We start from the raw sequence: 70958 nt of genomic DNA, 5'->3' as shown, positions 1-70958 counted from the left end.
CCTTTATAGCAGTTGCTTTAGCCAGGAATGTCATATATGACCTTTAAAGTTGTTGGCTTTGAATGTTGAGTTTGGAAAATATGTGTAATTCTATAATCTACTGTGTTGATGTTATCAATGTATGATTTCTTTGTTTTCCTTGTAATCTCTTCTTAATTAGTTTTATCTTATTTTATATAGACTGATGACATTCTTCCGAGCTTGGAAGATCAGGGAGTGCATCAACTGTATCCAAAAGGCCCAAACATTGGTATGCCTCCCTCTGTTCTAGTTTTAATTATTTGTATTGTCATGTGAAATTACTGCTCTTGAAATTTCTGATTGATTGCCATAGTTTTCTAGGTTATGGCGTATATCCAATCCATACTAGAAAATGTTGTCATGCATGATAAATCCGACATTACGACTAAAATATGATCCCTTAATGAGCCTTCTTTAGTGCAATACAGATGTCCTCTCTAGAAAGGAGAAGAGTGTTAGGGGGTATGTATCATCTGGTTTGCAGAGCATGATTTTATTGATAATAACTAACAAGAAACAAATAAGAACTGCCTGTGCACATGCGTGTATGTTTGTTTATTCTAGTGTCTATATATATATATATATATATATTGTGCATATGCATGTGTTTGTTTTTCGCCTTTAAAATGTTTTATGCTTCCCTGACAAAAATTGTGATCCTTCTTAGATTTTAAGAAGGAACTGAGGTCACTTAACAGAGAATTGCAGCTGCACATTTTGGAGCTGGCTGATATTCTTGTAGAGAGACCATCACAATACGCGAGGAGAGTGGAAGATATCTTATCTTCAAGAACTTGCATCATCTTCTCAACTCATTGCGTCCCCATCAAGTAAGATAGTTTTGGGTCTTAGAATGCACTGTATTGGTTTGTGTTTTGAGGTACTTTATTTTGTAATGTATTTTATCAAACAGGCTAGGGTAACGTTAATTCACATTCTAGAACTTCAGATACAACGTCGTAAACAAGCTGTGGAGGATATAAAAAGGTATGCTTTCAACAATTACTGGAAATATTTGTGGTCTGAGGCTGAAATGTTTTGCTTTGTTTTCCAAAACAGTTGAAAGAAAATTTCTTTGTCCTTCGATCATTGAAATGAATCGCTTATATAGCATTTTATTTAGAGTAAAAGTACTTGAATCTACTAGGCTATTCTTTTGGTGCATTGTAGAAGTTGTTGTAGAAAACTCCCCTGTTCTTGTATGTGAGGCATCGAAATGTTGATTTTTAGTTTCTTTCAACCTTGAATTATGAGGTTAAAAGTAAACTGCGGTGTGTGCATGGTCAGTGTAAGAGTTCGAAGATGCATATAAATTCCTTAAATCTACTGGTATTGTGACTGTGTAATCAATCTGCCATGTGGATTGGATGTTACATAATTGCTTGTGACTATTTGCTTCACTTTCTTGTTTAGGAGGAGAGAAGAAGCACGAAGACTTCTCAAGGAGTCTATTGGAACGTTGGAGGACACCGACGCATCTTTTGTGCTAAAGTAAGGGCGTGTGCTCATGTTCGTTCTGCCACCGATTGAAGCCTCTTGGAGAGTTGCATCTCAATACCTTCATCATGCTTCATGTATTAGAAAAATTATAGGTTCAATTGTCATTGTCATCAGAGTAAAAGCAATTTGATAGCGTGCATGATAGTGTTCTCTCTTGCTCTGCTGCTATGAAATTCTTATTTACCGATTGGCAAAGAAGAAAACATAGTTTCGACAAAGTCAATAGATCATTACAAGAACCCTAGAATACACTAGCGGAACTAGGACAAAGGCTACAGTTGGCTGTAGCCTAGGGAGGTTTTGGGGTTAAACAAAAATCAAACCTATATATTTGCCTCATTTGAAATGCAAAGCAATAGGCTCTTTAAATTGTAGTCTGTAATGGATGTCGGATGTACTTAAAGATGTCGGATGTCCCCACTGATACTTAAAGATGTCGGATGTACCCCTCCAAACGAGCATGTCAGTTACCCTATTGCATGTGTATTGTACTAATATTGCCTTTGTATTGCATAGATATTGTATGCATATTGCCACCCTATTGCAAGTTTATTGTGCTACTATTGTTGTTGTATTGCTGCTATATAACTCTAATATTGCCTCTCTAGTGCATGTATATTGGCCACATATTGCCATTATATTGTATGTATATTGAGTACGGCTTATCAATGGGTTTACAATTTGATTCAAAAAGAAGACGAGGACGAGAACGAAACAACGTGCCTTTCAAAAACAGGCAATCAGATGCATAATAATTGCACCGTAAGACATTGTAAGAAATTATTTTTAAAAATAACGTACACAAAAAGGAAGGTATGAATAAATATGCAAATGCTTCGTGATGGGTTGAAGAAAAGGATGATTACATTTGGTGGTTTGATTATGTTTGGTGATACGATATGTTCTTCATCTTAATCTTCTTCATATATGTACTTGTTGTATTATTAATTCACACAAATTCATCTCGTAATCATCCAACTATTAAAGCTAAGTAAATGAAATGAAACAAAAGAAGAAGCCCAAAATAAACAGAAACAGCAATTTCTAGCACCCTTTTATCGCCTCTCTATCACTAGTGTATCACCAACCTATCACCAGTTTATTGCGTTTTAGGCAGAAACAAATTATGCACTTCCTCTGTTTTTTTTTTTTGACATATGTCCATTGTTTGACCTCCATTTTCCTGTAAGGAAAACAAAGAACACATGAATTTAATTTGGAATGGATAGATAGCTTTCCATTAAACCTTTTGACAAAAAAAAAAGTAAACAGCAGAGCTTCTCCTAGCAAGCAAAGGCAGGATTGAGGTGATGACCATTAGTTCAAACATTATGTGATCTAATAGGGATAACTAATTTTGGGAACAAGTAATGAATCTTCAAAACGATAAAGAACAACTAGTAAACTAATTTATGCATTTTAACTTTGCACGGGTCATAGCGCTGAACATGATATTTGGTAACCATCTCTATACTTAGGGGTCACAGTGCTCAACATGATATTTGGTAACCATCTCTATACTTTACAGTTATGAAATTGACATGTACATTTCTTTTCCCCAAACCAAAGGTTTTTAAAAATTCCACAAAGTTTATGTATAATACTTGACTGTATGCAAACTCAAAGAATTCGATTAATGTATGAATAACAAATAATTCTTCATATATGCAAAAATCAACCACATGACTCGAAATTAGAAATTCTCACTGCACACAAATCCACCATTACTACATACAAATAAACATCCACAATTCCATAAGGCAAAAGGCAAGTTCTAAGGGATACACAAGGAAAGAAAGAAAAAAATATTTCCAAGAACAGCCAATGAGAAATAATGTTACAGACCAAAAGCAAACAAGGCAAAGTTAAACCACCATTCTTAAGACAAAAAGCACCAGACAATTTCTATTTATTGAATCAGCTCACAGAAAATGGTCGATGTGTATCACTTCAGGTCTCTCTTTGTCTAGATCAATTCATTAATTTGCCATTGCACTTCTGATATCTAGGAAAATCCATTGGCTCAAAAGACACCATCAGCTTCAACTCTGAAATTATGCATGGTTGACTACACAAGTTGTTTTGACCTCCAAACATGGGAAAAATTCTCAAGCCTGCAAGTACGCATAAAACATCTCAAGAATGGAATGATAAACAAACTCTGCGAAAAATAAAATAAAATACTACATGTAAAAAAAAAAAACAAAAAGATAATTAAACTGAACACAATAACTTACAGCAACATTTAGTAATCTAATTCATGGATACAAAGAAAAAATTGACTTGATTTGCTTTCTCTTATGAGCTTTAGTATTATTAAACTGCAGCATCCTATTAAGTGCCTACAAGAATCGTAAGATATTTTCTGAAACCCCATATTTTTAGAATAAATAAAGAGAAAACAACATCAGCAAAATTGTTAAAACATTAGTCAAATTGTTGAGAATATAAAATCTCACATCCACTATTCTAAGCCTTGCATTTCAATATATAAAATTATGAACCTCTTCAGCCATTATCACCATAGTACTAGACTTCGCTGACAAATAATGCATAACAAGTGGATGTCGCAACAAGTGGATGTCTCATCAAATAGAACTTTGTAGCTAAAGGAATAATTAATTACATGATACATATGCAATAAACAAAGGAGCTGGAAATTAAATGAAACCAGGATGGGCAAATCTATTTCTTCAATCACAGAAGCATTTAATGGGTAAATTGAACAAACAACATATAGGTTCATGGGCTGAGGTAGAATTTCTTCATTCATCGTTAGCCACCTTAGTCCTTAAGAAGAAGAAATACATTAATCCCTAACCCTCCTCTTCCTCAAATTTCTTTCCTTCCATGCCTTGAATTCTATCCCTATTCATGCACCCATGACATGATCAGTCAAAGAGCAGTATCAACAAGCTACAAAAACAAGTCTCCTCATGACCCATTCGAACCATGCTCAAATGACACCCAAAAACAGAGTGATGTTAAAACACTTCCTTCTGAGCCACAAAACATGACGAAGAAGTAACCAGGCTAGATCACAGGCAAAAAGTACTTCATAATGAGAGCAGCAGAGTCACTGCTCTGTCGAAGAACTCTGTACTAGAAAACCATCATATGATGACAGTCAAAGTGAGGATTTGCAAGGTTTGTCATGTCATGCAATAATACCAGTCCATCGAACACATCTACCTAGTGAATAAAAAAAATATACATTCCAACCTTAAATATGAATGGAATTGATTTCGTTTAGATTTGAAACTCTGCACCATCTTACAAAGTAAACAACCTATATTTTCACATAAGAGGACTAGTAAACATCTAACAAAATTTAAGACCCTGTTGCACCACATATGCACTTGTTTATTTGAATTGAACCTAGAAAGAAACCTCACCCATAATTTTTTAGCAACACCTATAAATGACACATACAATTTTCCTTCTTTAGATGGAAAAAAAAACAACAGGAAACACAGACTTCAATTGCAAAAATCACAAAAACCATTAAAACCATAATGAAACGAGAATAAAATCATAATAAAGTAGCAATACAACAGCACTAAAATGCCAATACACAACCACTAAATTGGCAATACGATAGCAAAAAACAGAACTAAAACATCAATAAAACATCAATAACAACAACAAAACGACAGCAAAATAACAGAATTCCAAATCAAACGCAAGAATCAATCCACAAAGAATAAACCCATTCAATGTTTCAAATACGGAATCATCAGAATCAGACAATTTCAAAGGAACCCCTCAACCCTAAACCAATTTCAGACAAACCCCTAAACCCTAAACCAATTTCAGAGAAACCCCTAATCCAATTTCAGAGATACTCCTAAACCCTAAACCAATTTGAAGAAACCCCTAAACCAATTTCATAGAAACCCATAAACCCTAAACCAACTTCAGAGAAACCCATAAACCAATTCAAATTGACGATGAACAGTACCTTTTGCAGGTGAACGATGGAAGAGGAAGACCACTGCTTCATAGAGAGAGAGAGAGAGAGAGAGAGAGAGAGAGAGAGAGAGAGAGAGAGAGAGTTGTGCAAGAGAGCCCCTAGAGCTTCCCACGACAGTAAAAGAGAGAAGAAAGTGTGAGAGCTGATCGAACAGAGAGTGAGACCTGAGCAATAAAGACAGAGAGAGCTGAGTGACAAAGAGAGAACAAAATTTTAGCAAAAGTGATGTGTGCAATAAGTGGACAATAAATATATATTTATAGGTGATAGTTGCAAAATTTTTGGGAAGATGTGGTATTTTCAGTTAAAATTATAAAAATGATGGCATTTAGAGCTATTTCCCTTAATGTTTTGGGTCATTCTTAATATGGGCTCTAGGGTATCAATTTCATCAATTTACACCCCCCAATGTTTTCAAATCTGACCAATTTGAGCCTTCCATTAAGTTGACCATTGATCAGACGTTAAATGATGACATTTCTATTGTGGGACCCAGTAACCAATTCCTAAAAAAGATTTATATAAAATGATAAAATAACATTTTTTTTAAAGCTTTAATGACCTCTTCTAGCTCCATTCTACGCAGAGACAAAAGCTACTCTGCTCCTCCATCAGGTTTCAATTTCAAAGCTTTTATGCCCATAAAAGCAACCCAACAAACCAAATCTCAATATTATGAGCTCACGATAACAATTATGAGTCATATGTAGGTGGAAATTCATGGAACTCAAAACCTTCCATAGAACCCAAATGGTTCCTCAACAAAGATACAAAATCTACCATTTTGGTAATTCTCTTAAAAGTTGTTATTTGATGAACAAAGAAACTAAATCAAAGACTCAACTGGGTCTTGCCTAAGTGCTCTTACACCCCTTGAATAGCTAGCGAGCTCAACAAACCTCGAATCCGAGGCCGAGAGAAACCTCCTAATGCCAGCTAGAGAAATAACCACATTGAGATCTTCGACCTTGACATCAGGCACAAATGGACATGAGGCTGGTGCCGGTAAGTTCCTTCTTGTTGATGACCTTGACGGCGACACTCTGGCCGTTACACACACTGGTGTGACCGATGAGCTTTCCCAATTCGTATATCCCGAACAGGGCATTGTCGGGGACCCACGGAGCAGGCGACTGCTGCTGCTGTTCGATCTCTATCATCCTGGTTTTGATTGGTTGAGAGAGAGAGAGAGAGAGAGAGAGAGTGATTTTTGTCGTCGGAGGAAGATGGGAGTTGAGGTCTAGGGCTAGGTTGTTGGCCATGGAAGTGGCTAAGGTCTAGGTTTTATTTAAGCTTTTTCATTTAAAAATGTTATTTTATTATTTTATATAATATTTTTTAAGGAATTGGTTAGTGGATGAGTCCCATAGTGGACATATCATCAGTTAACATATGACCATATTGAAGTGTAAATTGATGAAATTGAAACTCGAGGGCCCATATTGAAGTTATCCCTAAAAAATTTCTAATTTAATATTTTGCAACGCTTGCAACTTATCGGATGTTTGTGCACAACTATGTCGCAAGAAAGATTAAACAAACTAGCTTTGATTACAATTGAAAGTAAACTTCTAGAAAAAAAAACTTGATTATGAACATTTGATTGATGATTTCTCTTCTAAAAATTCAAGAAGATCAATTTTCAAACATTAGTATTGTACTGGCTATGTTTTTTTTCTTTTGGGGTAAAAGCTCTTGTAATAGTTCTAATTCTTCAAATAAGACAGCAAATACAATGTGAATGATTTTTGGATAATTAGGTATGTTTTTGTTGTTGCTTTTGTGTTTAATGCAATATAATCTAATTTGTTAATGACATTTGTGTGCAACTACTCTTTAATTTGTGATTGCCAATTTTTTTTTTCCTATTAAACATAGATTGCTTATTGGAGGCAACAAGGGACCTTATAGGGGCACAAGGAGCACATTTTTGTACCAACAAAACTAATATTTAACTTTATCAAATGGAAACATTTAAATTTTTATGAATTTGATTTCTGAACTGTAACTACCCCTCTTGGATGGCCCCTGACTGGGACCACCCATATCAAACTATCGCCTACAGGAATCACCCCGTGCTTGGACCATCGTCTGGCTGCACTCGACCAATGAGGCAAACATCACCAAATCTGCAAAGGTAGTCAGCCGTTGACTAATCACAATGTCTCAGATAGAAGTCTTCAACCCTCTTGTTAACAGTTGACACTTCTTCCTTTCATCATCTACCAGTGAAACACAATATTTAAACAACTTATTGAACTTCTTTTCGCACTCCAACACGGTCATCATCCCATGTTCCAATTGCAAGAATTTCATTCTTCATATTCTGGTATACTTGTGGATAGTATTGGCTATCAAACGCTGCTCTGAACACTGGCCATATGATGACTGATGGTCCTGATATCTCCTCTTGATTGCTTCCTACCAGTGTCTAGCATTTCTGACCAAAAAGAAAGCAGCCAGGGTCACTCTGCAATCGTGTGGAACAGCCATCACTTCCATGATCCGCTCTATCCTCTTTATCCACTCCTCGGCTACTACAAGGTCACAATCACCATTAAAATCGGTGGCCACAATCCTCTTAGCCTGGTCGGCATAACTCAGGGAGGGATCTCTAGGTTGCCCAGTCCTGGATAGAGCCTGGGTCAACATCTCTATAGTATGCTGGAAGTTGGGATCTCCTGGGAATGTGGTCATCGCTGATGTGGCCCATGATGGGCCTCCATCAATTAGCTTCTCCATCGGTCCAGGTACCGGTGCAAGAATATGGAATTCCTCTTGTTCAGTCTGGGATCCTGTCCCCGAAGTCGGGACGACTGTCTTGTCCCTCTTCAAGTACCACCACACTTAGGGCCTATGATTCTGTCACAAGAAACAAAAACTCATTAAAACTGAAATGCACACAAAGTGCGGAGTCTACAGGAAATTAAACCTAATGCTCTAATACCAAGTTGACAGGACCCGACCCAAATTCCACTTTGGAACCCGAGACGAACCATGTACGTGTCCCACATTTGGCTGGTGTCGAGCACATATGACCTAATTGCCCTTCTATTCAAAGTTCGATAAAATATCAAGCTTGACTCCTACCGAATATTTGGTAGAGTCTCCCCTGTAATTTGATCATTTCCCAAATTTTACACCTGTGAAACAAGCATATATATACAATCCAACTGCTAGCATGCGTATATATATACATTCTAACAGTTAACTCTAAGTCCAAGTTATCAGAGCAACCACTAAGAAATTCCAAAAGAAGTCAACTCATTCACAGAAGAGCCCTACATCATAATGGGGAAGTGCGGGAAGTGGGAACGGTCTTGTGGTGGATCATTGTGCACGCCTACTGCCTGGGGGCACAAAACATTGAAAATTTTGAGTGGACCAAAAACAAAGTTTTAGAAAATTGTACAAGAACATACTAACCCCACTATAAAAATAGTTATAAAAACTTAATCAAGTTTTTCAGCTATACTCATACGAAAATCATGTATTCATATTTATACATATATTACCATTCTCGAACTTATACAAAACTTAATCCTGCTGAAAAACATTGAAGGTATAGTTCATCCTACCACCTAGGTAGACCTATTTATTTCCATCAATTTCCTTTATTACTATCAATTCCTCTTGTCACCGTGGTGACACACCCTCGCAGGACTCAGGAGACACTCGGTTAGCCTAATCTACCCTCCTCGCAAGACTCAAGGGACACTAAGCCCATCTGATTTCTAAAACCCTTATTTCCACTATTCCTTAAGTACTCTCGACTCGATAGCAAATAAATAAAATACTTAATCTTAGCTACACATGCTAGAAAGCCCTCGATCTATTGCATACTTATTCAAGATCAAATAATGAATTTAAATTGCATAAAATTATTTATGACAGCAAAGGTCCACTCACTCCTGGCCCAAGCTAGCTGGACCTCTTAAAGGTCCTTCCTGCGGGTCAGTCTGGGCCCGTGTGCCTGATTAAACCATCATAAATATTTAATTAATAAAGTTGCTCAGTATAAGTATTGAATTAAAACCCTGACCCCCGGCTCTTAGAAGTGCGTGCACTAACTTTAAAGTCATTCCTATGCCCACATAAGCTTCTCTCAAGTATAGAATGGTCTAGAGAAGATCCGAGACTCCGATTTATGATCCGTCGACTCCTATATGATAATGTAATTATCTAGATCAACCTATTTGAAAATGACTATAATCCAACGGCTCAAACGTATCGAACCCGGAAATCGCACAATAGGTGAGATCCATTCGGGGTTCAAACGTTATCCAATTTGAAATTTGCGAGTACCTACGCGCTCGTGAGGACCAAGAGATCATTCTAGGACTGATTGTGGTCCCCACCATGATGCCCAAGCGCCACCACAAGCGCTGGCAGCGTGTGGGTGGCTCGATAAATTTCTGGTGGACGGAAAAACTCCAAACCGCCAGCCCAAACTCCTTCTCTATGTGTAAAACCCTATTTGAAACCACTTTTGTTCTTAGACCTACCCAAAAACTGATCAGAAGTGGCAAGAATTGCGATCCCAAAACGAGCTGAACCCTAACTCGAAAATCGAACTATCTATGCTTCGAATAGATGAAAACCTACCCAACCATAAGCTAGAGTATGAAAAATAGCTAGAAATCCATACCTCAATCAATCGATTTGGCTGCCGAAAGAGAGAGATCGAGAGATTTGAAATTCTGAGAAAAATCCGATCAAAACCTTCGGTTTTCGGTGGCTATGGCGTCCACGGGATGGGGGAAGGCGTCAGCTGTGATGATGGGAGTTGGGCGGTGCGGTTGGGTTCAGTTCGGTGGGGTGTGACGGTGGCTGGGTGATTATGGAGGTTTGGAGCGGTCGAACGAAAAGCAGGGAAGGAGGGAAGACACGGGGAGAGCGAGAGAGAATGAAAGAGAGAGAGAAGGTTTTTCTAAAAATCTGACTCGGCAATTTACCAATTTGCCCCTCAACTTAATTTGATCGTACTTTCTTCGTTATAACCCCGACTCGAGCCCACTACGTGTCTATGGACTCATTTCGTCGCGCCCTACGCAACGATGCAAACTAAATTTTCAAATTTCTTCCCAGTCAAAAAGTCAACTTTTTCTTTACTAATTTATTCTAGGGGCAAAATTGTTTGTCTCTCTAATAAATTAATAATTAAATATTATTTAAGGACCGGGTTATTACAGGTGAGGTGTCATTTGGCAATTGAGTTGTTGCCTAGCGATTGAAGAGGTGTCATTCGGCAATTGATGGGTGCTGTTAGTGAGATGTATCGCCCAAGCAGTGTCGTTCGGTAGTGTCATAGGTACTATTTGGAGGCGTTGCCAAAGAGCTACCATTCGGTGGGTGCTATTAGTGTCGTACTAAAGAGGTGTCTACATAAGGTGTCGTTCCACAGGTGTCCTAAGCGTTGTATGTCCATGGATGCCATTCAGTAGTGGAATTAGGGCCGAATCGGAGGCACAGTCCACAAGGTGCCATTCGGAAACGCATGGGTATCATTAGTTATGTTTATACCGTATATTAACGACCAATGACCACCTGACACGTGGACGGAGTCAACACTTAACACTGCAGGCCCTTCGGCAAGAATCCTACCGAATCCTATACATCTTGATGCTTCTTACTCTGGGACACGTGTCATGCTCACGACCAGCTCCTACAGTCCCACATCGGAAATATGAGCATAATGCACGCCTCCCAAGGCCTATATAAGGAGACCCCTATTCCCAAAAGAGAGGGACAGAACCATCAACGGTACGCTATCGCTTGATCTGTAATCTGACATTTACTAAATCCGTACTTAGTTAAGCATCGGAGAGCCTTCGGCCGGTACTGCACCGGTACCCCAAGGTCTTACCGAACGTTCCCTTTTGCAGGAACTTGATCTTCCGAAGGCTAACTCCCTTCCGAAGACACAATATCACTAAGTTGGGCGAACCACGTGTCAAACCACTTTTTCGCATCAACAGTTTGGCACCGTCTGTGGGAAACGAAAAACAATTAACCCACTATCCCCTAAACACATGGGGACCACTTCAATACCCACTTTTCTATCGGAGGACGGGGCACCGTTCGGAAGGCAAGCTGGGGCTAGCCCAGCGCTACCCCCATGCACTCCCTACGGAAACGCCCCATCAACCCAAACAGCCGCCGAGGCCGAGCTAGTAGCCCAAATCGCATCTCTGCGAAAGGACATGGCTAGGCTTCAGGAGCACAACCACCACCTTTCGTCCAAAGTGGACGAAACCCAACGGCAGCTGCACCAGCAGCACCGCAGAACATCCAGACGACTCACTCTTCCGAAAGCTTGGGAACCCCTCATAGGAGGAGGCACCGAAGGGCAGCAAGGGCAACGCCCGCGCCCTCCAAACAACTGGTGGTGCCGACACCTAGGGACCAACCGCACATACCGAAGAAGGTCTACTCTGATTGCCGACACCGGCTTAACGATCGGGAGGCAGAGAGACAGAGATCCCTGATCAGGATTAGCGCTCGACTACGGGAATCCCGGATGAACGCCGGGGAAGTAAGTCACCTATTCGGAAGGTCCAAGGATTGAACTCCACGGAGTCTGCATCCGAGTATATCCCTTCCGATGCGCAAACGTCCACCTACCGTTCGGTATCAACTCAATACTTGGGGGATAACTCCGTGAGCCCGCGAAGGCGCTTGGAAGACTATGATGCCGAAGGAATCCCAAGCCGAGACCCTGTTGTCCGACTCCTTTTTCAGAAGGTCCAAAAAATGGAAAACGACAAGGCTCGCTCCCAGGAACCCGAGTGGGGAAAGCTTCGGCCCGGGCCGTTCACGAGACGCATCCGTCGCTCTCGGCAGGATCGGGAAGTGCAGCCCTTGCGCATACCATTCTACACTGGTACCGAAGATCCTTTAACCCACCTTCATTCATTTCAGTCTGCCATCGGATGCAAGGGTCTGAGCGACGAGGGGCAGTGCCTGCTATTCCCGTCTTCACTTACCGAGGCAGCCCTGAATTGGTTCTACCGTCTGGAGCCGGAAACGGTGGATTCTTTTGACGAGCTGAAGCAAATTTTCCTCAATCACTTCATGATCCAAACGGACCGTCTTTACTCTGCCGATGATCTGTACACGATTCGGCAGAGAGAGGACGAGCCACTGAGAGAGTATGCGGCGCGTTTCAGTCACGAGTACTCAAGGTGTCCGGAAACAGATGATAGGGCAGCCTACGGCGCCTTCAAGAGTGGCCTTCGGTCCTCGCATTTTCGATACCTAGTACACAGCAGCAACTGGCGCACGTATGATGAGCTGATGAAGCAGGCGGCGGTGCACGCCAAGGCCGAGTACTTCAACTCAAAACCAAGCGCTTCGGCACGCCGAGAGGATGCCAAGCCAAGCGCTTATCCTGCGAAGGCGCCATCCTACGATAGGACCGACTCATATTCGGCGGGCCATAAGCGGAAAGACAACCGTGACGATCGGAGAGATCAGCCAAAGAAAGGGAAAGGTCGGTATGGTCGCAACGACAACCGAGGACCCCTGCCCAACCGTGACCACGGCAACGAGGTCTTCACCCTGCTGAATACCACGTATGAAACCGTTCTGATGAACGAACAGGAGGCCATACCGAAGCCGAATGTTAGAAGACCCAATCGGCAAGACAACCGGGAGACCGGTAAATTCTGCCGATACCATCAGCACAACAGCCACAACACGGAAGATTGTATAAGTTTGAGAAAGATTGTGGAGCGGCTGATCCGAGAGGGGAAACTGGACCAGTATATCGCCCGGCAGCCATCGGCGCCGGTGCCGAACCCCACTCGGCAGATAAACATGATCAGCACTATCAGCGGAGGACCTACCGTTGCGGGGATGAGCCACCGTTCGATGAAACAGTATGTGCGTGCCGCACAGTTTCCTCAGGTGCTCGGAATAGAGGTGAATCGGTTCCAGGAAACACCAAAAGTTCATTGGGAGCCGATCACATTTTGCCAAGAGGAAGAAGAGGGAATCCTCTATCCCCACGACGACCCAATGATCATCCGAGCTGAAATTGCCGATTACGATGTAGGGCGAGTGCTGATCGATACCGGGAGCTCCGTAAGCGTAATCTTTGCTGAAGCTTTCAGAGAGATGGGAATCAATGACAACCAAGTCGACCGGCAGTTGACACCTCTGTTAAGCTTCTCTGGAGACTTGGTGCAACCAATCGGTAGTGTCAGACTGCCAATTACATTTGGCACGGCACCGAGAAAAAGCAACAACGTACGATCAGTTCCTCATCGTCGACTGCCCGACGGCATACAACGTTATCGTTGGCCGGACGGCACTGACGAGGATCAAGGCGCATCTTTCGCCCCACATGCTGTTGATGAAGTTCCCAACCCCGAACGGCACGGGGGCAATCCGGGGAAATCAGTTGAGCGCGCGGACTTACTACGCTACGGCGCTCAGGGCAACCTCGTTCAAACTCCCCAACGAGACCATGACGGTGCAGGGTTTACCGAACGGTACTGGACCGGTTGACGACCCTAGAGATGAATCTCCCACCCCTCACACACAACCTGCCGAAGAATTGGAGACCATAACCTTGAGCGATGAGCAGCCCGATCGACAGGTTAGAATCGGCACTAGACTCACTGCGAACCTCCGAACGCAATTCATAGACTTCTTGCGGCATCATTCGGAAGTTTTCGCATGGTCTTACGAGGACATGCCCGGCATCGCCCCGGACGTGATTAGCCATAAACTCACCATCTCCTCCGCCTATAAGCCCGTAAGGCAGAAGCGCCGATCATACGATGCCGAACGGTATGAGGCGATACGCACGGAAGTCGAGAAACTTCAAACCATCGGTTTCATCCGGGAAGCAACGTATCCGGTATGGCTTGCCAACTCCGTCATGGTAAGAAAGTCCACGGGCGGGTGGCGAATGTGCCAAGACTATACCGATCTCAACAAGGCCTGCCCGAAGGATAGCTTTCCGTTGCCACGGATAGACCAGCTCGTGGATGCCACTGCCGGCCACGAACTGCTGAGCTTTATGGATGCCTACTCCGGCTATAACCAGATATTCATGCACCCCTCCCGACAGCGAACATACCGCATTCATAACGGACAAAGGGTTGTACTGTTATAATGTCATGCCGTTCGGTCTGAAGAACGCAGGGGCAACTTATCAAAGGCTCGTCAACAAAATCTTCGCCGGTTACATCGGCAACATCATGGAGGTTTATGTTGACGACATGTTGGTAAAAAGCAGAACTGCCGAAGATCACCTGCAGAACTTATCGATCATGTTCGGCATACTAAAAGACTACAGGATGAGGCTGAACCCGAAGAAATGCGCCGTCGGTGTATCTTCCGGGAAATTCCTCGGATTCATGATCAGTCAGAGGGGGATTGAGGCGAATCCCGAGAAAATAAAGGCAATCATCGATATGGAGAGGCCGAAGACGACGAAGGACATTCAAGAGCCTTACCGGACGCGTGGCCGCCCTGACCCGTTTCATATCGAAGGCTACCGATAAATGTGTACCGTTCTTCAAAGCCTTGAAAGGGGGCAAACGGGATATCACATGGACTGCCGAATGCGATAACGCATTTCAAGCCTTGAAGAACTACATGAGCAAAGCCCCCCTTTTGTCAAAACCGCTGCCTGGGGAAATTCTCTACCTCTACCTTTCGGTATCCGGAACTGCCGTCAGCTCGGTATTAATTCGGAAGCCAGAGAAGGCAGAATTACCAATTTTCTACGTTCAGCAAGGCACTCCAGAGCGCGGAACTTCGGTATCCACCATTAGAGCAGCTGGCTCTAGCCCTTGTTGTCTCGGCACGAAGACTTCGGCCATACTTCCAGGCACACGGGATCAAAGTCCTGACCAACCAACCCCTCCGGCAAGTCCTCCAGAAACCAGAAATTTCGGGCCGATTGATCAAATGGGCGATCGAACTCGGGGAATTCGACATACAGTTCGTTCCGAGGCCCGCGGAGAAGGGCCAGGCTGTTGCCGATTTTATCTCCGAGCTTACCCCAGCGACAGTACAACCGACATCTGAGGCAATTACCGAGACCATCTTGCCGGATCAACCAGGCGCCGAACGCCTCGACACATCAACTCCCGTCTGGGGTTTGCACGTCGATGGCTCGGCAAACCAGCAAGGATGCGGAGCGGGCTTGGTGCTGACAACACCGGACGGACTCAAAATTGAGTACGCCCTCCGATTCGACTTCCGGACATCCAACAATGAAGCGGAATACGAAGCCCTCTTGGCCGGCCTTCGGTTAGCCAAGAGCATGAATGCAAAGCAAATCCGAATTCACAGCGACTCCCAGCTCATTGTGAACCAGGTAACGGCAGACTTCGCCGCCAAGGATGCCTCCATGTACGCCTACCTTTCAACCGCCCATCAGCTACTCCGAAGTTTCCAAGCATACGAGATCAAACAGATCCCCAGAGGCGAAAACAGCCATGCCGATGCTTTGGCAAGACTCGCTTCGGCGATAAACGACAAAGTCGGAAGAAAGGTACCAGTGGAGATCCTTGCCCAACCGAGCACGGTAACCTCCGAAGCGTGTGCCGTACGGTATGAGGATACATGGATGTCTCCTATCTACTTCATACCTGACGAACGGCACCCTTCCTGAGGATAAAGCCCAGGCCCGGAAGCTGAGATACCGATCGGCAAGATACACTGTCATCAACGATGTGCTCTACAAGCGTGGCTACACCACCCCATATCTCAAATGTCTTACGGCAGAGCAGGGGGACTACGTCCTTCGGGAAATTCATAACGGTGTATGTGGCGATCATTCCGGGTCCCGATCTCTCGCCTACAAAGTCTTTCGGCAGGGATACTTTTGGCCAACCATGCATCAGGACGCCAATACACTGGTGAAGAAGTGTGACAAATGCCAGCGCTTCGGTAACATCCCACATATCCCTGCTGAACCTCTCACGCCGATCGTGAGTCCTTGGCCTTTCGCACAATGGGGACTGGACCTGATTGGCCCAATGCCGCAAGGCAAGGGGCAGGTAAAATATGCAGTGGTTGCCGTTGACTACTTCACCAAATGGGTAGAAGCCGAACCTCTTGCAACCATAACGGCAGCAAAGATTGAAGATTTCGTCTGGACTCACATTTGTTGCCGATTCGGTATCCCATATGCTATCATCACCGATAACGGCAGGCAATTCGATTCGGAACTCTTCAGACAATTTTGCACCCGTTTGAAAATCAACTTGTTTTTTGCATCACCAGCCCATCCCCAGTCGAACGGTCAGGTCGAAGCAATAAACAAAATAGTGAAGAAACTGCTGAAACGGCAGTTGGACAAGGCAAAAGGAGCCTGGCCGGAAAAGCTTCCCGAGGCACTGTGGGCCATTCGAACGTCTTACCGAACGTCCACTGGGGAAACCCCTTTTTCTATGGTCTTTGGATCGGAAGCAGTGGTACCCGTGGAAATCGGCGAACCTTCCTACCGAACGGAAGCCTTCGCACCGAAGGAGAACGAGGAGGCCATGTCTCTAAGCCTTGACCTACTCGAGGAGCACCGAGCACAGGCCAACCTTCGGAACGAAGCCTACAAACAGCGCGTGTCTCGGTATTACGACTCTAGGGTCCGACCCCGCTCTTTCCGAATCGGGGACTGGGTCATGCGCAAGGTATCGCTTGCAACGAAGGATACCACGGAAGGAACCCTCGGACCTTCCTGGGAAGGACCTTATGAAATCATCGGTATCCTTCGCTCGGGAACCTACCGACTAAGAGGCTCCAACGGCAAGGCCCTCGGCCATCCTTGGAACGTAGAACATCTCAAGTACTACTACAAGTGACCTAGCCTACGGCAGGTTGGAACTGTAATTACTCGATGTATTTGTTCTACTGGAATTAATGGAAAGCCCTCGGCACTATTTCTTTAGCCTCCCTCTAATTATCATTTTTGCCCACGGCAACTAAATGTTAACATCCTACGGCATTCTATACTAGCCTACGGCAATGAATGACCGATCCGATTTTTTTATCCTACAGATCCCTTCGGGACTTTAAACTCAAAACATCCAATAGCGTCCTTATTTGCCTACGGTAATAAGTGACCTTCAATCAGCAGTTAGCCTACGGCAACTAGCAGTTATAATTCGCGAAACTCGATTCCAAACGATCTACGGGCAATTAGCCCACGGCAATTAGCAATTATAACGCACTCACACTTGGGTTAAAATTCGAAATTTGGACGAATGCCTGTTGAATTAAAAAGCTCAAATTTCAATTAAAAGATGCCCTCGGCATCAAGGTTTCCAGAACAAACAGGAATAAAAACTAAACTATTACATAGATAAGAATGCCCTCAGGCAGCAGCTTCGTCTTCAGCGGCCTCGGGCCTCAGCATTCGCCTCGGCAGCGTCTTCCCCCTCATATTCTTCAACCATTTCCTCCGTCAGCCCTTCCGGTAGAGGGGGAGGATCGGCAATGAAATTGAGGTTCAGCTTCTTCCCGGGGTTATACCGTTTGAACCGGTACAACAAGTCCGCCATCTCTAAGCCCACCTCCTTGTCCAGAAGGATAGAGAACTCGGTCGACGAACGGTACCCCTGGACAGCCGACTGAACCGCAGCATCGATCTCCGCGGCCTTAGCCCGTTCCGATTCCTCCAGGGCCGCCTGCGCCGCAGCTTTCGCCCGCTCCGCCTCCTCCAAAGCAGCCTGCACCCTGTCTTTGGAAGCCTCGGCATCCTTTGTCGCTTCCAACGCTGCCTCCAGGAGCACCTTCATCTCCTCCACCTGCCGTTCGGCAGAGTCTTTCTCCTTGACCAAGAGGGCGTGCTCCTGAAGCGCTTTTCCTGCCTCGGCAACCTTGGACCTGCCTTCCTCATACGCCTTCTTGGCGCGCTCGGCAGCAGTGGTGGCCCGCTTGACGCAGAGCCACATGTCCATGGAGGCCTGCACAAAACAGGTCAGAAAAACAAAACAAAACAACAAAAAAAAAAGGAGAAAAAGAAAAAAGTCTTACCGCAGCCTGAAGCCGAAAGGCGCGTCCAGCCTCCTCCCGAAGGAACTTCTTCGGCAGTTCATCGATCTCCGGCAGCTCCATCTGAGAGCCGAGGATCATGTGGTTGATGAACTGGACGGTCTTCGCCGGGCAGGCGATGGTGACAGCCTCGGAAGGACCATCATCGTCCTCTGCCGCAAGGACGGCCCTGGGAATCTCCGGTCGGCGAGAGCGCTTGGGAACCGGCTCGGCCTCCAGATCGACCGTCTCCGGTCGCTTGCCGGCAGCCTTAGAGGTGGCAGCCTCGGGATCACGTTGCCTCGAGACGGCCTCGGTATTAAGCTCCCGAAGGCGATCAGCCAGGGTCTGGTCCTCCGGATCCGGCACCGATTGCCGAACGGCAGCTGCCTCGGGCTGTTTTCTTTTCCTCTTGCTCTCGAGGCCCATCATGAGGCGCCTCTTAGAAGACTCGTTCATCCTCTTGGCCTCGGCAGCCTGCCTTGCATCCGTCACTGATCGAAGACAACCTGTTAGTCGGCATGCACACAAAAAAAGAGAGGAGAACAACGGAAGTAAAAGCAAGTAAACTTACTCTCGGCAGGGTTGGCGAGCCCGGCTTTGACTAGGTTGCTGGTGAAGAGAAAGCAAGGATACACCTGCTCGGCAGCAGGGACTCTCAGCCTCACCCTGTCGATCTGCCGAATCTCGCTTTGTGCAGGAGTCGGCTGCTTGAGTTTGCCTGTCAGATGAAGAAAAATCAGTAAAACACAATGGGTAATAGAAGCCAGCATACCGATCGGTAGCTCGAAAACCTACCGGCAGTCTGGAAAGTCGTGGGGACTCGGAAGTTGGGGGGCGTTCCCGATGGCGACTCCCAATTGCCGGAAAGCAACCCCCGCCGATTCCTCCACGACTTCTGGGAAGTCGGAACCGAGCTAACAAAATGCCCCCGCTCGGCAGCCTTCAGGCAGTTTGCCTGAACCCAGCCGCCGTGATCGGCGCTCTTGGATTTGGTGACGCTATACAAGAATGAGAATTGCTCGTAGGAAGGCTCCCCCTCCCCGGCAATCCCGAACGCTGTAATCACCCCCATCAGGGCCACCCAGAAGTTAGGGTTGTACTGGCCCGGAGCATACCCTATCTGCGCTAAGATCCTCTGCACAGCAGGTTGCAACGGCAACCGAACCCCTTGCAGAAGGACGTCGGTGAAGAAGGTCACCTCGCCGTCCGCTGGATTGCTGAGGGACTCAACCGGGCTCGGAATCCTCATCCTTACCGAATCAGGTATGAGGTATTCGGCCCTGATTTTCTCCAACTCCCGTTCGGTGATCTTGTTGGGCTCTAGGTAATCGACCCTGAAGAGAACCCTCTGAGGAACACCCACCGGTACCCTAGGCGGCCCTCGGTGGACGATAGTCACCCTCGGTCGAGAGGGACCGGCGGTACCCTCACTGCGACCGGAGGTAGAAGCCACAGGTTGGGTATCAAACGGCCCGACGCGGGTACCGTCCTTATACACCGCGACCAAGGGTAGCGGTTGCCCCATCATAAGCCCCTTGCCGACGCCATGGACGGGAGCAGACTGCACCTCCTCACCGAATAACTCATCATCGGTGTCTTCTACGCCTTCGACGCCGAGGCTCACGGCCTCGCTGGACGTATCCCAACCCGAGGACAACTCCCCGTCGAAGGCGTTGGGCTCATTACGGAACGGTGACTCGCTATCGGACATCTACAAAACAGAGAAAGGGAAACTAAGGCTCGTACCATGCTACCCTACCGATACCTACATCACTACCTATGGCCCCTAGACTACCGAAGGAAATCCTAAGTTACGATCGGCAAGCCTACGCCATAAGGAGATATATTCAAATAAAAAGAGTGAGGATACCGACCGGTATCTTACCTTGGGTGTTGTTGGAAGCTTTGATTGCCGAGAACTCCTCAGAAAATCGCCTTGGTTGCCGTTAACGCTCCTCAGAAATCGCCTACGCAGAGCTCTCGCTTCAACTCTCAAATGCAAAGTGAGTTTTGCGCCTGGAGCAACCTCTATTTATAGGGAGATGGCTGCAACGGTACGCCTCGGGAAACCAAACGGCTCATAATTGCAGCCGTCAGACGTCACTTCGCCAGCCGCGTGTCGCTCAACGGGTGGCGATGTGGGCTGCACGCCGGGTACAGAAGACGAAGCGTCTCTGCACGCCCGGTGCAGAAGACGAAGCGTCTCCACGCGCCAGGCACGGGAAACGAGGCGTCTCTGCCCTCTCCCCTCTGAGCATCGGCGATCCATCGGGTCCCAGGGGAACCTCCCCCAAACGAACTTGCCGAACGGCAGGGCACCTGCGAACCCTCAGGGGAGAACCAAATTCCCTTCCGAAGAACCTTCGGAAGAGAACTTGGGGGACTACTGTTTATACCGTATATTAACGACCAATGACCACCTGACACGTGGACGGAGTCAACACTTAACACTGCAGGCCCTTCGGCAAGAATCCTACCGAATCCTATACATCTTGATGCTTCTTACTCTGGGACACGTGTCATGCTCACGACCAGCTCCTACAGTCCCACATCGGAAATATGAGCATAATGCACGCCTCCCAAGGCCTATATAAGGAGACCCCTATTCCCAAAAGAGAGGGACAGAACCATCAACGGTACGCTATCGCTTGATCTGTAATCTGACATTTACTAAATCCGTACTTACTTAAGCATCGGAGAGCTTTCGGCCGGTACCGCACCGGTACCCCAAGGTCTTACCGAACGTTCCCTTTTGCAGGAACTTGATCTTCCGAAGGCTAACTCCCTTCCGAAGACACAATATCACTAAGTTGGGCGAACCACGTGTCAAACCACTTTTTCGCATCAACAAGTTAGGTGCCTTAGGAGTTGTTGATTGGTTGGGGACTGCCGTAGGTGCTATCATTTGGAGCTTCCATAAGCACTGCCATAAGAGTTTTAAATTGGAGTTGTCGTAAGAGTTGTCGTAGGTTCTACGATTGGGGATGCTTAGATCTTGCCGTTCGGTAAGGTATGGGTGTCGTTAGGCAGTTGATGATTGGGCTGCAGATAGGAGCTGCCGTATGTTGTGCGAGCTGTTGATTGGAGTTCCTGGAGCAATCAAAAAGGAATAATGATTAAACCATGGGTATCGATCACGTCTCATGTTATCAATAATATAGTATACTGTTTAAATACTAGGAAAGGTTGTATGCCACTTATATTATAGAGGCTTCGGCATGTGATGCTCTAGGCTCCAAAAAGGAGAAAACTACTGCCATGCCTTTCAGAAATTTGGCTTGGCATTAGAGAGAGTTGTTCCTGTGCCGAACGGCAGTGTGTATCTTCTGCATGTAGCTCTAGTTGCAGGAGCCGGATGCTGATTGTAGGGGAGCCTAGGGGCACTGATTGTAGGGGTGCCCAGGGGCACTAAAGAAGTGGAGAATGACATAATCTTTTGTGTTGATTCCCATAGATGGCACCAATCTGTTTGTGCTCAAAACTGGATGACTAATAGTGGGCCTAAACTTAAAGATGTGATGTGTTGGATGATGGGTAAAGGTGAGGACCTTCAAAAAGTGTGAGAATTCGGTAGGCAAATAAACATGCATGGAGAATTCAGATATATGTGGTTCACCCTAATGAATGGGCTACGTCCACGAAGAATGATATTCTCATTATGATAATGTGTGTTTACATTGTACAAGGGTTTAGACCCAAAGAGAAGAGGAGGAAGGGTGAAGGCCGAAGGTAAAGGATCAGGTAGAAGACCAAGGATCCAAGGACCAGCAAATGGGCTCATGGGTTGGCCCATGAGGCCCAATGAGCAATATAGAACCCCAGGAGAGATCCGAGTCAAAAAGTCCCAGTCCTTTTGTTGGTGGTGAAAGGTCTCCTTTTATAAGTGAGGGGGAGTCCCCTCCTCTTGTGTTTTGTCGATGTGGGACTCCATTTCCTTTGCTTGGAAATGGCTTGGCAGTGCTTGGCCAGATATGATACAAACATCGCAAAAACTTTCATTTTCAATGTTAGTGGATGACAGTTTTAATCGACATATAAATTGTGATTTTAAAATGGAATTGAATATAAAAGTTTATTCTCAATGTTGTTATATCATGATTAAAGCAAAAACAAACTTCATTCATGTACTTGAAAGTATTGTTCAATACATTCACCAAACAAAAGCAATAATTATAGAATCTCTCAAGTGAAGTACCTAAACTAATAGAGTTCAAAATTGTATAGTAGTGAATAAGGTATCATATGGATATTTTGGCCCGATCTCGGGCTCGGGCCCAAGCACGGCACAAGCAAGACCCATTTCATTGTGGGCTTGGTAATTTCTTTTTTACACGAACTTGATCCTTTCTATTGAAGAAGCAAGCAATATCCAGAAATATTTTCTTCATTTTGCGCTTCAATGCATCAAAACTTATTTCAAGCACATTCATAATGTCTTTTTGAGGATCTTCATCAAGTCTATGAAATGCTTCTCACCATTTTGTTACGTTTTTCTCCCTCAAATATGAACTAATAACTACAAGAGCTAAAGGAACGTCACCATCATATTTTATATATATATATATATATATATTTTGGCTACCTCTTTATGATGTGGAGCATCGTTTTCCTTGAAGGCATTTCAATAGAACCGTTGATAATTTTCACTAACCTTCAACTTGTCAACCTCGTATATATTAGCTGCAAGTAGTCCACACGTCTCCAACTCATGCTTATCTCTAATTTCTATAATTACTCGACTTTCTGGACCTAACTAGGACTCGTCTGTTGAAGTCTTTATTTGATCTACTTTATCCACATTGTCTAGAATGATAAGCACATTTTAATTCCTTTGTGTATCACGTAATAATTGGATCCTCAATTATTTATTTGGATACCTTTATCGCAATACAAGAAGGCTGGAAATAGATATTTCTGTCCAATTTTTTTGACTGAATAAGCAAGTATTCTTGATATTATGGACGAAATTGAAAGAAATTTGATGGAGTTTGTAATGTGTCCTTGAATTGTAAGAATATCAAACTACAAGGGTAAAAGTAAAAGAATTGAAACTACAAGGATTAAAGTGAAAAAATTGACAAACTACAGAAACCAAAACTCACTTTTTACCCTTGAAAAATCACGATCATGTTTTCCAACTGGAGGTGGAGCATATTCTTGCGTTTGCTACTCTGGTTGCCACAGTATCTTAAACTTCGTAAGCCAGGCCAAGTGCCAACTGCCTCTCAAATAATGCAGAAAACTCCAAAACCTCAACCAACTAACTTTTTCCACGAACTCTTACAATTCCCACCTGTTGCTCTCACAGTCTCACTGGTTCATCATGACACCAAAAACAGAAGAAGGATTCATTTTCTCAAAAAACCCAAGATCAGGATCCTTTTTTTTTTTAAGTTTCCCATGGCCTGTGTTGAAATTTGACTTGTTTTTTCATTTGGTTATCCATTTTTTGTGAAAAATTCTTGATTATCACTCCAAAGTTTCAAAAGGACATGCTCTTTGCAATTCTCTAGTTCCACGGTGCATGCTGTAGTAGCTTAATCTAACTGTTTTCTGAGATGGGTTCCTTCACAAAGTTCATGGCATCTGCTATTATCTTCATAATTTTATCATTTTTTCTTGTTCCTACAAGAACCCAAGAAAAAGGATTCATATCTGTTGTCATATCCAGCAAGGGGCTTGAGTTTTCCAAGGACTTGCTAATAGAGCAGGCTGTTTCCTCTATAATCCCCCTTCAACTGCCTCAGATTGAAAAGTCTGTGAAAATCCCACTTGTTGGCCAAGTTCATGTTGTTCTATCCAATATCACAACTATAATGTTGATATTGCTTCTTCATATGTGGAGACTGGTGACTCAGGTATTGCTTTAATTGCTTCAGGAGCCACGGCAAATTTGAGTATGGATTGGTGGTATTCTTATAGCAGTTGGTTATTTGATATTTCAGATAATGGGGACGCCTCCATTCAGGTACATGGAGCAACTTAGAAAGGCTATTCTTTCTTCTTTATAAACTTTTTTGTTCCTTTTTATTTTGCTTTGATCTTGCTTTAATGGCATTTGAATTATGAACCAACACATAGGATTATGGTAGATGAGGCTGTTTTTATCCTCTTTTTTTCTGGAATTTGTAGTTCACTTCTAATTAGACTTTACATAGATTTTATGCAACCAATAGGCCTCTGATAAGTTGATAACCCTTTGGCTAGCCATTTTCTGTATTTTCTTTTTCTCTTGAGGACAGTGAGAAGTGACCAACGTGGAGTGGCATGAGCTGTCTTGTTTCCTTAGGAAGCCTCATGTTGGTTTCTTTTGTGGAGTTCCAATCAATACGTCCCATAATTTCATATCATAAGTCAATGTAACAGATTTGTAAGTAGAAAATGAAATTATGATACAGTTAAACAAAGTGCAGTTATAGTGAACTTTTTGTGGTCAAACTCTGTAATGTGCTGCAGTATGTTATGTGCGTTCCAAGATCATCGAGTCATGAGAAATTTCCATTGAGCTTGAATTGTTGAAAGGAAAGAGGTAGAGGATTGGAATGAATTAAACTAAGATACAATGTTCTTAGCAAACTTAATCTTATTTCTCCCCAATTTGTTTGATTTTACCTTGTTAAAAAGTGGTGCTTCTGAAAAAGGTTGAAGGTATGGAAGTGGGTGTTACCTTAGTTTTGAATGGCCAAGAAGGAACTCTTAAGCTGTCTGTTTTGGAATGCGGATGCTATGTGAAAGATATCTCCATTAAGTTAGATGGTGGAGCATCTTGGCTTTACCAAGGGTATGCAATCCTCTTAATCAACTTTGCTATGAGAAAGATATATGTGCCTCTTTGTTTCTGTCAAAGGTCGTTCCATACCCCCTCCCCTGTTCCCAATTTTTGTAGTTGGATCTGCATCTATATCAACCAAGGCCACTTAAGGTCCACCCATATGGTTTAAAATTCTTTTTCTGACCCCAAATATTGCAGTTGATCCTCTGACATTCTCTTTCAGGTTAGTGGATGCTTTTGAAGGTCAAATAGTTTCTGCAGTTGAAGACAATATTTCCAAGAAAATCAGAGAAGGAATAATGAAGCTTGACTCCTTACTGAAATCACTTCCAAAACAAATCGCACTGGATGACATTGCTGCTTTGAATGTTACATTTGTGGGCAATCCTGTATTGAGTAATTCTTCCATTGAATTTCAGATCAATGGTCTAATAATGGCTCCCAATGATGATTTTGCTTCCAGCCTATACAATAAGGGTTCACTAGATCATGTTCTCTTCAATGCTCCAGCTAAGATGGTTGAGATATCATTACATGAAAATGTCTTTAGCTCAGTGTCCTTAGTTTTCTTCAATGTAAGTTTATTCTTTTCACCTCTGTTTTTTTCTTCAGATAATACTAAACAATAATCATTCATTTATTCCTTTTTTGAAATTCGCTTCATTCTTCTTCCAATAAGGTTATCTATAGTTATCAAACTTCCGTGTACTGAAATCTTACTTCACCATTTCACAACGAACTGACCTGTGCCTGGCCGGATTTGTACCCTTGTAGCTCTATATTTTAGAGTTCAAGTACGTAGTGAAACTAAGATATTATTTTTCCCCTTGTATTCGTTTAGGAGAATTATATGCAATGGGTGATCAACAAAACACCAGACCAGTCCCTTTTGAATACTGCTGGATGGAAATACATTGTTCCTCAACTGTACAAGCAGTATCCCAATGAAGATATGGAGCTTAATATATCTGTATCTTCTCCACCAATAATGACAGCTGTTAACAATGGCATTAATATCACTGTTTACTCTGATGTGACAATTAGTGTCATGGATGCTGATGAAGTAATACCGGTTGCGTGTATATCATTGGTATGCTTCCTCGGAGTGATTGTATCCTCCCATTAGTTTCACGCACATTTATATCACCTTGTTCATTATGATTTTCCATGTGTTTTTTGTTGGTGCAGGAGAATCATGCTTCATGTTTTCCAGATATCTTGATAAATAAACTAGCTGGTACTATTAAATTGAATCATGTTACTGCATATTTGAAATGGAGCAAAATTGGTAACCTTCACATGCATCTTGTTCAGGTACATTCCTTTGTTTCATGAAATTATTGAAATGATTGTTTTAAGCTTCAAATGCACTTTACAGAGCTTTTTTCTTCTTCTTTTTTTTTCTTTTCTTTTTCTGTGTGACTTCACATAGCATTGTTAATATAGTTTTGTTAAAAGAGCCAGCCTGTCGATCATAGTTGAATATAAGCATTTCCTGTTATATCAAGTAGTGTAGAGACATGGTACAAGCTGCAGGTAAATTTTTGGACCTCTTGGTCTTAATTACTTGTTAATGAGCCCCAACTGTAAGTGCTCATGAACCCGTATCAACTTGTGGGGTAAACAAGATTTGATATGTTATGCAGAATATTTATAATTTTTTTTTTCCGTGACAAATTTATAAGTTGAATTATAGTACATAGTCTACAGACTAGAGCCTAGACAACATTACTTTCAAATGCATTTTTTATGTCAAAATATGTCCCGTGTATTTTTTATGACAATGTATGAAAATTTAATTTATCTTCTCTTCTACATTCTCCTCTTAATATAGAGCCATTGCTCCATTTGATATCAATACCATCAAGATTTTTCAACTGCAGGCTGTATTGTCAACAATTCTCAAAACTGTTGTGGTGCCATATGTGAATTTACACCTCTGGAAAGGACTACCTTTACGACTTCCTCATGGGTTTACACTACATAATTCTGAAATCTTCTCCATCAATTCAAGGCTTATGATATTCAGCGATGTTGCAATTGCAGAACAATCTCCAACATCAGTAAGCAGACCTTTAATTTCAATCAGATAGTATGTAAACTTTGTATACTAGTAGGTGTTTGTTTTTCTGTGTACATCATTTTAGAATAGTGATTAGGTGCATAGGATGTGTTGAATCTTACAGTCAAACTTAATTACTTCTCAAAATGTATATATTGACACGTAGAGATGAGGTTAAGCATAGGATGGTCATGATCGCACAGCACACTTGGATCCACAATGATAGGAAACCACCCAGATTTACAAGCCAAGACCGATAGATTCTAAACTACTACGGCTACTTGCTTCTGTTAGACGCTCGAAATGCTTCAAACACACGATATTACAACCAAGGAGACCATTTTGCATCAAGGCCCCGAATACGAACACCAACACAAACTACAACCACAGCAGTGGCAATGCTGAGGAGACTAGTCTGAGTAGATACCATGACTCACTTAAGCAACTGGACAAGCTCAACTTCATGAAAGCTGCAAAAATCCTCCTCACTGGTCGACCTTCCAAAAAGAAGTTGGGTATTGCTTTGCTTTGCATTTTCTGTTTCTTTCATTTGTTCTCTGTTGGTTTTGTTTTTGTTCTTAAATCTTGTAGGTTGTTTTTGGTTCTCATTGGCATTGTATGAAACAAATTTGTGCATGCATGTAGACACTAGACGCTTTGTAGCTGGGAGAATGTTAAAATGAAAATTTTATTGAAATTAGGAGCATGGTGGGTGTTTTAAGGTTTTAGTGAACGAGTGCTAACAAAGGTGGTGTTGAAATATTGAATTTGAAGCCAGTTGCTGAAGCACCTGTTGAGGGTGGTCTTGATTTCTCTGAAGTTGTTCAAGGATAGGAAAATGTTCAAGCAAATGTTTGTGTATGTGTAAAATTTAAGAAGGAATGCATTTTAGTCCACCCCAAATAAATCATTCTAATTTTTTGAGTCTGTAATTGTTAGAATTTCCTGTTTGGAGTTAAAAGGAAACAAATTTAATGATTAGGTCTTTGGTAATACATAAGTACTGGGAAAGGAACTTGATACACTGTCACTAGTTTTGCAGCAAGCCACTTAATTTTCTTCTCTTCTAGGCTAGAATGACCTTATTGGTGACTGCGTGCTCCAGATTATTTGCCAAATAAATCATTAGTGAACAAGATTATCTGTACTTTAAATGTGACTGGTATCTGAGACATGTTCTTACCTTTCTCCTTTTCATGGTTAGGCTCGATTTCCATTTGGTACAACTGTTCTTTGCTTGCATGCCTTCTTTGGGTGTCAATCATGTTTCATATTTGATTCTCATGGTTTCACACTACTAACTAAGAACTTATTTTGTGTAACAGCCGTTTATCTAGTGGCTCAATATCCTCGCTACGAAATCAGAAGAATGGAAGCGGTAACTGAACCAATATGATTTTGTGCTGATATCTTTAGTGCATATATATTAGTTGCTCTTTATTGGATTGTATGCCATTGTGTGTTTCTTCCATCATACCATCATACCATCATACCATCATACCATCATCTATCTTTTTCTCTTTTTCTCCATCTTTGCTCTAAATCTATGATACTTCTTTCATTGTTTGAATTCACCATTTACAATCCAAGGATACTCCTTAAGAATCTGTCTAGTTTTCTAAACATCCTTTTCAGAAACATGCTGCAATGAGTTTTTATTTATTTATTTATTTTTTACTGATTCACTCATCATTTGTTGATGGCATGCCTCGAAGTTACCTGAGTTAGAGATTTGGCAACGATAGTGTTGTGAAACCAAAAGTTTCACATATACTAGGTTAATGATTTGCGTATTACCAACTCTATGCTAAGACACAAACACACACACACATGTATAACCGTATATATATGCTATCTAAATATTGGATATTTAGAAGATCATAGTTTTTCCTTAAATTATTAAAAAAGTTAGGTTGAAAACTTTCTAAGTTCTAACTAACCATGTACAACTTCAACTTTTCTAATCATATGCTATCTAAATATATGGTGTTAAATTTGATAAGGGCATATTTGTAAATTGGCCAAGATATGTGTATCGCTAATGTTTATTTCTTTGTTAATCTTGAATCTGATGCTTGCTTTTTGGTTGCCTGTGGTTAAAAACTTTACTGGATTTCTTTTTATTTATTTTCCTCTCCTCACCGAAATCATCATCTTAGGAACTGGAGGAGAAAAAGAAGAAAGAAGAAAGAAGAAGCGAAAGCAAAAGAAAAAGAAATAGAACTAAATGCTGCTGAAGAAAAAGAAGTAGAATCTAATCCGGAACTTTTGGAGGTTAGAGTGAGACTACATAAACTTGAAGAAACTCTGAAGGAAATTGTGGTTGAATCAAAGAAGCAAATGAATAGTGGCCAAACAAAAGCGCATGAAGGAGGAAATGAGAAGAAAGTAACAGAAGCAAGTAGCCATAGTAATTTAGAATCTAGCAAGCCTGTTGAGAAATATTCCCTCATTAAACAGGATTCTGTAGAACCAAGACCAGCCCTCAGCAAAGAAAGGGCAGTAGGTCAGCAGCCGGTTCCTAATGCTAACTCGCAGGATCAGGAGGGCAAGACCCCAGCTTCTGAAGATGCTGAAAGATGAAGAGAAGTTCTTTCAGTTATTGTCTATAATTTTTGGTGTAGCATAGGCAAGAGGAAACACGTGGATGGAACAAATTGAATTTTAGTTTGGGAGTTTAATACGAACTCAATTGTCTTTTCTTCTTCACCCTTTTCTGCTTGCAACATGCAAGAAATACTTGTAGAGCTTTTTTCCCAGTCTTGATCACTGTGAGTATCTTGAAAGCAGACTTTTGTTGCAAGATATTGCGTGGCTGTTGGTCCTTGAGTGGTATCTGGAGCAGGAAATGCAACTTGCATTGGTCATTTTTGAAACAAATTGGCCTTCCGAAATGCAAGGATGTATCAACATCAAATTGCCGGTTCTACGTAAACTGGTTGATTTTTTTAACCATCTCCTAACTTAAACAGCCTCATTGTTGTTGAATTATATAGATTGGAATCATGTTGAAAGTTTGGTACTAGAGTTATAACTTCAGCAACAAGGCTGAACCTGAGTTTTGAAGCTATAAGCATTTATCACGGTTATAACTTGCTTTGAAATTTTTCGTTTTATTCTGTGACTTGCAGGCCTTCCTAAAAGGTTCACCTCTCACTCACACTTGATGTTTCAAGGGTTTCAAGGTTCATCTCAGTTTTAAGAAGCCAAAGCCTTTTCCGTTTTCGCACTTGATATTTTCGTTATTTTACCTGTCATGCATTTTGTGTAGTCCATCTGCTGCACGAAGACAGCAGGAGCCAACAAATCACAAGTCTTGAGAAGTAGAAGTGAAAATATTGACACTAGGTAATCTCAATGGACAGAAACACCAAGTTCAACAGGACATCAGACAGAAGTATACATAATTAATTTCAAATGATGGGTATTAATTTGAATGCCTATTAAATATTATTTATATTTGACATCCATTTACCTCTGAATATATTCATCCAATAAATGGAATATTCATTTCTGACCAAAATATGAATCGTTAATGGGACAGATTCAAATGAGTGGCAGAGATTAGAACTCCCTTGATTATGTACAAATTTTGAAGTAAGCAAATCTTATTCTTCAAATTGCCATATAAATTAATTAATCATAGTACAATTTGAAAGAGTGAAATGTGATTCTCCTAGAATATTTTCGTGGAAAATGTCTGGCGTACTGCATTCTTATAACACATTATGTACCACATCTCTAACAGAGGTAGGCCTCATTGTATTGGTGGGCACCACCTCTATTAGAGAGATGATATACAGTGCGGTATAAAAATATGATAAACTTAGCATGACCTTATTTTCATTGAAAGGGCCCATCGTTTAATGACCCAAAATAAAAGGAAAAAGAATTAGAAAGAACAGAGTTTCCAAATTAGAAAGAATTTTCTTTGTTAAATCCGAGAGGTTACATGAGGCGCACAGAGGGAGTGAGAGAGGAGGCAAGGAGATCGTAGGGTTTGGATTTGATTTTGATATGTGTTTATGAGTTTGGATTTATTTGTGGGTTTTATCGCAGGGAGAGAACGCGGAAGTGAGAGATTGAAAGTCCACCATCAACCGTCCGATTAAACCTAAAACAAACACACAATATTGAAAGTTCACCGTCCGATTCTATTGGACGGCTCTCTTTAAAAGCCATTTTCTCAAGGGTTTAAGCTGTTGAAGAACCTCTTGCACCGTTAGCTTGAGGTATAAATACAGGTCAGAAAACTGAACCGCGGCTCGGTGCCTGTCGATCTGCCTTTACCAAGAGAAGAAAGAGAAGCCTCTCCGCCATCAAAATGGTATCTTCAATTTCTCTTTCTCCCTGTGTTGCGTTGGTTAAAATGGTTATAAACATGTAGATGTACACACATTGATATATACACATAACTATGCACATACTGAAATTTAAGTGCTTGTTCTGGTAGTTTATGCGTGAATCGATCCATGTAGTGAAATGGGTTTTCTTCAATTTTTCTTGTTTGGGTTTTGTTGGACGGTGGCAAAGTTATTTTTGTTGAGATACGTTGGCACCTGGAATGAAGATTTAAGTGCTATTTGAGCATTCCCGTCTTGATCTATTTCTGTATGTGCATAGTTGACTGTGTTTTTGGAAAAAAATGAAGATACATAGATTTCTGAAAAGGCTTAGATGAGGTGCATTTTGGGTATGGGTTGATTGAAGCATAATCCAATAGTAATTATAAAAGAGGGGAGTCTTTAGTGTCTTTTTTGACTGCAAGTGTGAATGAAAATTCAAAGTTTAGGTAGAGAGAATGAAGGTAATGTTCAGAGGATGGTGGATGAGGTTAAGTGGAATATCTTTGAATAATTTAAAAATCTATATTTAGATAAATGAATGTTTTTTTGACAATTCCTTTTTTCAATTAAAATGATAATTCATAGTATTGTAATTTGGTTTAGTGGTTCTGTTCTTAGATTCCAATCCTTGTTTTCATGTCACTACTGCTTCTAACTTATCGCATTTTTTATATGGCTGGTTCCAACAGTTTTTTAAACTCTGGATTTAATTCTAGTAAGATTGTCTTGAACCCTCAAGCAAAATGTTATATAGAATTTCATTTTGTTGCCCATCATATCCTGATTACAGTACATCAGTGATGATATTATCAATCTTGGTGCATTCATATCCTGACTAAAGTCCTGTATTATGTTTTCTGGGGCCTTGTTACTTTTAATTTGATACCTTTTAGATCCTTTTGAAATATTCAGTTTTTATTCTGTTACATTTTGTTCAGGTTGGCTTCTATGGTTATGATTTTCCACGTTGTTTGCCGAGATTGGATCCTTTATTGTTTTATGTTTTCTTCTTTGGTGCTAAGATTTCCTGTTTGTTGTTTTCTCCACAGCCTAAGCAAATCCATGAGATTAAAGATTTCCTTCTCACTGCAAGAAGGAAAGACGCACGCTCGGTGAAAATTAAGAGGAGCAAGGATGCGGTGAAGTTCAAGGTCCGTTGCTCCAAGTACCTCTACACGCTTTGTGTTTTTGACACAGAGAAGGCTGACAAGTTGAAGCAGTCTCTTCCTCCAGGTAAATTGTTATGGAAACAGTATTATCTGTATAGAAGCAAGCAATAATGCTATTGCATGTCCTTAAAGTTATTAGGTTTTCTGTGTTAGTTTAAAGTAATTTAGGCCTCTAGATATCAACTGGGTTCTTCACAAACCTGTATGATATTTCCACGAAATTAATTGTGCAAATGCAGTTGCATGGGCTGTGAAAGTACGTTTGTGCAAGCATATAGTTCTCTAGATATGTTTTCAAGTCGCCCATTCTTTCTTTTCACTTGTCAGGATGCAAGTAATGTCATTTATTGTTGGGAGTTTTTTTTTATAACCTAGTTTGTTGTTAAATGACTTGGGCAACTTTGAATGTTTATGCTTACTTTATTTGATGTACTGACTTGGTTTTTTGTTCAATTTGTTGTGACTAATTAAAGGAATGAAAATTTTACTTTCATGTTTGCAGGTTTAAGTGTGCAAGACCTGTGAACTGGAATACCCTGATCTTATCAGATGGTTTCTGGGAGTTGAGATTTGGAAAACTTATCTTTTATCGTAGAAATGAAAATACTGTTGTAATGAATTGTAATTGCATGCTGCAATTGTTTGGTGGATAGTCTTTTTCAATTATGGCTATTTAGATTTGTTTCATCGCCATGCAATTACCAGTTTTGATGTGTGTTTCTACTGTTTGTTTAGTTTGATACGTTGATGCTGAAATTGATTTCATTGCCAAGCCTTAATTCATTGCCGTGCCAAATCACTTGAATATTGTATTTAAATGTAGTTTCATCTTAACCAATATCAAAACATGTTGCAAATGTTAATCAGTTGTTATGCGTATTGTGTTGTCTATTAGTTTTGTACTTATAGTGGCAGTGCTTGAGATTTGTTTAGATGTTTGGGTATGGAGAAAAACTTGTACATTACCGTCTAATAACATGATTGGTTGGGAATAGCAAAACAGTGTTATTTCCGTGCCATACAAGTTTTTTTTCTTTCCCAAATATGCTATTAGAAGTAAAAATTAATAAGGGTTTTCGACTGAAATGGTCCCTCAACTATTGTTCCATTTTGGCCCACCAACTAAAATTTTCTTTTCAGTAGTCCAACTCTCCATTTAGTATAAAATTGGTCTTACCGTCAATGTCTTGTCAATTTTGCCGTTGCATTGAGGGGTGAAATTGTCCATATGAACTAAAATATTAAGAAAGTATTGCCACCACTCACCAGCCACCACCACCACCACCACCACTCCAATCCCAACCGCACCTAATTCATACGGCCACACTCTCTCTGTTTCTCGTTGCGACCAAAAGCTTCTCAAGATACCCCGCGTCTCTCTCTTACCCCACCCCCAGGCTTAGCCCCGACACTCACAAAAGCCCACCTTACCAAGTAGCGGAGGTACATGGGGACCAGTGCAGTCATTGGCCCCCATTGAAATTTAATTATTATAAATAAAAAAAAAAGTACTAGTAATCAGCCCAATTTCCTCTAAGCTAAAAGTCCTTTACTACATGGGCCATATCCAGTAGCCAAAAGTAGTATTCAGCCAAAACTATATTACCACGTGAGCCCCACTAACCAGCCAAATTTCCTACAATCATACACTACCCATTCCCAAAAGGATTAGAATTATTATTATAATTATATATTGTTTTGTTGTATAAATCAATAAACCTAAGCCTTTTTCTCTTTTCTTGAATCAGAAACACGACCAAATCAGTTGCTTGTGAATTTTCTCAAATTTTAATTATATTACCATTTTTTCCCTTTGATTGATGGGTCTTTCAATTGCTTGAGTCTAAGTAATTCATTCTTTGCTTTTGATAAAGCAAAGTTGATGCAACTTGCCCAATTTTATCCAAGTGGTTTTTCTGAATATGACCTCAAATTACTTGAGGAACAACTTGAGAATTACATTTGGGACGTAAGCTCTAATAATGACTTCACAGAATTGAAAGGGATCACTAATCTTGCGCAAAAGATGGTTGAGACAGAAAAAGATCAAATCTACCCTTTAGTGTACTTGCTTCTAACACTAGCACTAATCCTACCTGTTGCCACCGCAAGTGTAGAGCGAGTATTTTCTGCTATGAATATTGTAAAGAATTGATTACGCAATCGAATGGGGGATTTATGGATGAATGATTACTTGGTTGCATATATTGAGAAAGACATTTTTAATAATATAGATGACGAGGCATTTTTAATAGTATAGATGACGAGGTTATTATGCAACGATTTCAAAATATGAAAACTCGTCGAGGGCAATTATGATTGTACAATATGATTTTTGATGTTTTGATGTCTTGTGAGTTCAAAGTTTTTATTATTTTTATTTTGTGAGAGGCTCCTAGACATATGAAATCCTAGCTTCGCTACAAGGGTGAAGGCTCTGCAACAATTAAGACAAGCACCACACATGTTAAATTCACAGATCCGGATTCTAAACTATAACCCAATTTGTATTTTCATCATTGAATTCTAATACTAAATCTAGTGGTTCTTAAATTTGAATTATGTCATTGAGATTGGAAATGAAATGTCAAAGTGACAATGGCACATGTAACGACCATCCTGTGATTTCAATTTTATTTAAATTTAAACATACTTTGACCATTATGTCTTTAGTATATGTATATTTAAAATTAGTGGACATTTTATTTCGAGACTAGTGGCGAGATTTTTCTTAGCATAATGATGTAGAGAGCATGTAGGCTCAAACAATTCCCAAATCGAAGTTGTAACAAATAAATGGAGCCATATGGGCATATTTTGAAATAATATGTTATATATTATATATACTGCCATTTTAAATAGAAGAACTACAATTATATATACAAAGAAAGCTTCAGATGAAAGATTTTCCAAATAAGTTTATTTGAGGGATACTATTGTAAGGTTAACTCTCATTGTGTTTCAATTATATGAATTGTCTATCTTTTAGATATTCTGTAGGGATCCCTCAGTAAAAAGGGACTAATTATATACATATATGTATGCATATTTAGGGAGTTTCATTTGAGGGGCACCCTTGGAGGACTTACTCTAAATTGTATTTCAATAATCCAAACTGTCAATTTTTCAAGTCTTCATTCATAGCTCATCCTTGAAGGACTTACGGAATAAGCTTCTTTGATGGATACATTATGGGACACACTCCATATTATGTTTCAATGATCTAAGCTAATATTTTTGAAGTCTTCATTCAAAGATCAACCTATAGAAAATATATATATATATATATATATATATTAGACAAACCATAAACTACTAAGATATTTTGTGATGAAATAAATAGATGAACACGGTGTTTCAAAAAATTGATATAATGACAACAATTTAATCATATGGTTAAACATTTTCCTATTTGGATTCCTTTTTTTTCTTCTTTTTTTTTTTTTTTTTGTAGAGATGATATTTCAAGAAATACCTAAAAAATTGTCAATTTAAATCATTGAAACACATTGCCAATTGAATCCTACAAATGTATCCCTCAAATAGTTGATTTTAAGCATCTTCAATTGGAACTCCCTCCAAGAGCTGAAAAATGACATAAATCCTTGGTAAGTTGGTATATGCTTGTTTACTTACAAGGAATAGGGAAAGTCAGAACTTAAAAATTTGGGAATAAGGAATTGGAATAAAATCGACTATACTCTACCTAGTTGATTCGATTTCTAGTTTTGAGGGTATTTGATTACGGATTTTACCTCTTTTTTATTTATTTCACAAATAAACGCATGAAAAATAAGGAACTGAAACCATTCCGATACCCATTATTGATAAATAAACATACCATTAAGGTCATAACAATGTTAGTGATATATGTACACATGTGCTTCACATATTAGCGTTTAAATACACATATCAACATTCTGATTCACTAAAGACATACACAAAAGAACAAATATGTAATCAGGCGACAAAAACAAAAGTCATTTTTAAATAGAAAAAAAAAAAACACATTCGGGAATATTATCCAGCACATGGGATTGCATTTGCATCCATGTGTTAAAATACATATATAAAAACATTCTGCTAGAGTAAACTAACACATTTAAACACAAGTTGGCGATCATGACACAAACAATGTGTGCAAGGGACAAGTGAAAAAAGAATTTGATTACATATAAACACAAAGAAGCTTGGAGAATAATACTATTATCCAGCACATACATGTGATCTTTGACTGAGTTACTGATGGGTGTTCGATCTGATATGACTATTATTTGCCCACTTGGTCTGTTGATGACCTTTATTTTTTTGTTCCATTTGCTGTCCATTTTTGCACCATTCATTAACTTTGATGAAGTTGATCTGGTTTAGTACTTTATAGAATTTATAGAATTAATATATATATATATATATATATTAATTTTAGGATTAGGGCAACTACAAGATTAATCTTCCTATGCTCAGTATGAAAATATTCATCGTTAATTATTATTTTTATATGATTAGGGTCTATAAATAGGCCAGAACCGTAGTTTAGTATTAACCCTAGTTTTTTTTATTTATACGTAGGTGATAATGGCATTGAAAACTCTATGCTCTCTCTTCACGTTCACTTTCCTCCTCAACCTCCTTTCTATCCTCTCTTTTGCAGCTTCATCATTAGAACCTCGCAACAAAAACTCATCAGCATTTGAATTCCTAGACCATCTTAAGGGCGTTCACAAGGGTGACCACATCCAAGGCATCCATGACCTCAAACTATACCTCGAAAAGTTTGGATACTTAAGCTATGCCCATGCAAAGCACGACCCTCATGCCGATGATGACGATTTCGACGACTTCTTAGAGTTGGCCGTCAAGACATATCAACTCAATTACCACCTCAAGACCACCGGAACATTGGATGCCAAAACGGTGTCAAAAATGATGATGCCTCGCTGTGGCGTGGCGGATATCATCAATGGTGCCACCTCAATGCAATCGGGAAAGAAAAAGCACCGCGGTCACAACCACGATCATGATTCCAATGTTTATGGAGTATCTCACTATTCTTTCTTCAAGGGAAAGCTAAAATGGCCTCGTTCTAAGCACCATCTAACATTTGCATTTCTCCCTACCACCCCAACCGAAGCCATGGGGCCGATTTCAAGGGCTTTTCGGACATGGGCCACCAACACACACTTCAGGTTTAGTCGGTCGCAAAACTATAAGCGGGCTGACATAAAGATTAGCTTCGAATACGGTGATCATGGAGATGGGAGCTCATTTGATGGGCCTGGTGGGGTTTTGGCCCATGCTTATGCTCCAACATATGGGAAATTCCATTATGATGCTGAGGAGCCTTGGTCTGTGGGTGCTTTGGAAGGTTATTATGACTTGGAGACTGTGGCTTTGCATGAAATTGGTCACCTTCTGGGACTTGGGCATAGCTCAGTTGAGGGAGCTGTCATGTACCCCTACATAGCTTCTGGAGCCACCAACTTGTATTTGCATGACGACGATATTCGAGGAATTAAAGTTTTATACAAGTCTTGACGAAGAGTGTGTGTGAAACATGACACTTGGTGTATCAGATACTTTTAATAATTTTTTTGTGAAAGCAAAATCAATTGTAGCTTTTACATATCAAGTTTAGTGAAAGTCAATATTCTTCCTTCATATTTTTGTTTTGTATACCTACGCACGAAATTAATTAACTTTTTATTATCTAATATTTTCATCTGGATTTCTTAATAGTCATTTTTTTTTGGGATAGATTCTTCGCTACACCAAAACACATCTATTACGGCGCACAAAGCACGTCGTGAATTATTATTCACGATGTGAAACACGCAAGCAGTCAAAGCCCTCGTCGTAAATAGTGTTCCTCAATCACGGCGTGCATGAATGTCGTAATAAAAACTTAAGACAACGTTCCCTGTGAGCCGTAATTCAGTTAAAGAAATTACAACATGTTTTACGCGCCGTAAAAGAGTAATTAATTCTCATTTAAGACGTTCAGTGCACGTCGTGTTTAACTTAAAAAATTTTTTTAACATTTTTTATTTCTCTGCCTGCTCCTATTTCATATTTACAATATACTTATATCATATATTACTTTCTTGGATACAAAAATTCACAAAACGAAAGTAGTAGGATTGCAACCAAACTTGAAAGAAAGAACCATTTCATTGAAAACTATACTAATCATAATCAATTCCAAATACAAACTCTATAAAGTATTTTTAAAAAAAAATTAATAGTGCTGCCAAATTTACAATTAACTTGTACACAGCCTCCAACTCATTCACTCATAATAGTGCTGCCAAACCTACAACGTAACCTATGCAAAAACCTCATGATAGCACTGACAGTAAACATCATCTGACAAGAATAAAACTCACACTTGATCTGCCACCTGCATTTGGTTTGAAAACTCATTTTAGAAACTTAACCATTGTAATTTGCCAAAGGAAAAACCTCATTACAAATTAATATAATGGTTACCTCAATCAAGAGCTAGTCGAAGGAGATGAACTTGATTGGCCATGCGGTTGTACTGAGAACTACATCTTCAATAAGAAAAAATTCACGTGTTGGCCGAAATAAGGGTTGGCCTCCTACAAGTACCTCAATGACCCAAACTTTCCAACAATCCGGTCCAAGTGGCACAAAGTGCACATTATCTTGAGTGTTTGTGGATGAAATTTCAACAAGTGCAACAACTTCTCCACTTCCTGTCCAATGTAGTAGTTTGCACTTTTTCCTTTGAAGATTGGCAGAATTACCACGATGGTGAATAGAAAAGGCCTCAAGGTTAACCGATTTGGATAGAAGGTTGGCTGAAGAGGCTTCAAGAGCATCATTCTTAATAGCTTTATGGTTGGCAGATTTAGATTTGGATTGAAGGTTGACAGATTTAGCTTTACAATTTGCAGAATTCTCTTGAATGTTGGGAGAACTAGCTTGGTTGGCAGAATTGGCTTCCAAGCTTCCAAAACCTTGAGCATTTGCACTAACACAAGGGAACTGCCATGAAAATATACAATAAACGATAAACTCGATAAATAAATAAAAAGAATTTAAAGTCTAATAAAATGTACCTACCGAATTAGCATGCTTCCTCTTAGATCCAGCTAGTAAGGAATTGACAATATTTTTCAACTCTTCGACCTCTTTTTCCAATTTAATAACTCTATCATGAGTATATGTATGAGTACCCATATGTGAAGGTTTTGCGCCAAACCCAAGTCCTCTTACTATGCCTCGACGCTCAGGGCCAAGTACTTTGGCAAAAGCATCATAGTTAATAGAGTATTTCTCAACAGGCGTTGCATTCTTGTTTTCTTCTTCCATTTTTTTTAAAAATGAAATAGCCAGATATTGATGGAGCAATTTAAATGCCAAATTCAATCAAGTGATTAGTGGAATGAACCACAAAGGAATGGATTTGTCTATTACCACTGCATTTGCAACTTCTTCATTTAAAAATCCACTAGATTTCCCTGTATGCCCACGAATCCATACATCTCCTATTGTTATGCTATCAGCAGATGTACTTGCTTTTCTCTACAAAGAAACCAATTACCAAGCAATAAGATACTGCAATCAGGTGATGTACTTATTAAGAAAAAATTAATTTTACCATCTCATCTTCAAGGCGAGCATAGCCTTTACGACTCATTGTGTGTAGCATTGTTTACATTGCCCTCATCTTCTTAAATCTCTCACTTATCTCCTATAAATATAAGTTATAAATTGTTCAATGTTATTGTAATAGAATAGAAATATTGAAAATTAAATTGCTCTATGTGAAATAATGAAATAGTTTTACCTTGTATTTTGGACTCAAACGTTTCTTGATGAAACTTTGCCATTCTTCCATACTCTTTATATTATCAGGATTCAGTTGCCTTGTAGCACGTTTAATACCAACAAGCTCTCCTCGTTTCCGCACTTCTTTTAGTAATTTACATCTATGATCTTGCAGAAGCTTTGCCATCTTTTGTAATGCATACTTCTTATGACACTCATCAACAATAAATTTATTCTAAAACAGAAAAATAGAAATTATTAGAAACATAAACATATCTAATTTAACAACAAAAACAGAAAGAAAACGTAGCTAATTGAAATTACCTGAGCGTGCTCCCACAACTGATGCTTGAAGTCTTCAGAAATATCTTTCCAATTCTCTAATGTTATGGGCACCAACTCTCTTGCTGTGGCACCAAGGAGAGAAGCAAACTTAGCTGCATTTTCCCCAAGTGTCTGGCCTCGAGGATTGAATTCAACTAGGAGCTTATTTCCTTTGCTAAGATATTGCAATCGTGCTCGACCCCTAGGTTTCCTGTTTTCTTAACCAACCTTGCCTTTCCCTTTTTCTCAGAGTCACCAACCTTGCCTTTCCCTTTGGATGACACATTAATGCCTTCTGTAGTAGGATTAGCTGCAGCAACTCCATCGGATATTCTTATAGCCCTCCTTTGCCTTGCTTGTAGAATAGCTGCAGCAAGAACAACTACGTGTTGTATTTTTGCTCGCTTGGAACCCTGTTTTGAGCACTTTAAAATGATTATATGAGACATGATCATCAATGAACATTTAAAAATAAAATAAAATAAACCTTAAAATTATTAGCTTACTTCCGCAGTCATGTTGTGTTTTTCCATTCATAGTGCGTCCTATCTTAGCCTTGAGAAAAGAAAACCACCAAGTACAGTAACTAAGAATAATGATCCAAATGAATTGACAAGGAGTAAAGAAAGTAGTATAAAATATCTAAAGTACAGTAACTAAGAATAATGGTCCAAATAAATTGACAAAGTAAGAGGTTTTAAGGACTAATAGTCTTACCTTTTATTCTTGGATACTAAGTTGTATCCTCAAAATGGCCAAAAGGATAACTCTCATCATCAAAATTCAAGTCAAGTTTTGTTACATCTAACAGTATGGACAACGTATAAGCATTCTCATCATGAAAGCCCCTTGTTAGTGCTTTTAGTACCACATACCAATTTGAATTGCTATCAGTTCTAGAGTAAAACACTTCCTTAGCTTGAGATGCTAAAATAAATGGATCTTTTCTAAATTGATGTAGGCCTTGATGGAGATTAAGTAGTGTAAATCCATCTCCAACTTTGACACCATTCGTTATGTTTGCCCAATCGCAGTCAAATATAGGTACTTCGAACATGCGATAATCTAGCAAAACAATGTCTCTTATAACCCCATAATAAGTAATTTTCCCAATGTCTGCATCCATAGATACACCACTATCTTGTGTGCTTTTGTTAACATCTCTTGTGTGAAAGTGATGTCCATTGATAACATAACCAGAATAAGACATTACATCTCACATAGGCCTACATGCAAGCCACTTTACTGTTGTTGACATACCACTAGTGTTGCCAAACATGACTTTATTTTCTAACCATTCACTAAAAGTCAATATATGATGTTTTTCTAGTAGGCCTTCATTATTCAAAAGACGTCTATCTAAAAGCTTAAGCTCCTCTCGATGCATTCTAGTACAGAAAAGAAGAGCATGAAGTTAGAATAGAATAGTAAGCAGTCATATGGCCAATTGTAATATATATATATATATATGTGTGTGTGTGTATTAGTTTTAAGCTAAGTTCTTACGCTAGGTACGGTTCAACTTTTGCAGTATTTAACAGAACATAACTATGAGCAATATCCAACATTTCAGAAGTCATGATCTTTAGCTTGCTTCCTGAAATAGGTCGTCCTTCAGTTGCTATTCCAAATTCAAAATTCTCATTTTAGGTGTGTCGAACACCCATTTCAGCAGCTTCTTTCATGTACCCACTACAATGATGTGAGCACTCTTCAGCTGCATAACGCTCTGTCATACATCCCTCGGGTCTAGCACGATTTTTCACATATCCTTTCAATATCTTCATATATCTAGTTCATGACATAGAACTAATGAGCAATAGTTGAAATGTATTTGTGAGGTTTTAATGAAGCTTAAATCAAATTGCATATGTATATGAACATACTGAAACTTAATGAAAGAGTACCTTTCGAATGGGTACATCCAACGGAATTGGGCTGGACCACCTATTAGGGCTTCTCGACTAAGGTGAATTGTCAAGTGAACCATAACATCGAAGAAACATGGAGGAAAATACCTTTCAAACATACACAAGGTCTCTGCAACATTGGCATCTAGAGATTCCAATTTGTTTTTGTCAATCACTTTTTGACACAATTCATTGAAAGATGAACATAGCCGAAATATGGCAATCCTTGGTTCATTTGACAAAAGGCCCATTAATGCTACTGGTAGTAATTGTTGTAATAAAACGTGACAATCATGCGACTTAAGGCCTAAAATATTACAATCTTTCAAAAAAATATGACTTGAAATGTTAAGAGCTGTAACCATTAGGTAATTTTAATTGTAGCAGTCTCTCACAAAACACTTTCTTCTCTTCTTGTGTTAACATGTGTGGTCTTGGAGGAAAATTGATATTTTCCCCACCCTTTGTTTTTCTCTTCGTATTCAAAAGTGTCTCAATTATAGAACAATGAAGGAAAGGACATCTGGTACTGAACGAAAACTTAGTATCAAGCATGGAGGTTAGGGATTTAGAAAATAGAACCTTAGGAACTGTCACTGAGAATTCAGCTTTGCTCGAGCAATTGTCTTCTAGCAAACGAGGAACTGGAGCTCTTGATCAAGTGTGAGACAGAATCCAGAAATTGTGAGAGAGGGAGATTGTGAGAGAAGTGGAGCAACAGTCTTTAAGCTTTGCCTTAACGTTCGTCTGAATGAAAAATAAAATGAGGGAAATTTAAAAAAAAAAATCTTATATTACAAATATATTAATTTGTTTTGGCAACAAAAAAAAAAAAAAATTTGAATTACAAATTACGGCGTACTTATTGCACGCTGTAATATATATAGCATTCACAGCGTATTCTCAATTACGCCGTTAAAAGACAAGATAAACCTTTTTAAGGCGTGTTTTCATATGCTGTAAATATAAATTATTAACGGCACGCTTTACTATCTTTTTAAAGCGTGTTATCATATGCTGTAAATATATGTTATTAACGGCACCCTTTACTACCTTTTTAAGGCGTTCTTTGTCATATGCCGTAAATATCAAGTCGTAAAAGCTCCAATTTGGTGTAATGCTTAATAGTCCTTTCGAAGCATTTTTCTTTTCAATGAAACGATATTTCAATTAAAGTGGATTCCAATTTCCAAATAAAATATCCTTCATGAATAATACGAGCAGCTAGCAAGATACAAAAGTGTATGGGGCTACTTGCTTAATTAAATGTTTGATTGCAAGTGACGGTTGCAGATTTTGAAAAGAACAAAAAAAATTAGGAAAAGTTAAATTTTATGTAGTTGTTGTGACACATGGTATTAGAGCCAACTCAGTGGACTTTATCATGTGTGATTGGGGACATGGGTGTGGATCTTGACAAAGATTGTTAATGATCAAATTGTAGGCCCTAACAAGGACGTCATTCATTTAAGTAGTGGAAAATTTAACACCCTAGATTGTTATATTGAGTCCCGTATTGGTAAATTACTAGGTTGATTTGGGCTTTATAACGCTAAGGTGGCGTATGGTAGAAAATTTAACTTTTCCCTTTCAAACTCATTTTTTCTTGCCTACAACCCAGTTTAGTATTTGTTTTCCTCTTTTCGGCCGAAGTGGCTAACGGAATGAACTTTTGGTCCTTCTTCTTCAAGATGCATAGGTGTGCCACCACCAAGCCACCAAATGGCTTGGATGGAAAAAGTTGGATGGATATGTTGCCCTTCTGACTTTTGATCAAGTGACTGATCGGTCAAGCAAGGAACCTCCTCTTAGCTTAGGTTCTTTCACTTCCTTGGGCTCGAGGATGGTTAAGCTTGGTGTAGACGTTTTGGTGATTTTTAGGCTTTTTAAGTGAAAATGATGCAATTAAATTAAAGATGTGATTAAACTTCAAGATGTAACACCCCGACTCCAAATTTAATTAACCACTTAAATTATTTAATTGAAATTACGAATTTACCCTCAGGGTAGGGGTAATTTGGTCATTTCTTATTCGGAAGGATTTTGGGACAACGAGCGGTATGGTTATGTAGTTCGTACTGAGATAAGTCCGTAGACACGTAGTGGGCTCAAATCGGAGTCGTAACGAAGAAGTTACGAGCAAAACATCACCAGTGGCAAAACTATCAAAAAAAACTGAAAACACACACACACACACACACTCTTTCTCTCTCTCTCTCTCTCTCTCTCTCTCTCTCTCTCTCTCTCTCTCTCCCCAGAGTAGAACCCCCCTTTCGTTTCCTTCCAGCCGATGGCTTCTCACAGCCACCGCCACCGTCAACGACCGGCCTCGAGACAGGTCTTGTTCGAACCGTCTCTTCTCCCCCTTCCTTTCCCGACCAGCCCCGCCCCTTGAACTGTCGGATTCCGTCAAAAAGAGCTTGGAATCGCGTCGGCTTCGTTCGACGTCGTCCGACCACCATTTCCGACGATCCATGTATGAATTTTGAACCTCTCGAGCTGTTCTTGCTACCTGTTGTGTTAGATGTGAGAGATTTCTGCTTTTGGAAGGTCGATTAAGCGATGAAAGTTTGGTCAATTTTCGGCCTCAGATTCTGGCCACTTCTGGTCACTTTTTGGGGTAGATCCAAGAACAAAAGTGGTTCCAAATAGGGTGTTATACCTAGAGTAGGAGTCTTGAGCCGTGATTTTGAGATTTTACAGCGAAGCTTAATCGCTTTGGACACCCAAGCGCTGGCGGCGCGTGGGCACTGTAGAAAAAGGGCACTTTGTCCCGACATAATCTCCTGGTCCTCATGAGTGCGTAGGTTGCTCGGATTTCAATTTGGATACCGTTTGAGTCTCGAACGGATTCCACCTATTGCTCGTTATCCGGGTTCGATAGGTGTAAACCGTTGGATAGTCTTGAATTTATTATATGATAATCTAAACATCCTTAGGATCATGTAGGATTCAACGGATCGTACAACGGAGTCCCGGATACTCAGAAAATGCCAACCCTATGGCTGGATTTACAGTAACCGTCCGATCGTGCGATCGTGAGCAATATGACCATTCGATCCGGACCCAACTTGCAGGACGTGTGTCCTAGGCCTTGTGGAACCTATAGGAACTTTCGGATCGGAATTTGGAGGTCGTTGGCCCCATGGGCCCGTTTAACCCTTGGTTGACCATGAGTCTTCCACGATAGTTTCACCTTCCTAAGAGGACTAAAATCATCGTAGAGACAGGTCTTGATCACTAGTTGAGTTATGTAGATTATGTGGGATTAGATATTAGTTTATTGTTTTAAACTAGGGGAAATCGAAGATAAATATTATTATTTATTGTGGAAAATCATATATGATTATTAGGTCACACGTGGCGTAGGATTTTCCGACGTGTTGACAGACCCCATACGTAGCGTTGAATTTTCCGATGTATGGGAAGATTATGTGATTATGTGATGGTTTGGTCACATGTGCTGTAGGATTTTCCGGTGTGTTGGCAGACCACATACGTGGCGTTGGATTTTTCGGCGTGTTAACAAACCCCATACGTGGTGTTGGATTTTCCAGCGTATGGGGATATCATGTGATTATATGATGGTTAGGTCACACGTGGCGTAGGATTTTCCAGCGTGTTGACAGAGCCCATATGTGGCGTTGGATTTTCTGGCGTATGGGGAGATTATGTGATTATGTGATGGTTAGGTCACACGTGGCGTAGGATTTTCTAGCGTGTTGACAAAACCCATATGTGGCGTTGAATTTTCTGGCGTATGGGGAGATTATGTGATTATGTGATGGTTAGGTCACACGTGGCGTAGGATTTTCTGGCTTGTTGACAAACCACATATGTGGCATTGGATGTTCCAGCATATGGGCAGATTATGAGATTATGTGATGGTTAGGTCACACGTGGCGTAGGATTTTCCGACATGTTGACAGACCCCATACGTGGCATTGGATTTTTCAGCGTATGGGGAGATTATGTGATTATGTGATGGTTAGGTCACACGTGGCGTAGGATTTTCCAACGTGTTGACAGACCCCATACGTGGCGTTGGATTTTTCGGCATATGGGGAGATTATGTGATTATGTGATGGTTAGGTCACATGTGGCGTAGAATTTTCCGATGTGTTGACCGACCCCATACGTGGCGTTGGATTTTTCGGCATGTGGGGAGATTATGTGATTATGTGATGGTTAGGTCACATGTGACGTAGGATTTTCCGCCGTGTTGACAGACCCCATACGTGGCGCTGGATTTCCAGCGTATGGGGAGATTATGTGATGGTTAGGTCACACGTGGCGTAGGATTTTCCAGCTTGTTGACAGACCCCATACCTGACGTTGGATTTTCTGGCATATGGGGAGATTATGAGATTATGGGATGGTTGGGACACACGTGGCGTAGGATTTTCTGACGTGTTGACAGACCCTATACGTGGCATTGAATTTTTCGGCGTATGGGGATATTATGTGATTATGTGATGGTTAGGTCAACGTGGTGTAGGATTTTCTGACGAGTTGATAAACCCCATACATGGCGTTGGATTTTTCGGCATATGGTGAGATTATGTGATTATGTGATGGTTAGGTCGCACATGGCGTAGGATTTTCCGGCTTGTTGACAGACCCCATACGTGTCGTTGGATTTTCTAGCGTATGGGGAGATTATGAGATTATGTGATGGTTAGATCACACGTGGCGTAGGATTTTCCGATGTGTTGACAGACCCCATATATGGCGTTGGATTTTTCGGCGTATGGGGAGATTATGTGATGGTTACGTCACACGTGGCGTTGCATTTTTCGACGTGTTGACAGACTCCATACGTAGGGTTGGATTTTTCAGCATATGGAGAGATTATGTGATTATGTGATGGTTAGGTCACTCGTGGCGTAGGATTTTTCGGCGTGTTGACAAACCCCATACGTGGTGTTGGATTTTCCGGCGTATGGGTAGATTATGTGATTATGTGATAGTTAGGTCACACATGGCATAGGATTTTTGGGCTTATTGACAGACCCCATACGTGACGTTGGATTTTCTAGCGTATGGGGAGATTATGAGATTATGTGATGGTTAGGTCACACGTGGCCTAGGATTTTCCTGTGTGTTGACAGACCCCGATTTTCTGGTGTATGAGGAGATTATGTGATTATGTGATGGTTAGGTCACACGTGGCATAGGATTTTTCGGTGCGTTGACAAATCCTCATACGTGGCATTAGATTTTCCGGCGTATGGGGAGATTATGAGATTATGTGATGGTTAGGTCATACGTGGCGTAGGATTTTTCGACGTATTGACAAACCCCATACGTGGCGTTGGATTTTCCGGCGTATGGGGAGATTATGAGATTATGTGATGGTTAGGTCACATGTGGCGTATGATTTTCCGACGTGTTGACAGACCCCATACGTGGCATTGGATTTTTCGGCATATTAGGAGATTATGAGATTATGTGATGGTTAGGTCACACGTGGCGTAGGATTTTCGGGTGTATTAACAGACCCCATACGTAGCTTTGGATTTTCCGGCGTATAGCGAGATTATAAGATTATGTGATGGTTAGGTCACACGTGGCATAGGATTTTCTGGCGTGTTGACAGACCCCATACATGGCGTTGGATTTTCTGGCGTATGGTCAGATTATGAGATTATGTGATGGTTAGGTCACACGTGGTGTAGGATTTTCCGGCGTGTTGACAGACCCCATACCTGGCGTTGGATTTTCCAGCGTATGGGGAGATTATGAAATTATGGGATGGTTAGGTCACACGTAGCGTAGGATTTTCCAGCGTGTTGACAGACCCCATACGTGGCTTTGGATTTTCCGGCGTATGGGTAGATTATGTGGTTATCAGGGAGATGAATAAAGGATTGTTATGTTACATTGGGAAAGACATATATTTGAAAAAGATTGTGTTTGGTGAGTTGTGATTTAAAGAAAAAGGAAAGGGATAAATTCTAGAGTCTATCATTTTGTATTACTGAAATTGATTGTATGTTTTTGGGACTGGGAGAACTACGTATGGCTTGATCCCTTAGTAAGGGTAGGTAGGCAGCCTAGGGTAGTGCCTAGGTGCAGCCACGGTCTAAACGATATTTATGTTGTTTTATTGAGATTGGTTCTGACCCTGTTGTTGGTCCTGAAATTCGGTTGATAACGAGATGCGAGTAAATGATTGTTCATACTCCCGTTTGGCTGAGGGAGGATAGTGTAAATATGTTCTGGAAAAACTCGTTTAGGATTGATTTGAGATTTAGGCTGAGGCCTTAAACTATTTGTGATTGGGTTAGGAGGTTAAAACCTCGCATGTTGGATGTTTGGGAAAGTTAAATGATGTAAATTGCATTCGACATTCATAATTATGTTTGAGTTTATTATTTGCCTTGTTTAAGGTACTGTTTGACTAAAGAGCTTTGTTGGTAGTTTTGTTTCGAATTATTTGAAGGCCGGAGGCCGATTTTGGGAATTGCATGAAATTATCTTGTGCATGCTACCGGTTGGAGTATTAAATGTGTTTTATGCAGGCTAAAATTTTTGGGAAATGTTCAATTTACAAGGGAGACTACCAAATTTTTTGCAGAAAGTCCCGGTCTTTAGTAAGTGGGCCCGGCATCGCGGTGATGTCGGGAATTCCACAGGATTCATCTCGGGTTCCGAGAAATTCAGGGTGGGTCTTGTCAAAAGACAAGAATTAAAGTGCGATAAAATAGATCAAAGAGATAACCGAACGTAAATTAAACAAAGAAGAAAATGAAAAATAACAAGAATGATAAAGCACTGAAATTAAACTTACTAAAAATGCTTAAACGAAATTCGATAACAAAACAATTATGAATTTAATAGCAAGATAATGTAAATAGCAAGAAAGTAAACTTACACTAAGAAAATGAAGAACTTGCTATACTAAGTGCTTCAAAACTAAAATCCTAGGTCTAGGAAAAGAAAAGTGCGAGATGAAAAATAGGTTTGTGTGTCTGATGATGTGTCTTCTCCCTTCATCTGATGAAGTTTATATAAGGGCATCCGCCAACCCATGGGTTGGCCATTAAATGGCACAAGGTCCACTCTTTTGAAACTCCTTTCTTTTGAGGCATCCTAAATCCGTGGGATCACACATTGATGGAGATATTTTGATTACTTGATTCTCTCTTTCTTTGGAAAATTCTGGATTGTCATCAGTCTCCTTAATTTCTTTCCTCATGAAGCCTCTGTCACATGCATGCAATCCTCCAGAAATCTTGGGTTTGAATTCGTGGCTTGGGCTTAGACCTCAGAGACTTCATCTTGACATCTGGCGTAACCTTGTGACCTCTGAATTTCTGGAATTCTAGAGCTCTGGAGTTCTAGACTTGGCCGACGAAGGCCTCATCCTTGGTCAACGGATCCTTAGCCGATGGAGGCCACATTCTTGGACCAACTCTCCAGAGGATCTGGAGATTCCTCCTTGGAAAATCTCACCTTTAGCGAACATCAATTGACAGATCTCACCTTGACGGAACTCACCTCGACGGAACTCACCTTCGTGGATCTCACCTTGGCAGAACTCACCTCGACGGATTTCACCTTCGCGAATCTCACCTCCACAAAACTCACCTCCGTGGATCTCACCTTGGCAGATCTCATTTCGGCTGAACTCACCGTCATAGATCTCAGCTCGACGAAACTAGCTTCACGGAACTCACCTTGGCGGATCTCACCTCAATGGATCGCACCTTGGCAGATCTCAAGTCGGAGGTTTCCGAGTTGGTAAATATGAGGAAATTTGACCACCCCAAAACCGTATATTTTTTTTCTTGGCTAAAGACTAGTTACCAGGATCCAACTAAGGCAATTACCAATGTGTCAAATTTTATATTTTCTGAATTCCTAAAAGAGTTTTTCTATTTAAACCCCGTACTTCTCTTAATTTACCCCATATTCTAAGTTCTCCACAACTTCTAATTCAAATTATTACAATTTCTAAGAAAACCTCATTATCTTCTTAAACTACCCCTAAATACACACCTAGCATTAAAATAAAAAAACAAAATAAAAACTCATCAACCCCCAACCCCTCTATCTTACCCCTCACCACTCTACTTTGAAGCTTAGTGATTAACAACTAATTCTAGCTATCATTACTTATTGTAAAATAGAGAGACTGGCAGTCTTTATCTTCCTTGAGGAGCCTTGATCAAATTCTTTTACAAAATTCAGAAGTTTGCTTGGGTAAATCAGCAGGTGGTCTTCCTGATGGAAACTTCTCACATTACATACCTCAATTGAAGACCCACAAGCCATTATTTGCATACGTATTTAAGGTTTGTGAAGAGAAGATGAGTGTGTAGTAGGTTTCTTAGATTGAAAGAGATGAGTAATCTGACAATAGGGTGTAGAGAGTGGTGGGTGTGTGTATAGATGTACTAGGGTTAAAGATTAAGTTGGATGACCTTTGTTGTCTTTTTAGACAATAATAAAACTTAAAAGATTAATGATTTAAGTATTAGGGTGAACAACCTTCATTTGCATGTGTTATGCAATTTTAAACACACTTGGACTTGTTGGCAAGCCCACATGACCCCCTACCCAAATCTACTCATTGGAAGTTTCTTTCACAATCCAACACGCTTGCAGCGCATGATGGGACTTTGATGTCCATGACATGCCTTTGTTATCTATATCCCAATTCCACTATATATACCACTCCCTTGCCTTTGCTGCCTATACTCAGCCCAAGGCTGCTTTGCGCACACATGCCTTGCCATGATCTCTTTCACTTTGCTTTGTCTTTGTGCACATCTATTTCACTTTGCCTCTGTCTTGGCATGGACCAAGACACCAAAACAATGCCATGGTCTTGCCTCAAATTTCAAGGTTGTTGCAAACCACCACCACCAAAAGAGCATAACACCCTCTTCAACTCAACTCCTTGGTGACCCTCATCCATCAACCCATCACTTGGTTCCACCTCAACCATTGTTTCTAACACCCTCTTCAACTCAATTCCTTGGTGACCCTCATCCATCAACTCATCACTTGGTTCCATCTCAACCATTGTTTCCTCTTTGATTTCTTTCTCGGACTCTTCCGTATAATCCTTCTTGGTGTCATTGGCCATTTTTTCCAAATTCAACATCTCTGACGATGTTATCAGTCTCCATGCTTTCCCACGACTCATCCTCTTATTCACTTTCTGAAGGGTCTGAAATTGATGGAACTCATCAATTCGCCTAACTCATCACGTCATCAACTTGCTCATCAACATCTCTATGCCTATAGGCTCAAAATCAAACTCCCCAAGCATAGATGTCAAAGTCTAATTGGATGAACCTCGTATTATACAAGTCGTTACACAACACGCATGTCTTAGAAACAAACCTTCTATCTAATAAGTAAATCCTTTGTAAGTCTAGCCAGTGTACTAAAGCATCAAACAACATATCTTCCAGCCCACTTAGGTCCTAATTCGGAATTATATTCTCAATTTCCTCCGAATCCCGTTTTACTTAATTCCTTTTCTAAAAGAAATCTTTCTTTTTTGTTTGGGTTGGATCCATCCCTTCGATTAATCGATCAGTATACCTCCACGCACAAGGGATGCATCAATGCTCACCTTTGAAAGGTCCGAGGAAAAATATCAACAAAGACTTCAATTATCTCAAGGTTTGGCTGCCCAATGGCCTCCTCTTAGAATGTATCGTCTGGCTCTAACCATAGTGCATTCGACAACACCTTAGAACTCATGTGGATATTACTTTCCTCATGAGAAACTCCATGTTGTTGTGTCTCTATGGCATTCAAACTATGTTTCTTTGGTTAATCTCGCATGTGATGGGATCCTTGTCATATGAAACAGTCAGGGAACATTTTCTTTTCCGCTGCACATCACCTTTAGAGCCAGTACTGGCAGTAGTAGGCTATTTTTCCTTGCTAGCTAGCACCTGTGTTGTCCAAGTTGAACATGTCTTCCTCTAATATGTTGGACACATCAAACATCAAAAGAACAAAATGCCTTGACATAATTGCTCATCGAGGTCATTTTCTTCAAGTTTTTTAAGGATTCCCTTGCAACCCAAGAAACATTGCAAGGCAGGAATTGTATCTTTAGTTCCTTCTTAAGGGATTCTCACTCAACAATTGCAGGTCTGCCTAGTTAAATACATGAATCGTCCACCAAAGCTTGGCATCCCTAGTTAAAGCTAATATTCCAGACACCCTCTAGGCATCTGGAATCTTAGCCCTTGAAATACTGCTTCAAATCCCATAAGAAGTTTTCCAACTCTTTTGCACTCGAATCACAATTATATGTCTTTGATTCAGGCACTTTGATCTGTCTCTGATGAACCATCATGACCCGCTTCCTTACTTCTCACAACAAGCTTCACAATGCTCATCTCACAATCGACATCTTTGATCTTTCCTCCAATGGCGTCTATTAATGCATCCATGTCACGCAACCCATCGGTGACTTTCTTATTAATCATGGTCTCTCACTTGCTGAAGATCCTCTAAATCTCTGCCAAATAAGCATTCTCCATATGCACAGCCACACTCACAGCATCATCGCTCCCCAATGCACTAAGGTATTTCTCGATCCTTGTCAGCCTTTCCTTCAATGAATGATAGCCTCCAGCCACTCGTTCCAGACAAACATAGTTTCAAGCTTTATCTTTGTTATAAATAAAAAATAAAAAACCACAACCACTAGACAACTCAAGGCTTTCCATGCATCCTAAGGGACAATCCATTCCTCACACTGCGAATGCAGATCCCAAGGGATAATTTGTAGTCTCTGCTTTCATGCCTTTCCATTTCATATCCTTCGATTTCTCAACAGAATTGTTGACATATATGACTTCATAATCAATATCCAATTTCTTGAAAGGCCCACCTCTATAGTTTTCATTGAAACATGATTGCAAACATATATTGGAGTTGAAACCAATTCATTAACTCTCAGAATTCAGCCTATTTCTCATAGCATTATGGATATAAAAATTGTGCTCCAAATTTATTCATAATAGAGAAGAATCCCAACTCACCAAATTAGTCAAGACACCTAGTAGAGAATAAGCACTCAAGACACCCAAGGCAGTCAAGCATTATCCAGCAATACGAACACTCAAGTTGCAAAGGACAAACCATTGCATAAAGGATATGGATGGAGTTGAGATTATCCTATTATTTTATTCTTTGATACTATTCTAGAATTGTCTATAACCAATATATACACGCTCTAGTATTTTAAAATGACGTAGAGAGAAAGGTTCACTGAAAAACCTTAATGATTGTTTATACAAAATAGAAAAGATACAAGTTTTCTTTGTCTATGCAAAAACATATCTTACTTCCTTTTGGTAAAAACTTCAACATGGTATCAGCATCATTGATACCCAACGGTTTCTCCTCTGATCCTTCTTTATTATTGGCTTTCTTTCACCACTCCTTTCTTTTGTGCCCTTCTCTACTTTTTCCTTATTAAGTTATGACTTCCTCCAATAATATGACCAATCCTTTCTCAAACCTCCATGGGTCCTCTTCTGCTGATTCCCTACTTCAACCCTATCTCCCTCCCCTTGTAGCACACCAAATAGCCTCCCTTCGTAATATGGTATGTATAAAATATCTATGGATGATGTTGGCTTCTAAAAACTTTGTATCAAAATGTGACCCCCTCAAACCTCATCAGAAAAAGAAAAATAAGGTCAATATGAGGGTTGGGACTGCACTTTTCCTTTTTCTACATATATCAGTGCATACATTATCTACTAAGTTTTAAAAGCATCTCTTAGTTTCTTCTTTTGGTTAACTTTAATGTCTTTTGACTGCTTAATAAGTAGCACTCTGTTAATTTATATTTGCTAGTTTATAAACACACCTACACGGTACACCCCCCATTATTGAAAGTTGAAACCCCATTATTGGTATCCATTAAAATTTGGGTAGCTCAAATACCCAAACTAGTTGTGTAAGAGATCCATTGTAAGCTCTCAAACCATATTTCACACTGAAAACTATCCTACCACATCACTTTAAAGGTAGGCAAGCGGTAGAAAGGTTATTGGCAATTCCTTTGCACTATTTTAACTTTTGGCCATTGCAAACCCAAGAAAAAGGCATAGTTGAGCTTTTTGGTATTCTTGTACACCAAATCCTCACGACTTTGCTCTCCAGCTTTAAAATATACTCCCTTAAGTTAGCCTAGGTGTATGGACACCCACAAAAACTAGTTTGCAACCATAGGGAGCATTGGATCAAAATATGGACATTGAAACCTCATTTTCTCTTGTAAAAACCAGATTTTGAGTTAAGAATGTACCTTTCTCCCCTCCCTTCAGTCTCAACCCTTGTGATCCCTCTAAACATCATTGAAATAGCATACTAAACTTATTGGAAGAGGGTGAGAGAGGCCTTAAAACACGTTTTGATCCTTGAAACCTTGAAAATATCTATACGTCCAAGATGTTCATACTAGAACTTTAATTTTCTGCCTTCCCTTGCTTTGTGGTCCAAATGAGGTTTGCCAACATAGTGAAAAAGGCTCCATAAACATGCTGGGAAGTCATGTTATGTCCCTACACACAAAAATAACTAAATCACTAATGAAACACAAAAAATTCAATTGAACAATAAGCAAAAACTGGAAATTAACAAGGAAAAGTAAGAAACCTAGGGTTGCCTTCCAAGAAGCGCTTGCTTTAAGTCATTAGCTTGACTTAAAAATGGTTCTTACGGAGGTTGTAATTGGATGGTTTCAAAGTGAGCTTCTAGATAATGCTTAAGGCGATGGCCATTAACTTTGAATTGGTTCACATTTGACATGTTTTGAATTTCCAGAACACATTAGGGAAAACTTGAGTGACAAGGAAAGGTCATTTCCATCTCGAAGCCGGTTGTTCACTCTCCACATCCTCTGTGCGCACAGCTTGTGGGTCATGTGGGTGAGCTTCATGATTTGAGCGACGCTAATTGAATTCCTCGTTGGCTAGCAAGGGTCCACCTTCTCAGTTGAGCCGCCTAGGAGGTGTGTTGGTGGACTGTGCGTGCGAGGGATTCCCTATAGCTTGTCGAAGGGAATTAGTTCTTCTGGAGTGGGTAGTAGAGCGCCTTTCTTTACGATCCTCATTATGAGAGTCGTCAGGTTGACTTCCCTGAGGGCCTAGCCTTTCGTGAACATTTTCCTGGGAAGCCAGGCTGGCCCAGATGTTAAGTCGTTGTCCCAACCTTTCATGCGCGTTGGGTCATGTGGGTGAGCTTCACGATTTGAGCGATGCTAATTGAATTCCTCGTTGGCTAGCAAGGGTCCACCTTCTCAGTTTAGCCGCCTAGGAGGTGTGTTGGTGGACTGTGCGTGCGAGGGATTCCCTGTAGCTTGTCGAAGGGAATTAGTTCTTCTGGAGTGGGTAGTAGAGCGCCTTTCTTCACGATCCTCATTATGAGAGTCGTCAGGTTGACTTCCCTGAGGGCCTAGCCTTTCGTGAACATTGTCCTGGGAAGCCAGGCTGGCCCAGATGTTAAGTCGTTGTCCCAACCTTTCATGCGCGTTGGGTCATGTGGGTGAGCTTCACGATTTGAGCGATGCTAATTGAATTCCTCGTTGGCTAGCAAGGGTCCACCTTCTCAGTTTAGCCGCCTAGGAGGTGTGTTGGTGGACTGTGCGTGCGAGGGATTCCCTGTAGCTTGTCGAAGGGAATTAGTTCTTCTGGAGTGGGTAGTAGAGCGCCTTTCTTCACGATCCTCATTGTGAGAGTCGTCAGGTTGACTTCCCTGAGGGCCTAGCCTTTCGTGAACATTTTCCTGGGAACCCAAGCTGGCCCAAATGTTAAGTCGTTGTCCCAACCTTTCATGCGCGTTGGTCCTTGAACTCAATCTAGATGGAAGACTTTGTCTACTCTGAGTATGGCTTGCAAATGCTTGTAACATGTCAGCAAGCTGACCACATTGTTGTCCCTTTCCTTGTCTGCTTACTCCTGCACTAACTGCTTGGGACCTATCGAATTGCCCACCTGGCTCGTTCATCCATCCTCCTCTCTTCACCCTGTTGTCCAAGGCCAAGGTTTTGAGCCAAGTTTATTTAGTTGAGGAGCTGCCTCACCAAGTCGTTTTGGTCATCCATTCTTTGAGTTAGTTGGTCAACTCTCAGATTGAGGTCCGCTTGACTTCATGGACCGGGAGGAGAGAATTGTGTGGAGCCCAATTGCACACGGGCTAGGGTTTCATTAGAGGTGTATGTGTGAGCGTGCGTCAAGCGCAGAGGTAATGGAGGGAATGATTGAAGTTGCTCCAAGATCGGGTCAATGTCGGTGATGGAAGTGAGTCCACCGTGATAGGTGGTTCCAACATTTTCAGCACCGGCTCCATGATGGGGTCGTGACGCAGTATGACGGTGGTAGGGACCGGTACGGTGGTCCTGGCTGCAGGTCCGACAGGTGAAACTGTGGTTCCAGCCACACAAGGTGGTGACTGTGGTGCTGCAGCAAGGTTTTGTTGCGGGTTCATGGCGGCGTGAGATGGTGGAGCCACCATGTCAATCGCGGGATCGTGGGAAGAATGGCTTTGGGCTGTCACATATTTAGCCATCGTGGCGGTCATGCTCTCGTCATTTTGCCTCCGGCCATGATTGCTTGGAAGGCGTTGATTGAATGAGAAGATGAAGGAAATAAATTTAATTTAAGAGCACGCATTGAGTATAACTCGTGCTCTCAATGAAAGCACCAAATGTTTATGCAAATAATATCGCGGAAGAATATTCGCTTTGTGATTCTTCAACCTTCGATCTTCCTTCTCTCTCTTTCTCGATTTCTGTAAAAACAATCCGGAGTAAATAGACCACACCCGGGGGGTGTTGGCCAAAGTCCTTCCAATGCCTAAGTTAGTTCGATTGAATCTAGATTAAACAATTGCTAAAAAAGGGTATGAAGATTTCTCTAGGGTGAGAACCGGGTAGTCGAAGCCTTGCATGTAATATATGGAGAGAGGAGAGATGAGTGGCCGGCGGCAGTGGTGAAGTTGCCGGTGGCTAGGGAGAGAGTGATGGAGAGTTTTCTCGTGTTTTTCCAAGTAGGTTTGGATGTACCTTTAATGATTAATGAAGCCATCTATTTATAGGAGCCTCAGAGGCTAGGGTTTCGTAGAGAGTAAAACTCTTATTGGAAATGAGTTTATTCTTCCCCCAAGTTGTAGAGATTGAGTCCATTAGGGATTTGATTGGAATCCAAATCTCCTAATTTGATGATGAATATATCTCTCCTTATTAGGATAATATCTAAATTAATGGCATTACCTTATTAAATAAATATAATATCCTATAATTAAGATATTATCCCTATTGATATCTAAATAAAGGGCATTTTACCTTATTAAATTAAGATAATATCCTATAATTAAGATATTAGGATAATATCTAAATTAATGGCATTACCTTATTAAATAAAGATAATATCGGAATCTTACCAGAAGGATCAGGCTGGATAGTACTGTCTTGAGCAGGAGCAACCTCTTTTCTTTTCTTTTTTTCTAGCAGAAGGAGTGATCTCAACAGCTGGCTATTCTGCCAGGGACTCATGTTGATCTTCTTCATCTCCAAAGGGAAGCTCTAGGTCCCCAGTAGCTATGACAGTATACTGAAAAGAAGAAATTAGAAGCCATTCCAGCAAGAAAATAATAGAAGGAATAGAATGATGGAAAACTTGCCAATCACCTCTCCAGCCTGGATAGACTACCCGCCTATATTCTTTGTTAGGGAAGGGTCTGATGCATGCAGAACAAAATTATTAGACATCATCACAAAGGCAGATTGAGTAAATTACAGACATAATTGAAAGTCTACCTTCTATGACTTGAGCACTGATGTCTTTGATGGTCTGCACCACGAAATTTTTAGCCTCAGCCTCTGCATAGACAGTCCAGGAGTCCCAACTGTCAAAAAGAACTTTGAGTGCAGTGCTGGAGGTAGGCAGACCTTGGAATATAGCTTTTCACCAAGCGTCAAACTCAGCAGAACTGCAGGAATTCGGTTCCTAAGCTGGATAGAGAGCATCTGAGCTGTTGTTTATCTTGTTCACCGCACATCTGGCATCCTTGTGCACTTTCAGATCATCTGAATCTCTCCAAGAAGTGGCCCGATTGCAGCTTCTGTATAATTTAAGCGGAATGAGCTGAGGGCAGCTGAGTTGTCCTGCGTAGAAATTAGGGTGATATACTTCTGCCCCCAAATGATAATTTGGAGGCTTCCCACCTCCATGGGGCAGATCTCTCGGCAGGGTGACACTCAGGAACCTCTTCCTGAAGTCAATTCTAGCCGCTTCTTCCTCTGGTTCCTTTTCAAACAACCGGTATCTTAGCTGAAACCAAGGATATGTCTTTTGATCACCACCTGCCACTGAGCAGCAGATCTCTTGGTGCAATGTCTTAAGAACATCAGGTACTCTTCGATGGAGCATTTTGGCACTTCTGCCGACATTAGAGGAAGAGCCAGAACCTGATCTCCAGACAAAACTATATCTGGAAATCTCAACTCCGGGAAATAGACTTGCAGCCAGATCTGGATCATCCAAAACGCACGAGGAGTAGATAGGTTCAAAGGGTTCTCCAAAGTGGCACTGTGCAGGTTCTTGAACAAATGAGCCAGAACTGTGGGTCCAAGCCCTACGTCAATGTGGTTATGTAGAGCTTCTGCCAGATGCCCGTACTCAAGCAGAACTGCCGACGAGCACTTTGGGAAAATAAACCTGTTCGGCGAGTATAAAAGGAACAACATGTGCTGCTGATCCTTATCCTTCTCGGTACTGAATTTCTTCAAGTAGTTGGAGAAAGAGTAGTTCTGGTTAATGGTGGCTAGAGATATGGTGAAGGGCTTCGCTAGCTTTTCCTGATTCTTCCTCCTGTGGTAATCACCAACTGTATCCACAGGTCTTCCATGAGGTCTGAACCCAAAAATATGAGCCATATCTAACAGAGTTGAAGTCATTGGGCCCAGGTGGAAGTCAAAAGTGTTGCTGGCAGAATTCCAGAAACACATAGCAGCAGACAGAAGGTTCTCATCCCTGTTTATCGACTGCTTGGACAGGAGATTGGCATCATATATGCCAGCCCTCTTCCAATGAGCTTCATACCTAGGGAGGAGCCTGTCAATCCAGTCAGCCCACTTTACTGGGCTATTCCTCACTTCACTATAAGAAAAAGAGCGGCTCAGGTTCTTGCTGACCCAAGTATGGGATGCTAGAGCAAAAGAACTCTGAAAACACAGAAGAGCTTCAGCGTCACCCTTAAACAATTCCGCCATTTCAGCAGGAACAGGACCAAACCAGTGGGGGCCTAGAACCAAGGTGTTTTCGAAAAGGTGAAGGACATTTTCGTCCAGATTCTTTTAGGCAAAAGGGTGAAGCTTGCTACAGACCTCTATGGCATGATTATCAACGCCATCTCCGGTGAGATAAGTAAGAGACCGTGAAGAAGATGAACCATTGGCGCAAGTATTTGGTGAAGACATTTTTATAAATTTAAAAAAAAATTGAGCTAGAATAGGAGGAGTCAAACTGAAAGAAGGCAGGGTTTGTTCGAAGAAACGTTCTGAGAAATCTGAAAGAAGTCGAAGCTTGGAGGAATTAGGTTGAACTGGAGCTGAGGTTTTAAATTTCCTTAAAAGGGCTCGAAATCGTGGGAAGAAGAAGACAGGACACCACCTGATAATGACCAGCTATTTACTAGCTAGTAACTACCCACTTCCCCACTAAGTCTAGTTCGTAGTAGGCAGACGTGGTAGACGTGGGCTAACAAAACTGGGGCGCACAAATTAATGGCCAAAGTCATTTAAGTCTAAAACCGTTCCAAACGATTCAGACTTGGGGGCATTGTTTGGGCCTAAATTTGGCACACCCATTCCAAATATTAAAAGCCCATGCCAAAATTACACACTCAACCCAACACTGGAAGCCCAGAATAACGAAGTAATTTCAGGACCCAAGCAGATTAGGCTTTGCATTGAAGTTGAATTCAAAAGCCCAAATCCAAGAAGGCCCAGCCCAGAAACTGTCATTTGGGCTTTTAAAAAAAAAAGGTTTATTATCACAAAATGTCCCTAACGTTTGCGAAACTATTACATTGCATCCTTATAGTTTTTTTGTATCACTCATGGTCCCTAACGTTAATATAGGTGCTCTTAAATAGTCCTTCCGTCAAAAAAACTGTTAAATCCAGGGATATAATAGTCAAATCAATCCAAAATTATATATAAAAAATATTTTTTATTTCCTCCCTTCTCTCTTTCCTTTCTTCTTCTTCTTTCTCTCTGCCCGTTCTTTCTTCTCTTCTTCTCTCTCCCTGTTTCTCTTTTTTTTTCTTCTTTTTCTCCTTTTCTCTCTTTCTTCCTCTTTTCTTCTTCTTTTCCTTTGCATGGCTGTTTCTTTTTCTTCCTCTTTCCTTCTTTGTTCCTCATTTCATCTTCTCTCCAAAAGCAACTAGATTCATCCTCTTAGAAGGAATGCTGGGTTTGATGAAGTGAAGCTAGGCTGCTGGGTTTGTTTGCTGTCAACTTAGCATAGAAACTACCAACTACCAACTCACTCATCTGTATCTGATCACAGGAGTTTGACGAGCTGCATGCAACTCAATCGGATTTCAGTTTTGACTAGTGGTGCTGGAAATTGGGTCTACTACTGTTTTCAACGAGAGGCAGAATAATGGAATTTTGGGTTGCTTTTCAGTTTCGAGGCTGCTTTTGGAAAAGTGGAGGCTCTCTCCCATGATACCCGTTTACAAAATCTCAACAGGAACAAAGCTTGTGCTAAAAACATAGGAACAAAGCTTGTGTCAAATTCTCTACGAATCAACGCGTTGTTCTAAGAAGATGAATATGGTTGCTTTTGGAGAGAAGAAAAAATGAGGAAAAAAGAAGGATAGAGGAATAAGATGAATCTGGTTGCTTTTGGAGAGAAGAAGAAATGAGGAAAAAAGAAGGATAGAGGAAGAAAAAGAAACAGCCAAGCAAAGGAAAAGAAGAAGAGAAGAGGAGGAAATAGAGAAAAATAAGAAAAAAAGAGAAACAGAGAGAGAGAAGAATAGAAGAAAAGAACGGGAGGAGAGAAAGAAGAAGAAGAAAAGAAAGAGAGAAGGGAAGGAAATAAAAAATATTTTTTTATATAATTTTGGATTGATTTGACGATTATATACCTAAATTTAACAGTTTTTTTGATGGAGTGACTATTTAAGAGCACCTATATTAACGTTAGGGACCATGAGTGATGCAAAAAAAATTTAAGGATGCAATGTGATAGTTTCGCAAACGTCAGGGACATTTTGTGATAATAAGCCAAAAAAAAAAAAGGAAAATCAGCCCACAGTTTCAAAACTCAAGGATGAATGAAGCCATCTATTGGAAATGAGTTTATTCTTCCCCCAAGTTGTAGAGATTGAGTCCATTAGGAATTTGATTGAATCCAAATCTCCTAATTTGATGATGATTATATCTCTCCTCATTATGATAATATCTAAATTAATGGCATTACCTTATTAAATAAAGATAATATCCTATAATTTAGATATTATCCCTATTAATTAATTGGCCAAATAAATTGGTTCAATTAATTAATTTAAGGGATATTCCTCTTCTACCAGTGACGGGCTATAAATGGAGACTAAAATATTTCCTCCCACAATTGCCACAAACACATTTTAACCACATCCATTCGGTAAAACTGGAATATAAACAAGCATTTAATCTCACCTAAGTTTCAATCGGGCTCCAAGCCCACCGACATATTCAAAACCAAACTCAACAAAAATAATAATTTAATTCACGGCTACACCTAGGTGAAACCCCAAGCTACCTACGTACCCTTTTGTGAAGGATCAAGCCATACGTAGTTCTTATGGCAAAAAGGATCACAATTCAGAAACATGCAGATATTGCCCAAGTAAAACCAACAATTAAATTTAGATTCCTTCTCGAAACCCTTTCCCTGTAAAAACTCACATGTACTATACATAACTCTTTTAAAACTAACCGTGTACTATGAAACTCAAATTACTTTTCCAAAATCATTTCTTTCCGCAACCATACCCTATCTAATGCGTATTTTGCAAAACAACGTTGTCCAAACATTAAAACAATGATCACACCTGTGCAAAGCACTCATCATGCAACTCTCAAAAAACCTCAACCCGAAAATAAATCCACATATTTTCCCACGTATATAAATAAATACACACACACACACACACACACACACACACACACACACACACACACTCACGCCATCATCATGTACCAGGGGAAAACAATCAAACATTGGAATTGTTTGACTAAACCACATGGAAGAATCCTCAATTGACCATGTGGCTAGGGAACGAGCCGTCCAATCGGGGGACTAGGCTCACTACTCCGCACAGCAAAACCCTCAATACTTATGCGTCTGTGAAAAGTGCTACCCTTATGTGGCTAGGGAATGAGCCATCCAACTTGGGGACTAAGCTCGCCAGCCCACACAGCAGAATCATGAATACTCGTGCGTCTGTGAAAAGTCCTACGTGCGAAAACTGCCCAGCCAAGGGCCTTCGGTAACTCCCCGCCAAGGGTGCCTGGGACAAAACCACGAACCAATCAATTCCATCGTTTCCGATGTGCGTAACCAAGTAACCAAGTGCAGGGGGAGATACAGATGATGGTGCAATTCACAAACCCATATAACATAAAATAATATACCCTCCCTTAATTCAATTTCCCAAATTCTCAATATTCCAAAGTACCTAATCCCACATACATAGACATCCGGACATAAATAGTGGCCATAACTTAATATCCAAAATTTATACATAATATAGATATCAAACTCTCAAAAGCATAAATTCCTTGACCCAAAATATTCATAAACTCCAAATATCAAAATAACCTCCAATAAATCCATAACATACCATAAACCACAAAATAAACCATATTATAAATTCATTGTCTCAATAATCAAAATAATCAAAATTATATAAATATTCAAGGCAATCCATTAAATACTTTCATAATCAAACCCCATATCACCGATAAATATGCAAGGCAATCCATTAAATATTGTCATATATTTTAATAATAACCATAATAACAATAATAATTTCTGGAAAACCCATATCACATTCCGATAAAATCATAGTCAAACATGTATCAAATCTCAATATAACATTTGATAACCCCACAATTAAAACAATAATATAATCTCATAATCCCAACATAATCAAAATAACACAAAGAACAATCAAGACTCGTTGATAAGGTCATTTTAGTACATTCCGAAGGATGAAACTACCTCAGAAGACTCACGGTCAATTGAGGGGTCAATCTTCCCATATTGGTCAATTGGGCCCGCAGGGCCCACGACCTCCGATTTCCGATCCAAAAGTTCCTACGGGTTCAACAAAGCCTATCAACACGTCCAGTAAGTTTGGTCTCGATCAAGCTGTCGGATCTAAGCCAATAGCATGATCGGACGGCAATCGCTTCGCCTAACACTGAAATCATTGATTCGGAGTATCTAGGACTCTAATTCTCGATCCGCAAGTTCCTACACGATCATAGAGGTACAGAGAACTACATATTTGAAATTGGGGCAGATTGAACGATATGAACCTATCGAACACGGATATCACAAATTAGGTGCAATATCCGTTCGACTGTCAAATGGTAACCAATTCCAAATCCGATCATACCATCATGCTTAGAACGACAAGGGGAATATTTTATAATGTAATAGACCACACAGTGGCCCATGCGCTGCCACTCGCCGCCGGCAGAGCGTGGGTGTCTTGAGAAATTTTCAGTGACGAAAAATTCTCGAAACACCCTACAATACATATACCAAAACGTCAAGGGTAACTAGGGGAGTATCTTTGGTCTTAGACCCCGACCAAAACTGTCAGAAATTGTAGGTTTGAAAATCAAAGTTCCAAATCTCCAAATCAACCCAAACCAGCTACCAAAACACCTAGAACGTACTGAGAGGATGAAGATTCATAACTTGGTTGACGGAAAATGTCGCTGGAATCGCCGAAAACGACGACGAAAAAGTTGCGATATTCCTCCTCATTCCAATCGCTAAACCGTGCGAAATCGATCGACGAAATCTAGTGGGCTAGGTAGAGGAGGAGGAAATGAAGATTTTGGAGGTAATTTCGTCGAAAACGGTAGCCGAACGGTGACAAACTCGCCATCTCAAAATCCGGCATCAAACGGAGGAGAGAGATAATGTCGGGGAGAGAGAGAGAGAGAGAGAGAGAGAGAGAGAGAAGAGAGAGACTGGTCTGTTTTAAAAAGAAATCCAACTTCAAAAAATTTACGGCTGTGCCACTACACTTCCGTTGACCACAACTTCTTCGTTAAAACTCTCATTTGAGCCCACTACGCGTCTACGAATTCGTGAGAGCGAACTCTACGTAGTGGTACCATTAATTTCCCCAAAATCCTTCCGATCAAAAAGTGACCAAAGTGACCCTACCTTAAGGGCAAAATTGTAATTTCCAAATTAAATAAATTGATTACAACTATTAAATTGGATCAGGATGTTACATTGTCATGGCAACCCAATAACAATTACTATTCACATGGGATTAATTTTATTTATGTCTATGATATTAATAAATAAAAAATTTCTGGGTACGTATTAAAAATAAATAAATAAATAAGGGCAAATAGCGCTTAATGCCACTGCTTTCCAAATTTTATCTGGAAATACCACCTTTTCCCACAAATTTTGCAAATATAACATATAAATACATTTTTGTTGTCCACTTATTGCACACATAACACTTTTTCTGAAATTTAGTTTTCTCTCCTAGTTATCTCTTGGCTCTATCTCTCTCTATCGCGCAACTTTCATTCTCTCTTCACTCTGTCTCTCTGTCGCTCAGCTCTCACTCTCTCTTCTCTCTTTCTCTGTCTCACACTACTCTCAATCTCTCTTGCGTAGCTCTCTCTCTCTCTCTCTCTCTCTCTCTCTCTCTCTCTCTCTCTCTGACGTAGTGCTCTTCCTCTCCTAGCGGTGTCTGTTCATTAAAGCTCAACTCCATCGTTGGCCTCCTAAAGGTATCGTTCATCATCATTTTCTTAGGGTTTAGGGGTTTCTCTAAAATTGGTTTAGGGGTTTCTTTGAAGCTAGTTTAGAGTTTATGGGTTTCTATGAAATTGATTTAGGGGTTTCTCTGAAATTAGTTTAGGGTTTATGGGTTTCTATGAAATTGGTTTAGGGGTTTCTTTGAAATTGGTTTAGGGTTTAGGAGTTTCTCTAAAATTAGTTTTGGGGTTTCCCTGAAATTGTTTTAGGGGTTTCTCTGAAATCGATTTAAACTTTAAGGGTTTCTCTGAAATTGGTTCAGGGTTTAAGGGTTTGTCTGAAATTGTGTGATTCTGATGATTCCTTGTTTGAAACAGTGAATGGGTTTGTTCTTTGTGGATTGATTCTTGCATTTAATTTGGGATTCCCTTGATTACTGTTGTTGTTTTACTGTTGTTACTGATGTTGTATTGCTTTTCTTTTGTTGTTGTATTGCCATTGTAATGCTGTTGTATTGCCTTTGTAGTGTTGTTGTATTGCCATTGTAGAGCTGTTGTATTGCTAGTTTATTATGATTTTATTGTCGTTCCATTGTGGTTTGAATGGTTTTGGTGATTTATGCAATTGGATTCTGTGTTGCTTTCTTGTTTCCTTTCATCCAAAGAAGGGAAATTATAGGTGTTCATTTATAGTCTCTACATTAGCCACATGAATCTGTATAGTTTGTTGTGTAGTTGCAGTAGCTTTTTGATGTCTGTAGTTTGTACATAAACAACCATTTATTTGGATATACAAGCAGAGTCCATAATTTTTCTGTTGATGTTCCATCTATATTGTATTTCATTTGTTCTCTTTTTATGACATACATGTATATCAGTATGGTGATGAGTAGATTTGAGGAAGCATTGATGCAGTTAGGCTAGTTCTTTTAGCCTTTTCTCTCAAACCGTGTATGAAGTTGATCCGTGGGGTATGAAATCACTTTGACAGTTGGGTGGTGTTTGGTTTGTGGATGGAATGTAATCTATATTTGGTAAAATGGAATGTAGATAAGAGTAGAGTGTGGAGAGAGTTTGAGAGTAGATAAGAAACTGAAATTGGGTAAATAATGCAATTTGGTATTATTTCACATTTCGGGAGATTGACAGTTGATGGGAATGGCCATTTCTTTCCACAATTTAATCTAATAAGCCAAATATTGTCATCTACATAGCATTATAAATGAAAGTGATGTATTAAATGGGATCTGTGGCATTTTTGAGCAAGCATTTTGGACAGAAAATATAAGCCTTGTAGGTACAAGGAATTTGTATTTTTTCTGTCATGGGACACATTGGTAAACATACATGTATTGCATATCAGGTTCTATTGTCCCTCTATTGTACTTTTATCACTGATATATCTTGTGCTTATTGCCTTGATCTGCCTCTGTATTGTGTGTTTATTGCTTTGTTATTGTGTATATTTCAACGGCTTGAAATTATTTGTATAATGTTGATGTGCAGGGAAATATGGTTTCTAAAGTAAAGCTAATGATTGTTGAGGATCAAAAGTTCCAGGAAAATGTGTTGTCCCTTTCCCATACAAAGACCGCCATAAGTATAATTAAGGAGAAATTGAGTCCACAACAATTGCAAAGGTTCCAGGACAGTTGTTTTGATCATCTATTACCAATTGAGGACCTTAAGTAGACTGCAGAAATTGTCCACAGGTTGTTATTGAGGAAGGCTGATCTGAAGACAGTTTCCCAGGTGAACGGTATAAAATTCATTGTTGGTAATAAGGTGATACAATTCACTGGACAACAGTTTTGCATCATCACAGGGCTAAGGTTCGATTGTGACTACCTTTCATTCCGATTGCGACTAACAAAAACTGCTCATTGAAAAAGAAATACTTTTGCAACAATAAAACTATGACCCTTTTTGAACTAGAAAAAGCCTTAATCGACTGCGCTGATGAGGAGGATGCCATGAAGCTTGGATTTCTATATTTTGCTGTTTTTGTGCTGTTCGGTAGTGAAAAACATGTGAACATTGACATCCAGTATTTGAAATTGTCGGAAGACCTTGAAGAGTTTTAGAAGTATCCTTGGGGCACTATTTCATATGCGAAGACAAATGCCTCACTTTTGAGGGCACTTTGTGCAGATTATCATCGAGTAAAAGTGCCCTAAAAAACTACAAAAACAAAAAAATATGAAAAGAAATCAAAGACAACGGCAAGTGGTAAACCAAGAGAGTATCATATAAAAGGTTTTGGCTTTGCACTTCAAGTGAGCAAATATCCATAAATTCATAAGTTCCATTTAATTTCTTTACAGTGATTGATGTTTAATTGTTCAAAATAGATTTAGGCTTTTGAGGTGTTTCCAAAGTTGGCTGCACTGCATTTTGTTGTGCACGAAGAGAATGGCCACATCTCCCGTATATTTACTACAATGGAGGAGCAAAACTTCAGCTCGTTTTCATGAGCTAATGAGCCAAGTATTCGAAAACTGTGAGGTTGGTTATATGTTCATAATGAAATGTATTTTGTATGTGTAAATTTGAGGTTAATGTGCAACTTCTTCGCCCAACTCTAATTGACAAGCAATAGCCCTATTGGACTTAGGGTGATGATGATGAAAACACTGAAGAAATTGTTGAATTGTTTGCCGATGAGGCCCAAGAAAATACCAGCACTTCCGCTGAAGAAAAAGATGACAAAATTGAGGAAACAGCTACCCTTCCCTCGTCTTCTAAGGTGAGCATGACCTTTTTTCAATATATAGGCCATAATAAACTTAATATTGGTGCTTTATAATCAGTATATGTATATAGACAATACGATAGCAATACAGTAGCAATATTTGGGTTATATTTTGTAAGTATTGTAACAATTTCATTATAACTGTATGCATGGTAAACTCTCGTCGACTGAGTTACGCACTTTGAAGCGTGAGTTTCAAACCATAAAGGATGAATTGGCAAAGGTAGCCAGTTCAAATCGAGCGCTTAGAAAGAGAGTGCGTGACTTGGAAGAGTCTTTGAAACATGAGAAGCAGTGTCAAAAAAATACAAAGTGTGTGGAGGATTTCAGCAAGACCCTCGCTTCGGTGGAACACTCTTTTAAGCTGGAGATAGAGGAGTTGAAAAAACGAAATGGTGGGTTGAATGAACATGATGAAGGACATGAAGAAGTGGGTAATCCTCATACCAATGAAGGAGACGACAATGACATGTCGCCCGTACATGAATATATTACTCCGACTACAAAACCAACAGAAATGGAAGCACAAGTCTCTGGTGATGGAGCCGAAGCCTTCGTAGCCATGCAAGTCCAAGAGGCAGAAATTGGCACTTCAGTTCCTGAAAAACAAGTGCAGCAAGAAGTTGAGAAGCTTCCTACTCCAGAAGATGTGGACAGGTGCGGAGTAATCTGCAAAAAACGGCTACCTTTGTTAGAGGATTGGAAAAAGAGCGACATTAAGGCATGTCAAATGAATCTTCTCATCATAGCCAATGTTATTATGGCTGGTGAATAAGCGATTAAGGAAGGTAGTGCTACTATTGAAAAACAAGATGTGGAAGGTAAAGGGTGCAGAAAGAAACGGTCGGCCACTAGATTGTTGAGTCCATTTACCGATCCCTCAAGGAAAAAGAGGACGATTACTGTCAATATAGATAGGGAACACACCATGTTGTATAGCAATACAATCCAAATTATGCAAATTTAACAGAATTCACAATCCACTTAACACCAAACCCACCACAAATAAAATTCAAATTGACAGTACCTAACAAACCAACACAAATTATATTTTCTAAAATACATTATGTAGTGGAATATTGTATTTACAGGTGATTTTATTGTGGCCCGTGGAACCGCACCTTGAGCACTTTCTTGTAATGGTGCCCTCTCCTTTCGAGGGAATCCTTAGCTTCTTCCGTCTGCCTGGCACGACCTTTTCCATGGGAGGTAGCATAACTCGACTTCTGACATCTCCAAGAATAACTCATATTCCTTGAGACTGTACCGGGTAGATGGCATCTGTATAAGCATCCAACTAGGTTTTTTGAGTGTAATACCCAGAAGTCTTGGAGTATACATTTAGTTTCAAGAAGCGGCAAACTGTAACTATATGCTTGCAAGGTAGCTGCTCAAGCTGAAACTTCCTACAACTACAATTGTTGTTCGTCAAATGTACGAGGCCGCCCGTATCACCATCTACAACATTATTCTATACATTATTTAGTTTAACGACATTCATCCTTACAGCATATGTTTGGGCCTAAATTTGGCACACCCAGTCCAAATATTAAAAGCCCATGCCAAAATTACACACTCAGCCCAACACTGGAAGCCCAGAATAATGAAGTAATTTCAGGACCCAAGTAGATTAGGCTTTGCATTGAAGTTGAATTTAAAAGTCCAAATCCAAGAAGGCCAGCCCAGAAACTGCCATTTGGGTTTCAAAAAAAAGGAAAATCAGCCCACAGTTTCAAAACTCAACCTGGGCTTAGCATGATTAAAAAGAGAAGAAAGACCCAAAATTAGAGGCAAACCCACGTGACTTCCTGACTTTGAAAAGTCAGCAATTTCAACTGGGTTGCTAAGGAGTTAATAAAGGCAGGTCTTAAAACAGGCAAAAGTCTCCAGCTTTTTCAGGCAAAAGAAGATCACAATCCCTTTTCTATATTCAGAAAAATTCTCCTCCAGAGCAGGTACCATTTCCAAGAGATAAGCAGGCTATATTTTCTAAAGAGATAAGTAGGGTGCATGAAGTTGTTCATCTGGAAAATCAAACTAACCATCACGACAGATTGAAATCTCACAAGAGCAGAGAGATTAGGTTGTCTTTTAAAGCAAAGCAGGGAAGTGATTGACTTAAAACTGACCATTGATAGTCTATTTTTGATAAAGATAACTTCCCTTTTCTAAAAAAATAAAGATCTTGTGTTTTAGAAAAACTGCCGCCCATTTTAAAAGATTAAAATACCCACTCCAACATTTCCTATAAATATGATATGAGGTGAACAGATCGAGACAATCATACAAACAACCAAAAATCAGTCAAAAGACAAAAACTCAAAATGATCA

At 40.4% G+C, this 70958-nt stretch overlaps 2 protein-coding genes, 1 long non-coding RNA gene and 1 pseudogene across 3 annotated transcripts; 3 read left to right on the top strand and 1 right to left on the bottom strand.

Annotated features, from left to right (window-relative positions):
* Positions 1–3253: 3253 nt before the first annotated feature.
* LOC117616063 lies at positions 3254–5564 on the bottom strand. The gene is made up of 2 exons (XR_004584100.1): positions 5483–5564; positions 3254–3635 (listed from the first exon to the last, which is right to left on the bottom strand). It is a non-coding gene; the product is annotated as an uncharacterized LOC117616063 (long non-coding RNA).
* Positions 5565–23642: 18078 nt separating this feature from the next.
* Positions 23643–30113, top strand: LOC117620518 (annotated as a pseudogene).
* Positions 30114–31449: 1336 nt separating this feature from the next.
* On the top strand, positions 31450–33618 carry LOC117614239 (60S ribosomal protein L38-like). The gene is made up of 3 exons (XM_034342982.1): positions 31450–31651; positions 32720–32903; positions 33342–33618. Exons 1-3 carry the CDS (start codon positions 31649–31651, stop codon positions 33362–33364), a joined length of 210 nt encoding a protein of 69 aa, XP_034198873.1. The 5' UTR covers positions 31450–31648; the 3' UTR covers positions 33365–33618.
* Positions 33619–37414: 3796 nt separating this feature from the next.
* Positions 37415–38374, top strand: LOC117618890 (metalloendoproteinase 2-MMP-like). The gene has a single exon (XM_034348690.1). The coding sequence runs from the start codon at positions 37415–37417 to the stop codon at positions 38372–38374; it is 960 nt and encodes a 319-aa protein (XP_034204581.1).
* The last annotated feature ends 32584 nt before the right edge of the window (positions 38375–70958 follow it).

Source organism: Prunus dulcis, chromosome 1, assembly GCF_902201215.1.
Source record: "Prunus dulcis chromosome 1, ALMONDv2, whole genome shotgun sequence".
Classification (NCBI taxonomy): domain Eukaryota; kingdom Viridiplantae; phylum Streptophyta; class Magnoliopsida; order Rosales; family Rosaceae; genus Prunus; species Prunus dulcis.
The sequence above is the reverse complement of the archived record's forward strand: the minus strand, read 5'-3'. Positions and strand labels throughout refer to the sequence as shown.

Bases quoted from the DNA above. Each gene is read 5' to 3' on its own strand.
- LOC117614239 (XM_034342982.1), top strand. The intron at 32,904-33,341 runs GTAAATTGTTAT...TCATGTTTGCAG, and splicing joins GAAGCAGTCTCTTCCTCCAG to GTTTAAGTGTGCAAGACCTG.
- LOC117618890 (XM_034348690.1), top strand. From the start codon at position 37,415: ATGGCATTGAAAACTCTATGCTCTCTCTTCACGTTCACTTTCCTCCTC.